The sequence below is a fragment of the Netta rufina genome (assembly GCF_964035555.1).
Source record: "Netta rufina genome assembly, chromosome: 16".
Classification (NCBI taxonomy): Eukaryota; Metazoa; Chordata; class Aves; order Anseriformes; family Anatidae; genus Netta; species Netta rufina.
In genome coordinates, this window is record NC_140140.1 from 6,569,550 (window position 1) to 6,638,722 (window position 69,173).

At 57.5% G+C, this 69,173-nt stretch overlaps 2 protein-coding genes across 2 annotated transcripts; one reads left to right on the top strand and one right to left on the bottom strand.

Moving 5' to 3' along the window:
* Positions 1-16,630: 16,630 nt before the first annotated feature.
* Positions 16,631-24,617, top strand: LPIN3 (lipin 3; the record flags this gene model as incomplete). Its single annotated transcript, XM_084296924.1, has 19 exons — positions 16,631-16,822; positions 17,012-17,107; positions 17,827-18,125; positions 18,474-18,594; positions 18,755-18,869; positions 18,927-19,160; positions 19,754-19,853; positions 19,965-20,134; positions 20,218-20,311; positions 20,482-20,551; positions 20,898-20,990; positions 21,415-21,473; positions 21,756-21,885; positions 22,125-22,273; positions 22,416-22,502; positions 23,578-23,730; positions 24,041-24,152; positions 24,236-24,339; positions 24,473-24,617. 19 exons carry the CDS (start codon positions 16,631-16,633, stop codon positions 24,615-24,617), a joined length of 2,523 nt encoding a protein of 840 aa, XP_084153050.1.
* A 3,101-nt stretch (positions 24,618-27,718) lies between these two features.
* EMILIN3 (elastin microfibril interfacer 3) lies at positions 27,719-33,651 on the bottom strand (the record flags this gene model as incomplete). The annotated part of the gene is made up of 4 exons (XM_084296374.1): positions 27,719-29,613; positions 30,160-30,407; positions 31,604-31,726; positions 33,464-33,651. The coding sequence occupies 4 exons, from the start codon at positions 33,649-33,651 to the stop codon at positions 27,719-27,721; spliced, it is 2,454 nt and encodes an 817-aa protein (XP_084152500.1).
* Between the last annotated feature and the right edge of the window lie 35,522 nt (positions 33,652-69,173).

The window sequence follows — 69,173 nt, forward strand, 5'->3', positions numbered from 1 at the left end:
CGAGGCACTGCTAGGGGGGAGCAGATGTGGATGGAGATCGCCCCGGCACAGAGGAACGACCACTGATGCTTTATTCTGCTCCTTTTCTGAGTCCAACCGTCTTCTTCCCTTACCTCCAGGCTTTCCCAGCCGCGTTTACTGGTCTCATTTCCAAGCAGGTTATGGGAGCAAGAGGACAACAAAAGCAGCACTTGGGATCATGGACTTTCCCCCCAAAATATTTCCCTTCAACCAAGAAGTTGAAGCACTCTGGGACACAAATTAGTAACGCTGCAGACCTCAACACTCTCCTCTCCTGCACGCAGCATGGCTAAAGCCAAAGGGTCCCATTATTCATGCAGGGACCTTGCTAGCTCCGCAGTTAGCAGAGAAAAAGCACACTGACAGTCCTTGTGCTGTGCACAGAAGTCTTTTTAAGGTGATTTGTCATTTAAACTGTCAGCTTGAAATCTAATTGTTATAAAAAATGAATAAAATATTATATATTACATTCACAGGCTGCAACCGCTGCCAAATTCCTCTGACAATTTTTACAGGATTATAATCACATTCCTCTTTTAATGTTTTACTCTCTTGCTTCTGTGCCAAAGAGCCAGTTAAGCTACACGGTAAACTGGGTACTTAAGAAGAGCACATAACTATGATTCTATAACAATCCAACCCAAAACTGACAACAGAGCAAAATGCCACTCTCCCCTGCTCTGGGGAAGTCTCTTAGGAAAATCAGGGTCAGGTGCTGGCTGTAAGGCAGCAGCCAAACCACTTTCAGACAATTTTGAAGCAGGTTTTACCATTAAAAATATTTTTCTTTTAAAGAAGAGGAATTTTTAATTGTGGGGGGAAGACAAGCTGGAAGCTCCTGTCATCCAGAAGCATGCAGGTCTCGCACGGATCCCAAACAGCTCAGCACCTAACGCGACGGAGCGGGCACCTGGCAGCAGAGCAGAAGGAAGAGCCGAATGCTCTAGGTTATAACCACCCCTTGCTGTTACATTTGCTACTCACAAACCCCATCACCTCCTCTTCTCCTTAAACTCTCCTGCTCGAAGCACCGAAAGCTCCCTGTGCTGCAAGCAAGCGCTCGCTGCCTCGGTGGCTCCAGCAGCAGCCCGGCGAGTGACAGTCGTGTCCCCGTCCCGTCTCCTGCAGGGACGTGGCTGGCTGGCTCCTGCCTAGGGACATGAGGGAGAGTTGCACAAAACGAGGATTTCGGCATTTGTTAGTCAGCATCTAAATGTCTTCTTCCCCAAAACGCCTGGAGCTCAACTAGGGCTCGCTAGCACAAAGAGGACAAACAAAATTGTCTAGAAATGGAAGCAAAACTTTGTTTGCCCAAATTAATGGGCAACTTTTACATCAGTAACACAAGAAAAATGTCGGGCTTGGTTTTCTTCCCCCTGCGAGGCACTTTGCTGCAGGACAGCGTTCCTTTATAAAAGCATTCCTCTGGAAGCACTTCTCCTGTGAATCTCCCCCTCTGACAGCTCCTGTTACAAAGCCACGATAAAAGACTTATTCAGCGAGCTTTGGCACATGAACTGCGCCCAAACTGTCACTGCCAAGCCATGCAACTTTATCACAGGCTTCATAACATGAGGAGAGAAGAAAAGATGTGTGAGCTGGGAGCACCAGCTAGGAAAAGCCTCGGCTCCCAGGGTCATGAGAAACTCAGATTTCATCGGCAGGAGGAAGGACACCAACAGAGATAAGTGTCTAGACATCACCATTCCGGAGGAAAACTCCCAAGCAGGAGTGCAACGTGATCCAGACTTCCGAGGACTGACGGATGAGCACCTTTGGTGTATTATCAGCGCATTTTGCGCTGGTGACTTCTGAATTTTTGTGTTTTTTTTTTTTTTTTGGTGGTTGGGAGCCACCCTGGGAATTTCAGCTCTAGAAGCACCACCTGGACGTCTTCATCCCAAACACCTCGCAGACTCAGTGCCACAGCGCCTAACTGCAGGCACAGGGGCAGCGGTGGAAGCAAGGATGGAGACGTTTTGCTTGCCTTTGCTATTGAGCTGATCCAACCCTTTAACCTGCTGTAAAACCCGAGGTCTTGCTCACCTCGCCACCCACCCTTCCCTTGCCTGCAGCCTCCCCCTACCCCTCGGCCCGTGCCAGACCCTTCCCATAGCCAGCCCGGCCAGCAGCAAGCTACCACTCCCCAGCGCCAGGTCGGCTGCCTCCAGAGCTCTGACTTCAGTTTGAAGCAGCACAAGGGAAACACAAACAGAGACCGACCCCTTGCCGGTGCTCAGCAGGTCAGCACAAACCAGGCAAGCACCAGGAGCTCGGGGGAAAAGCTTCCTGCTGCAGAACCAGGGCACGGAGCTCCAGAAGCTGCTGCCAGCAGCATCCAGGGCCATGATATCCATCATTTCCAAGGATGTGGTTAAGCTAGAGGCACGTTGTGTGCTTTGTCCACCCTACACATACATGTATGTGCAAGACATCTATGGGGTATCTTTGCTTGCACATACACACAGCTTTCAACAGCCCCAAGTGCAGCTCTCCTCCCGTTCTCCTGCTCTTTTCCTTCCATGCCAGGAAGAAACCACACAATCGGACCGGACTGGGCATCCATGGCACAAGGGAAAAGAAATATTTCAGCCATGAATAGATTTTCAACTGGAATCTCCCAGGAGACGGCATTAAAATGAAGGAGGGAAGAAATAAATAAACAGAGGAGAAAAAGAATCAACTCATCAGGATCGGCACTGCCAACTCCTAAAGCCGTAATTCAAGCCCCAAACACTGTGGGATCAGCTCCAGGTCAGGAGATCCTGGACAACAACCAGGATAACGCGAGGTGCTGAGGGGAGGGCACCTCTGGACCCTTCTCTGCCCAAGGACACATATTTTGCAGCTTTTTTTCCCATTTTTTCTTAGAGAAAATAAAAAAGAAAAAAGAAAAAAAAAAGATTTTAGCTGGCCCAACTGGTGGGTTCCCCAAATGTGGAGTTTAACCCCAAAACTGTAACGTACAGCAGGAGGAACAATGCCACAAATGCGTGGCTACGTGCCACACTGCTCCAAAACTGGTTCACCCACCAGTCCCAAAACATATAAATATCCCCTCTGGTTTTCTCTGCAATATTACCAAGCTGATCTGGAGAACCCAAGGAGGCACCAGGCCGTAATGAGAGGTTTGTTGCAAAAGGTGTTCGGGACGCCTGTCAGCGTGGCCCCAGAGCTGAAGGCGGCTCTGTATTTAAGGCACCCTGAGCACACGCAGCGACAGCAGGCTGCTTTGGGGCTTTTATTTAAAAAAAAAAAAAGTCAGCTTGTTTATTCACCTCAACTGACCTTCCCTGGCCTCTGCTTCGTGAGAGTATTTTCAGCCTCTAACTTGATTAATGGTGTTTCAAAAAGGAAAAAAGAAAAAAAGCCATCAGCGAGCTGATTTAAAAGATACATTTTTATCCATAGCTTCTAATGTGATTAGCAGCTAAATCTTGCTTTTTTTATTACAAAAAAATAATCGGGTGCAGGACGTGCACATTCACTCATTCGTTATTGCAGGACTGTTGATATTAGCTTTTATTTTTAGAAAAACACGAAGTGTTGAGGGGAAATGAAACAATGCAACACTTCTTTGAGACCGTCCCTAACATTAGGAAAACATACAAGGAAAATACCTTGGCAATCCGCTCGCATACCTTCCCACAGGCTTCAGTTTATGAAATAATAAATCCCGTTTCAAAGCACGTGGACAGGCCTGGCTGTTTAAGAATAAAAATATCTGACAGCTGTACGTCGCCGTATCCCGAGCCTTTGGGATGGAGGGCAGCACAGCGCTCCTGGGGACCTGCTCCCTGCGCTGGCATTAAAACCCCAGGCAGCAGCCACATCTCCCTGCAGAAAGCCCCGGTGGGGTGACGGGGCAACACACAGCTCCAGATCTAAGTGTTTGCACGTGTGGCTCCATCCAATTCACCGCATTTCTTGCCTTTTCATTGCAGTGCAGTACACTCCTGTTTAATACTTGTAGGGCCAGGGTTTAACAGGCTACCTCCTGCCTTCCTAAGTGACACATTTTTAGGTCTTCGAGCACTGAGATGTATCAAAACTTTGCAAATATTGCTAAAATTAAGTTTAAAGTGGAATAAAGCCACCTCCAAGGTGCCCTCGTTCAACAGCTGGCAGCAGCAGCGCTGCTTCGCTGATCTCTTCTGCGCTCGGAGGGCGAGGGTCGGGGTGCTGCAGCCAGAGGATGGCTGGGGCTGTTCGAGGAGGGGAAAACCAGCGATCAGCAGGTCAAGCAACCTCTGCTAACACAAAACATGAGCTCGGGTACCTGCCTGTTCACACACGGCCCCGATTCAGTTTCCAGAACCCCATTTCTTTTTTCTGTAATTGCACGGAAAACTGCTACCCTGCACCTCCCACTCCTCACCATGAAGATCATTGCACTCAGCCTCGGGAAAAGTTAATACTTCCTCCCCACCCCATCTCCTTATTAAGGTGTGATTTTTGAAATTAATTTGGCAAGCAGTGCGCGTTCACTGATCAGCTCAGCAGTCAGGGCTTTCTTCATGCGATGGCTACACGCTAGTTACTGTAGCAGGGGGATTATTTCCCATTCCCATTTGGGATTTACGGCACTTCAGGGGATTAAATTATTAGAAAAATGCAAAAGAAATAAGACATTTTAAACTCAACATAATTTTCTTTGAATTTTGAGTCCTGTGCCTACGAGGAACTCAGCCAGCCCAGCTCAGAGGGGCAGCACAAGAAGCCTGTCCCCAGCACGGATGGTGTCCATAACGCCATCCTCTCCTGCCTCACACTAACCATGCCCTTTTCCACACAGCCAAAGCTTTTAATTAAAAGGCAAAGCCTCCTGACGCCTGGGACATAAGCCTGCATTTCCAAACCCAGGACCTGCGCCTTGCTGCGAGGAGGAGTGCCAGGGCTGGAGGCAGGCCCCACCAGCAGCCCAGCTCCTGGCAGCTTCAGCCCCTACCTGGGGAGGGCAGAGCCCCCGACAGCCACCACCACGGGCCCATTTCTCAAGCTTTTGGGTCTGTCTGCAATATGCCTGTCACCGATGGGGACCCTCTTCTGAGAGCCCTGCCAGAGATGCCCGGTTTTGCAATGTTAAAACCTCAAATCCTATTTACTCCCTCGCACCACCTCGCCAAGCACACACATCAGTATGATGGTGTCACCTCCAACAGGGTGCTGGGGACACGAGGGACACTGTGTTTGCTTGGTGGCTGTCCCTGGAAGCAGCAGCTCCTTCTCGTACTCACCTGCTCAGCTCCAAGCACTCTGCCAGCACATTGGGAACTACACCGGGGGGTGGTGGAATTCAGAGAAAGAAGAAAGAAACCTATCCCAGATGCCTGAGAAGATCAAAGTGAGAACATGAAAACTTTGAAGTTCTTTAAACAACTGAGCCTCTTCTCCTTCCCAAGCAGTGGCTTTCCTCCTGCTCCCCACAAGCCGCCGGGGATCCTCAGGCTGTGGCTAAGAAAAGCAAATTTTCGGAGTGGGAACAGCGCGCCGGCTGGGGCAGGGCAGCGAGCAGGAGCCTGCCGCCTCTCTAGACACACAGATCAGCACGAAAATGATGCTGGCAAAATTAGGAGAGCAAACAGAGCTCAGGGAAAGCTCGGGAACGGTACAGGTCCAGGGGGATGGAGGCAAAAACTACCCATGAGAGACCTTTGCACAGCTCCAGCTCCCAGTGCGCCGGTCCAAAGTTGCCTCTGCCAAAGCACCGTCATTTCTAAGCGTGTGATAAAAAAACCTGAAAATAATAAAGGGAACAGCTCAACTGCACTACCAGCATTGAGAAGCTGACGTGTGCACAGGATCAGGCCCACAATGCTCCATCATGCACACAACCAACGTGCGCCATCCAGCAGCTCGCCACCAGCGTGCTGTGACAGTGTGGACACGGAGGTGAAACAAAACCCTCAGCCCCCTGACCAGGGGAAGCATCAGTACCCGACACAGACCTGCAGGGAGCACCCAGCCCTGCCTGTAAAACAGCCGTGGGTTCACCCAGGTGCAGAGGAACACGGCCTCTGTGCTCACCCCCCCCAGAAGCAGCACTTCCACGAGCACTGCAGCCATTCCCAGGGCCTGGAGGAAAAGCAGACGGCCACGTCCTGGTCTACACAGGCAGGCCAGAGGGGCAGAAAAGGCAGTAAGACGATTCCTTCTTCTGGAAGCTCAAAGCCTGGGAACACAGGAGAGGCTGGGACCTGTGGCTGAGCACCACGAACCTCACCACCCACAGCCCCCATCCTCCCCAGCTGTGAAGCAGCGTTAAAGCACTGCACACTTGGTATTTAGTTAAAACACCTGGCTGTTATTTAAAACATCCGCTGCAGGTCAAGGCACACAAACAGCCAGAGGAGCAGAGCACAAGGCAGCAGGTGGGCTTTGGCCTTCAAGAACCATTCACATCCATCTGCTGGCTCCGGACCCAGCCCACGAGCCTGCTTCTCCTCTGCTAGCGCAGCTGAGGCTTTTTCCCAGAATTTTGTTTCTAAATTAGCTCTGCCTCCAATAGGGACACTCCCCTTTTCTTAAATACTTCCCAACGCGGAAACGATCCTTAACAAAGCAAGGAAGGACGAGGCACCCTGCAGAAGAGGAGCCTGCGTTTACACCCTGCTTACCAAGCAGGCACGCTGGCCCCGCGTGACACCCTGCACGTGTTCGAAGGTGACACGCTTCCAGCGCTCACACCCGCGTGACTACCTACAGCCACAACCACCCCAAGAGCCAATTAACCTCAATGCACGGGGTAAACAAGCTCCTCTTGCCAGGACGGTGAATACCAGACTTCGAGAAGCCCTGCTCGTGCCACATCCGAGCTGTCAAGGCCTCCGAAGCTGCTGGAGGCACTGGGTGAGCTGACAGCTGAATTAGGTGCTGATTAGGGATGAGCAGGACCTGGAGCCACCTGGGAAGGTCTCCAGGTATCGAGGTTTGTCCAGGAGTAGCAAAAGACCTTTGCTACTTCTACACTGAGCACATTTGGAGGTAAAGAGCTCTCGGATCAAGTATTGAAGGCTTTGAGCCTCATTCCAGTCCTCTGAAACTAACCTCTTTATTTTTACCCCTTTAAGAGCAAGCAGGAAGGTTAAATTCCTCTTTGAGTACACACAGATACCGAGGGGTTCCTGGGGATCTGGGACAGACGGCAGGACGAGCTCCATGGGACGGCTGGACACGTGCTGCCAGCAGGTCCCACCAGGGCAGCGAGCCCTGAGGTACACGGGAACAGCACTGCGGGAAGATGAACCACCAGCAGACCAAAGCGAGTTGGTTTGTTTGGTTTTATTTGGTTCAGGTTTGCTGAGTTCTGGGAGCTGCTTTTAAGCTGGTTGAAGCAGTACAACACAGAGGAATAAAAGCAGTTCACTCTCGGGAACCAGCGCTGGTGCTGAGGCCACTGCCTCCTCCCCTACACAGTCCTGGACCCCTGGAGAGTTTTATGCCCTTCGGCCAGCCCAGCTGGCAAAGGATGCCTTCAGCTCACACACAGGCAGCACAGAGCCTGGCTGCTAACCCAGAAGACAAACCCTGGTCCTTGCTGAGGTCCTGGCACATCATCACTCGGTGTTGAGGACAGCCAGCTCCCCAAGTGGAGGGAGAGCTTCTTCCAGCCTTGCCGATCCTGCCCCTCACCTGCCTGACATGCCACAGAAAATTCGGTGTCCCACAGCTGGCTTGCGAGGGAGGAAAGCTCCCCAGAGAACAACCATCATCCCCAGCACTTTCTGATTAGAGTCTGGACACAACGAGGTGTCACAGCTTCTGATTTGCAACGCCACAGGGGTGAGACCATAGGAGATGCACAGGCTTCAGATGAGGAGAGACCACCAGCTTGACTCTGGTTACACAGAGCCCTTAACCTGCATTTATGCACTCCCCCGGAGAGCACTGATTATGCATGAAAAGAAACAGCAGGAACAAACAGAATGACTACCCGTCTGAGTGTCTGTGCACCACTGGCATGACACCTCAGGCAAATAAATATTTGCTTGACCTATTTCCAAGAGATGTTTCTCTAAGTGTCACGAAAACCTCTCTCTTTATCAAAGCGTCGGAGCAGAGCACGCACCTGGCTGAAAGCAGCCCACAAGCCCAGCCACGGGTCCACGAACAACCCACGCAGCCTCCTCACCTTCCTCACGGGAGCAAATAACGCTGTTTGTACCTGTAGCACAAAAAAGCCTGTCTGGGAACAGCCTCAAGGCAGCTCCTGAGGACAGGAAGAGTTAAAGACGCTGCCACGGAGAGCAGCGAGCCTCCTTGCCTCACCAAACTGGACGCCCCTCTCAACAGCCTCTCGCCTCGGTGAGTTTTGAAGTGCTCATTGCTGGAGCCTGCCCCAGCCAGGCACTGCTCCGTGTGAAGGACACTCCGCAGGCCACATTCCAAGGCTCTCTCCCCACCCTGTTCCTGACATGGCCCTCTCAAGCATCTTTGTATTAAGAGAAAAAAAAAAAAAAAGCTACAAGGCTCTTCTCCTTCCCCTGGAACAGCCTCCCTCAAGGTCTCTCCCCCAAAATGACCTGCTCAGAGGAAAGCAAGCGAAGCCCTATCACCCAGGCTGAGTTTCTGAGCGTTACTGGATGGGATCGTTTGGGTGGAACCCAAATGGAAACTCCGCAACCCTAACAACAGGCTGTTTGCTTTTCCAAGCAAGTGCTGAAACACACGGGGGGCCTGGCTGGGGCAGCGAGCGTGGTGCTTGCCATCGGGAGTGATACGAGAGCCATCCCTGAAGCTGAACGCACAGCTTACAAGGCTCACTTCCCAATGTTTCAATGTAAAATAAATAATGTAGGAATAAGGAATGAAGAGGACACGGATAAAGGGAGTTCGGCTAAATATCTCCCTATCAGCTCCGTAGGAAAAGGCGAGGGCACCAGTACACCACTCTGAAAGGAGAGAGGAAAGGATCACAGGATCCTTTAGGCTGGAGAGCTGATGGAGGTTCTGAAACGTATGGGAACATCCTCCTCGTGAAGATGAGCTGTGGCTGCGGCGACTGTGGCTGCCTCTGGTGACAAACAAACCGCCTGGGCTCTACTCTTGTGCCATATGTCATCACCAGCTCCTCCGCGTCCACCGCAGCCCTCAGCCAACCAAGGCTTTCCCAGTGATTTCACTTCATGCAAACTCGCTCCATCTGCATTTTAAGCTTTGTTATTTAGAACATTTGTCCAGAGAAAAGGGAAAAAAAAAACACACCAGAAAACAAACAAAGAATGGGAGAAGTACATGACTTTTCTTCTTTTTAATTAGAAACATCACCCCCCTTCTCCGACTCAACAAAGCAAGAAAGTCATCACAGCTGAAAGAGGGCAAGAGATGCTGCAGACCTTCCCATCATCTTACTGCCAGTCCCGCAGCAAGCAGGATCTCCTCCAGATGAGCCTCTGTATCAGGACCTAGATTTATTCCACCTGGAACAGGTGTCTAAGTCATAATCATCATCATCCCAGGCTCCTGTTTAATTAATGCGCCGGGAGAAGCACCTCCGGGGGTGAATCAGAGTCTGGACGGGGTGAATCACCCTCAGGAATGACAAATCTGTGCCTCGGCGAGGAGGGAGGAACCCAGACCTGGCGCTGGATTCCTGCTGCCCCGAGCAATCCCTGTATTCCAGAGCCAGGCCAGCTCCCTGCGAGAAGGAGGGCGACGGCAACTTGCACGGACAGCGAGCAAACTCGGGATCCGCTCCCGGCACCTCCCCATGGGATGGATCTCCCCTGAGGGGATGGATCTCCCCTCATGCCTTTTCCCATGCAAATCAGGTAGAAAAAGACAGAAAGGCAAAGTGTCAGAGGTGGGAAGCGAGGCCTGCCCCAGCGAGGCAGGCGGCACCAAACCAGCAGCCGCGGGTTCGCTCGGGCGCTTATGCAAGCTGGAAGGGCCGAGCAGGACGGCGGCGCCGGGGGAAACGTCTGTTCCCATCTTCTGCCTTTTGTTTGCACGGATTTCCACAGACTCTAAATTATTTGTTTCCATTCCCGACAGCCTTCCGAGTGAGCTACAGCCCTGTCTGCACCAGGCAGGAAACAAGCAGCCCAGTGCCTGGGGAGGGGAATGCACGCAGCTCTCCCAGGGCTCGCCGCCTCCGAGGGCCAGCCCCGAGGTCGGCGATGATAAGAGCGAAGCCAAGCCCCGGCCTCACGCTGCTGAGGTCGATGTTTTGCTGGAGACCTCGGAGCAGGCTCCCCGAGCACCTCGCCCAGCCTCCAGACCCACTTCACGGCAGGCCACGCAAACGGGGAACGGCTTGGTAAAGGCCGGACGCGGCGCTCCCTGCTCACCGGCAAGGGGACACCAACTTTGAGGTATTTTATGAGCTCCCAGGGTAGCTGGCGGAGCTGCTTCACACACCAGCACCATAGTAACCAGAGCAGAAGATAAAGAAAATAGCAGAGCTCACATCCACGGAGGCAGCACATTTTTGGAAGGGGAGAAGAGGAGGTCTGAATAGGGAACGGAAAAGCTTGCTGCTGTGCAGCCTTAAAGCCCCCCGAGCACTGGCACTGCCCGCCCCGGGGCTCCCCGCAGCACCCACCACCCGACGGGAGGCAGAAACCCACAGCGGGCAGGTTTGGCTCAGCACCTATCCCACCGGCAGCGAGGTGGTACCGGGAGGGACTCGGGGGCTTCAGATCGCCCCGGCTTTCTTACAGCAGCAAGAGCTGGGAAGGCTGAACCCCAACAGTCTGCAGTCTCACTGGGGGATGCCACGGGTTAGGCTGTGCCAGAAACAAAACGCAGCCCCACAGCCTCCTCCTGGCCACCCCCAGAGCTGGGTCAGGGCTCCAAGGCTGCGTGGGCATTGCTGTGCCACGCGTTACTGCGAGGAGTTAAGAGGAAACAATAAAGGGGCTGAAGCTGCCTGCTGCCTCCCCCGAGCTGTAAAACACAGCGAGGTCACAGTCCCAGCCCCGATAACCCGAGTTATCAGTACACTGCAGCTTCCTCCAGCAGTAAATAGGAGGCTCGCTTTGATTTGTTTGCTTCTCACCTGGCGCTTGGTGTTGGTTTGCTTTTCCTCTTCCCCCTCCTCATCCCGTAAAGAGCGATCAGTTTAGAACAAGCCTCTCCGGGCAGCGAGGGGAACTTCTGGCTCCGCACCCGCGGGGAGTCGGGGACCCGGGGCTGGGGCAGAGCCGGGGCCGGGAGGAGGAGGAGGAGGAGGAGGAGGAGGAGGAGGAGGATGCCCACGGGGGGGCTGAAGGCTCCTGCGGGGCTGACACCCCCCGGGTACCCAGCGGGACCCCGCCTCCCCGGAGCTCCCGGTGCCGCGGTGCCCACCACGGGGCTCGGGGGGCTCAGCTCCGAAACCCACAGGGCACCCCGGGCAGGGGGGCACCCCCCAGGACCCTAAGACCCCCTCCGGGACCCCCTCCCAACCCCTCCGGCTCCCCGCGCACACGGATCCCCCCCAGCCCCGGTGCCACCGCCCGAAGCCCCCTGCCCGCGGGCACCGCCTGCCTCCCGCCGGGGGGGCTCGGGGCGGGCACCCAGCGCCCCCCCCCACCTGCCGGACCCCCCCCAACCTGCCGGGCCCCCCCCGCCCCCAGCACTCACCCCCGGCTGCGGGCCCCGGCACCGGCCCCGGCGGCTGAGCGGGGCGGGCGCCGCCGCCGAGCGCGGGCACGAGCGCGGGCGCGACACCGCCGGGGATGGGGGGGGGCGGGAGCGCGCGTGGTTTGGGAGGGGGGTGACGTCACCGCGGCGGCGCGCGTGCGCGCGGCTGCGGGGTGCGCGCTGGGCGCGCTCCCGGCCGTGCCCCGCTCAGCCCGAGGCTCGCAGCGCCCCGTGCCGGGGGTGCCCCGCGTCCCCCCGATCTTTGTGGTCATGGAAAAGAGGAAAAAAATTAAAAAAAATAAAAAAATAAAAAAAAATCGCCCCTTTCGGCAGCCGGCAGAGCCCTTTTTGGAGCCAGGGAGGGGAATCGGAGCGCGGCACGAAGCACCGTGCTGCTGGGCACTCTCCCTGCTTTTAAAAGGAAGGGATTTTTGCATCCAAGCCTCTGGTCCTGGTGAGGACCCCCCAGCCCTACCGGCCTTGCAGGGGAACATCCCCGCCCGGCTTTGGGGTGCCGTGTTGCTGCTCAGCGTTGCCCTGTCCCCAATTACAGCTGGGTGCTGGAGCCCCACGGCCTCGCCATAGCCCCTGACCATCACCGTGAGCGGTCACAGCCTCCTGACGGGCAAAGCTCAGCTCTCCCCTCCCGTCCTCGCTGAGTCCTTGTCCCCCTGCGGTGCCCCTGGCGAGCCGAGCTGTGTCAGTCCCAGCCAGGCGGCTTCCCGCGTGCATCCAGCCTCCCTCCAGATGTTCCACCCCAGGCCCACAAAGGACGGAGCAGCGAGGAGGGGTCAGAGGCAAAGCGTCCCGAGGGGCTGCCAGGCTGCTCAGAGACAAGCTTGAACAGCTGGGAACGACCAGGAGCAATAATGGGATGGCCGAGGGAGGAGAGGAGGCAGAGCTGACACCAGCCCAACCTTGGAGGCATCCTAAGAGCTGGCTGCAGCCCGGCTTTCCTGCAGCAGCTGTCAAAATACAAAGCAGGGGGGGAACAGCCCGTCACTGACACGGCGTGTCCCCCCTTTCACCCGCTGGTTGGACGCAGGAGGTGTTTTTTTTTGGGCAGAGGGAAATGGAGGAGGCTCTGTGGCTGCTCCAGACAGCCGAGGAGATGGTGGCAGGTTTCCTTGGGGATGCAGCTGCCAGCCAGCAGAGGCACAGCGCTCGCAGCCACGCCAAGGGACCTGAGCGCAGCCATCCCGTGCCAGGGGAAGCTGCAATCTGAGACGGGCAAGGAGCGCCAGGGATGCAAGGAGCAAGCCGCCAAGATGGGCACACGTGAGCTTCGCTTTGCACTGGAACACAGGGAGCTGGGGGCACCACATTTCAGTTGACTAAGAGGAAAGGGCCATCTTGTTATGAAAAGCTCGTTACAAACACCTGCAGGTTGTGGAGGTCCCACAAGGGGAGAACAAACCTCTCCCTGCTGGGCCTCTCCAGGTGGGAGGATGCAGAGAACTTGGGGTGCCCAGGGAGCGATGGGTCTGCAGGGCTGGCCTTCCCCCAAAAAAACAACAGAGAGAGAATATGAAAAGAACGTGCCTTCTGGTTCGGAGGCAGCTGGCAAGGACCAAGATTAACCCCATGGCTTTGTAGAAGGCGACCAGGGCAATGAGAAGGCCAGGAGCTCCACGGCACGGGTGTGACACAGCGGCTGGGCGAGGGGGAGCTGTTGGGGGACAAACAGCCGAGCCAGGAGGCCTGGAGCAGAAAAAGGGTGGGAGCTACTTCTGTAGGGTGCCCGAGTCCCAGCTGCTAACCCCAGTACCCAGAGGATGGGGGCTTGGGGCCAGAGCAAGGCTACGCTGCTCGCGTGCTCCTGCTCCCTCTGCCCGCCTTCTTGGAGCTCACCCAAGGATGCATTCAGCTGGCTGACAAAGAAATGCTGCCCTCTTCTGAAAAGGCATCCCTGCGCTGCTGCAACCCGCTGCCGGTTCCTGCCCCGGCAGGGCTGCATCTCCCATAGGTGCTGGCCGCAGATGGTGGCTCCCATACCGACAGCACCGGGGCCGCGGGAGGTTTTGGGGTGTGCTGCCAGCAGGGCAGGCAGCAGCCTCACAGCAAGGACATGGCCAGAGCCTCCCCACATCCCAGCAGCTGAGAGCTAGCAGCCTGCTGCACGTGTCCATCCCCTCTGTTACCTGGAGCACATCCTCAGCCCTTAAAGCTCCTTTAATTTCTCCGGGGGGGTTGTTTAGCAACACTCAAAGAGCTTGGAAAAATATCCTCACACACGCACACACTGTTTTTTCAAAGAGCAGGGCAGGATAGGGAGCTTGCAATAAGCAACCCAAGCATGAGTTTGCATCTCACCAGCTTCAAGGCATCCAAGAGCCCTTGCAGGAGCAGGAGGCTGGGCTCGGGATGGTTCTGGCTTGGGGCACGCACCCCTAGGTCAGGCAGTCTTCCCTTGGAAGCTTTTGGCCTGCTACCAGTCCTAGTTTCTGCAGGGAAACATCTCACCAAAATCCACTCTCCCAGTTTGCTGGGAGCAGCTAAATGTACTCCCTCTAAATCTCCCCCCACTAGGTTCTAGTGAAGGTTCATCCCTCCCCACCAGCAGCCCACCTTCCTCCCAGCCCAGTTCTTATGTCCTGGAGCAATTAAGGGCCCGACGCAGCAATTATCTCCCTGCCCACCCTTTGTGGTCCCAGCCCATATGACCCTGCAGCAATCCCCATCGCCCTATGGAGCAGGAGGAATTAGCACCTGGTGTATCCTCTACAGCAAGACACCACCCCGGCCTCAAGGGCTCATGCAGTCTTTGCCAGGGTCTCGAGAGCTAGGGCTTCATCCAGTTCATGCCCCAAGGTGTTAAACACTCGGAGATCTGGTCCAGAAAATGAAATAAGGACATTCCTGGGAAACGCCAGCCCTGGGGTCAGGCTGCAGCAGCCTTGCGGGATGCTGGCTGGGGAAGGATGGAGGAACAGGTCTCCGCCAGCGACAGGCAGCCGGAGCAAAGCAGCTGCAGTGGCAAACAGCTGCTCCCCATCTCCAGATCCACCCTCAAAACCTCCCAGGAGCCCTCATAGGCTCAGCAGGAGGCCCGTGGCAGGGGCTGGGTGCTGTTTGGGAGCTGGGGCCCTCCCCTGGCTCAGGTGAGAGGAAGGAAGTGGTGGGGAGAGGAGGAGCTGCGGAGCTGGGTGCTACAGGTGGTGCGGAGCAGCTCCAGGGGGTTCTGGTCGGTTTGCCCTAAAGTTGAGAGGGTGCTGAGGTGCCTGGTAAGGTAAGGGGGAGGTTCTGGGCAGCTTGGAGCTGTGTGGTGGATGGGGAGCAGGGGGAAGGTGCTGCTCCTTATGGGGTGTGTCAGCAGTGGGATGGGTGTCCCTGTGCCACCTGCCTGGTGCTGGGGACAGGCAGGGACAGGGGGTGCTGCTTGGGGCAGAGCCAGGTGCTGAGGGGCCTGGGGTGCTCTGGGGGTCCTCAGCGGGGAGGTGGGCTGTGGCCGTGTCACCCCCGGGGGGGCTGTCCCCTCCACAGGAGCTGTGGGTGAGGGGCTGTGACCCTGCTCTTTCTGGGGGTGGTGTCCTCAAAACCCTTTCTCTTGCCTTGTCCACCCATTATCTCTGCAAATCATAACTTTCTCTGCACTGTGGCTGATCAGAGGCTCCTTCTCTCCAGAAATCCCCCCTGCTGCCGCAGAGAGCTCCCTCCTGTTCCCTGCTGTGTGCTGTGACGCAGCAGGGAAGCTGGGCTCAGCAGCTCAGTGCCACCAGGGCTGGCCCCGTGACCTGGGCTTGGAGCAGAGCTGATGGAGGCACCGATGCTGACAGAGGCACTGACGCTTCTGGAGCTAGCCAGTGCTTTCCTGCTGCCATGAGGGGCCTGTGGGCTTTGCTTTATTCCTGGCAAGTCAGGGGAGGAGTGGGGGGAGACGTGCAGTCCCCTCCTGCAGGGATGTCTGAGAACAGGACAGGGCTGAGCTGCTGCAGGGCAGATCAGAGAGGCTGGGTGCCTGCGGGGACAGAGGGCTCGTCCCTCTGGGTAAGGAGCCAGCACTTGCTGGGTGTGCTCTGGGGGCTGTGCTGAGAGCCCTCGTGAGTGCTGTGCTGTGGGCTGGCCCTGCTGGTGAAGCAGGAGGTCTCCTTTGGGTCTCTGTGGTCCTTCTGGGGTAGCTGTCCTGTGTGTTCTCCTTGGGGTAAGGTGGGGTGCGAGAGCCTGCTGTACGTGTGCTGTTCTGTGATGCCCAGCAGGGACCATGCAAACTCCAGCTTTGCAGACATGCATCTCTTCCATGTGCCTGCTTGAGTGTGGCAGAGGGGGGTTAGCTCCTGCTCTGGGTATGAGCAGGTGGGGTGATGACCGCACAGCAGGCAAAATTTTCCTTGCAGGTGTTTTTGCTAACAAAGCAGAAGCCATGCAATGTCAGAGCCTGTAAAAATGGTGCTGTAGAGCGTCCTGGGTGTCTTCTGCCAGCCTGCGGCTCCAGGCAGCACAGCCCCTGGGCAGGAACTCCCTGGGAGCTGGGTGATGGCAGCAGGGGCGAGGTGTGAGGACTGGGGAGCTCTCGTCTTAGCGAGGGCTTTGTCCCCCTGTTTTGGGGAGACTTAAATGTGTACTGCTGAGTGAGGAATGTGGCTTTAGAAGTGAGCATGTGGTGTACGTAGCAGCTCCTTGGACTTCTCACCTCTCTGCCCCGAGCTTCTAAGGCCAGCACAGGGCAGGAGGACTCCCTCCAAGCAAATTAGCATGGTAACAGCTTGATGGCAAGGTGTTGCCTCAAAGTAGTAGTTGCTCTTGCAAGTGCCAAATGTGGTGGTGTCCTAATGGCAAGGAAATCTCTCCTCCAAGCTGGGTGCTATGGTTAGTGCTCAGCTTCTGCCCTGTTCTCTGGTGCTCAGTCCCTGGCTGGCCTCCATCAAGGCCCTTTGTATTTTTGCCTCTGTTTCCCTGGAAGCTGACCTGTCCCCTTGATAGGGAGCTGTCCCCTTGATGGGGCTGTGCTTGCAGCTGTGGATCACCTCTCCTAGAGCAAACTCTCCCCTAGCTGCCACAGCCCTTTCCTGAGCCTGTTCCTGTCTCTGCCTTGCAGTCCCAGACAATGAACTACGTGGGGCAGCTTGCTGAGACCGTCTTTGTCACTGTGAAGGAGCTGTACCGGGGGTTGAACCCTGCCACCCTGACAGGCTGCATCGATGTGATCGTGGTGAGGCAGCCCGATAATTCCTTCCAGTGCTCCCCTTTCCATGTGCGCTTTGGGAAGCTGGGTGTGCTGCGCTCCAAGGAGAAGGTGGTAAGTGGTGCTGGCCCTGGCAGGATGCGTGCTGGTGCCCTTGGGTTCCCTCCTCTGGTGTTCAGAGAGCTGGGTCCTTCCCCTGTCACAGCTTCTTGTGTGTACGGGGAAGGACTGTGGTTTCTTGTCTTGCTGTGCCCTGATGGGTGGGCACGTTTGGGTGGACAGACACCTTCTGCCCTTTGCTAGGTTGACATCGAAATCAATGGGGAGCCTGTGGACCTGCACATGAAGCTGGGTGACAATGGCGAGGCCTTCTTTGTCCAGGAGTCTGAGGAGAATGAGGTCGGTGATGAAGAGGAGCTGCTGCTGTGTGTCCCCTCACTTCCAGGTGGTCACAAGGGCTTAGGTGGAACGACCTGGCTTGGACAACTGCCCTTCCCTGGGGTGGTTGCATTAGTCCTTCTTTGTGCCCAGAAAGGTTCCTGCTCAAGGGATCTTACCAGTGTGAAGCACCCTGAGACCATATGTCCTCATCCCAGACAGGCCTTCCTCCCCGGGCATGGCTACTGGCCAGCCTGGCAGGTATCTTGAGCTTGGGATCTTGTGATGGGGTGGAAGTGGGCCAGATGTTGTGGCAGGCTGTCTGCTCCCCTGGTGAGCAGGATGAGATCAGATGTGGCTTCTGGAAATCTCAGCCAAGTCCCTACCAGGATGACTTGTGGCTGCCGCTGGCTTGGGCTGGTTTTGACAGCAGGGAGAAGGCACTAGAAACAAATGCCATCTGCACCCTTCATAACTCTGGTCTTGTGGTGCCATCTCCTGCCTGCATCCCCTTGCCCTTATTAAGGATGTCTTTAACTTGTGGCTGCAGAGCTGTTGTGTTTTTTTTTTTTTTATTTGCACATCACATGCACAAAACCTTCCCTGTAGGCCTAGACAAAACCACCCCTGGGGCACAGCTGCATGGTGCTGTGATGGTGGGACATGTTGGATAGATGGGAGCCATGGGCTGCCAGCCTGGAGAGGAGGGAGCTGATGGCCTCTGCCCATCCCTGTTCCAGAGGAGCATCCGATCCTGCCTCTGCACGTCTCCCATCCCCACGGAGGAGAGCCTGGAGAGCACCACTCAACCCTCTCATGGCCAGGAGGCCCCGAGCACTGAGGTGGCCCTGCGCAGGAGGAGGCAGCGCAGGAGGAAGCCCAGGCGCAAGGAGGTGACGGGCCCTGCTCCGGGAGGCTGCGAGGAGCCCAGGGGCGAGGTGTCTGTCTCCTTCACTGATCTCCCCAAAGAAGAAACTGGGTCACTGCAGGCGCAGGAGGCCCACCCTTACTCTGATGGGGAGCTAGCCTCCATGGACAGGTAAAGGATGGGTCCAGGGTGGTCTGTGCCCCTTTGGTGGGAGCAGAGAGGTGTGTGTGCCTCGTGGCTGGGGCAGGAGGGCAGGAGAAAGGACCTGGGGGTGTCAGGAGAAGGCAGCCTTCCTGGCTGACAAGGTCTGGCTGTGGAAAAGCTCAGGGCTGAAGCACTTTGCTTTCATGGACCTCAGCTTCCCATCAGTCCTGGCAAATGGTAGTTTTATGGGGCAGAACTGACTCTCTGGGAAACCAGCCTTACAGGGCTTTTGGCCCTAAATATCCTTGCAAGTGACAGGAAAGCATGGGGCTATATAAGGTGGAGCAGGCCCAATATTGCCTTCTCTTCTTGTAGCCCAGCCCCGAGCCATTTGTCTTCTCCCAGAAGTGACTCCGAGCTGGAGATCGGGCCGCAGGAGAGTTTTGCCCTAGGGGCTGAATCCCACATGCAGTGGGCCTGGGGACGGCTCCCTCAGGTAAGTGCTCTGGTGCCCCTCCAGCAGGCAGTGGGAGGGGGGCTGGAGCTCCTGGAGTAAGTGGAGGAGGCTGGGGCCAGGCAGCCTCAGAGGGCTGGCCCTCTGCTCCCTGATGCTTTGAGCAACTTCCCATCCTCAGACCCGTTCTTCTCTTTTTGAGGTGAATAAATCAGAATGGGTCGAACCAGCCAAGTCCACAAAGACTGCAGCAACCACTGTCTCTGTGACACCAGTGCCAGTGGATGAGAGAACCCATTTTCTTGCCACCTCTGAAGGTCTGGGAGGAGGTCTGTGCCCAGCAGGACCTCAGGATCCACTTTGTTCCTCTGCAGTGCTGGCTGATGAGCCAACACTCGTGCCCAAGGAAGGCAATGGCCCCCCTGGACTGATGGATAACCCCAGTGCCATGGGGGCAGAGAGCTCATCAGGGGCCACCTCAACCCAACAAGAGGAACAGAAGGGAGGTGAGAGGGTTGTGCTGGGAGCTCAGCCAGATGTGGAGTCCTCTGAGGGAGCTGCTGTCCTGAGCCAGGTGGGCTTGGAGAGCTGCGAGCCCCAGCAGAAAGGTGAGCAGGTGACTGGTGCTGCTGGGAGCGGTGTCTGAGCCCATGGACAGAGCTGGACTTGGAGAGGGGCTGGGTTCTTGGTTCAGCATAACCCCTTGACTATCTTGGATATTTGACGAGTGACATGTTTGCTTTGCTCCACAAGCCACTAGCTCCTTTGCTTTGAGAAGACATTTTCTGATTTCCTACCTTTGACCTGAGACTTTCTTGCCTAGTTTTCTGAAGTCCATCCTCAGGTGTCTGCACTTGTGCAGGCTTAGGCTTCTCAGCAATGTAGACTGTCCCTGTACTTGAATTGTCTGGCAGCTCCTGGCCTGCATCTTCATCCTAAGCATGCCAAGTCAGGTAGAAAATTACCCAGAACAAAGCATGTGTGTCTCCCTTGGTGCTGTGTTGAGGGCTTTGTTACCTGTCCTAACCAGCCTTACTCCTCCAGCCAGCATAAATCCAGGGAAAAAAAAAAAATCTCTGAAGTGATATTTTGAACTCCTTCTTGTATAGAGAGGAAGATCACAATGTTATGATCTTGGAAGAATTAGATGAATTACTTTCCAAGCCATCTCAGTATGTTTCCTTTCCCTCTGTGCATTGAGGATCCATCAAAAGAAGCCCTCACCTGGGTCCCAGTGACATTTACCTTGAAGACATCTCTAACCCGGATGAGGAGCAGGTGGCTCTCTATTTGCCCAGGAGGTATGGGGTACCCCAGTGAGCAGGCAAGCTCAGACCTCCTTGAGCCCCTACACCAGGGCCGTGTCTAAAGCTATTGCCTGATGTTGCTGCTGTTCCTTCTCTTGCTGATAGTGAGGTGGAGCAAACTTCAAAGCCTGTCGCAGACCCCAGCATCCCTTCCTGTGTCCCGCTGCTGTCAGATGTACCTGCTGGAAGCCCCACGGACTCTGGCTCTGATGTGATGCCTGCAATTGCCCTGTCACTGTGTGGAGGCCTTGGGGGCAGCAGGCAGATTTCTCGTGGTAGGTGTGAGGGGAAGGAAGGGAGTCTGCTGTCCTGAAACCCATCGTGTACATCAGTGGTATGACAGCCTCTGTCTCACCAGAGAAGTTCATGGAGCACATCATCTCCTACCAGGAGTTTGCTGAGAATCCAGGGCTCCTCGATGACCCCAACCTGGTGATCCTGATCAACAAGAAGTGAGTGGCCAGCTCTCCTAGCTTTGTCCCTGTAGGAACACCCTGTAGGACTGTGACTCCATCCTAGACAGTGGGTGAGGGCTTTCTGTCTGTGCTGCAGCATGGTGACCTGGAAACAGCCCTTGCAGCTCCAAGGAGTGGTGATATTCCCATCCCTCTCATTTCTCCAGGTATTACAACTGGGCAGTGGCTGCTCCCATGGTCCTGTCCCTGCAGGCTTTCCAGAGGAACATTCCTGAGGTCAGTGGCATGACACATCTACAGCTTGCCCTTCTCAGCAGGGCTCAAATGCAAAGAGGGGCTGCGAGAGGCCAAGCTGCCAGGCTGGGGTAGCGCTGGGCCTCTCTCCTTTCCCCAGAGGTACGGGTGGCTTTTAGATGCATGTGGGTACCACTGAAGTCTGAAGAGTTGAGGTTCCCTTACCAAAAATTACCTGTTCTGATGTCTGTCTGTGCAAGGGCTGGCCAGAGCTGGGCCTCCTGACAGTCTGTGAGGGTTGGGGCTGCATAAGTCTGTTCTAGGGCTCTGTAGAGCTGGCTGGGGTTACGAGTGACTGACTTCCTCCTGTGTTCTGCCACACTCACAGCACACCATTGACCGACTGGTGAAGGAGAAGATGCCCAAGAGAGGCAGCAGGTGGTGGTTCTCCTGGAGGAGGCGAGAGTTCCCAGCAGAGGAGGTGTTTGCAGTGCTGGCTGTGACAGCATGCCCCCGGGGGATAGGGACCGTCCTGGTGGGGAGGATGATCTGAGGCTGAGTATGAGAGCAGCCAGAGGGACCTTATGGCAGTGACCTGGGAAGGCTGCTGTCCCTTCAGGTCTCTTGATGCCAGAACAACACCTGGTAATGCAGCACGACAGACCTGGCAGTGGTGAAGCCTCTTGCCACGTGCCCTTTGTGCCACAGCCCAGGCACCGCCTGTGCTTGGTCTCCCTGCCCCTCTCTGCTACCAGGCTGCAGCCCCTCTTCCATGGGACACCATCCCCTTCAGGGCAGGGGAACGCATTGCCACTGCTGCTTTGGTGTCACCGCTCTGGGTGGCAGTGAAGCAGCCCTGCCCATGACACCAAGGTGTTAATGATGCCCCTTTCCACCCACAGCAGCAGTCAAGGCCAGGAAAGGCTAACATGGGGACACTGCAGCCTGAGTCTTCTCAGCAGAGGTGAGTGCCTCTCTCCTGCTAGGACGCTCGAGCTGGAGCACCCAGGCTACCTTCAGGAGTCTGTGGGCTCTTATTTCTTCTAAATGACCAGTTGTTCCCAAATCTGCCTCGCATATGAGGACAGAAAGCTCTTTTAAGGCTCTGGCTGACTCTGTCCAGCCAAGCTCCTCAATGGCCAGGTGGGTGGGTTGTCCTGGGTCCCCTCCAGTTCTCCTCTCATGCTCATAGTGGAAGCTGTGGGCAGCAGAATGAAGGCACTGTGCTCTTCCCTTCCTCGTGTAGGCAGGAGGAGGAGGGGTCCTCCAGTGATGAGGAGTCCCTGCCCCCAGGGGATGCATCAACAACAGATACCTCTGCACAGAAATTTCTGCCAACCTACAAGAAATCCCTGAGGCTGTCATCAGAACAAATCGTATGTACTCTCCTCCTTCATTCTCTGCTTGGGTGTGGGGAGGAGACCCCCTCTGAATGGGGTTTTCTCTACTCGTGACCTTAAGGTTCTCTAGGGCATCCAAATATTTTGCCCTGGGTGGCTCCTGTGTAGGGGCTGTGGGTCTCTGGGCTGCTCAGGTGTTAGTCCTGGCCTGTGGAAAGCTTTGGTCTGGCATGTCCCAGTGCTGGTGTATTGTGCTTGTTCCCACTTCGCTGCAGGGGAGGCTGAACCTGCAGGACGGCCCCAACGAGGTGGCATTCAGTGTGACAACTCAGTACCAGGGCACGTGCCGCTGTGAGGCCACTATCTACCTGTGGAACTGGGATGACAAGGTGGTGATCTCTGACATCGATGGCACCATCACCAAGTAAAGGGCCCTTCTCCCTCCCTGTGCCGTGTTAGGGGAAGGTGTCCTTCCAAGGCTTGCACAAGCAGCCAGGAAGGACCCCAAACCCCACTGCAAATCCCACCAGGTTGGATCAACCTAACCTGGTCTCCTTTTCTTTTAGGTCAGATGCTCTTGGCCACATCCTACCGCATCTGGGGAAAGACTGGACTCATCAGGGGATAGCCAAGCTCTTCCACAAAATCCATCTGTAAGTATCAGATCAACCAGGAGACCCCAAAAGGAAGCAGGAGGCTGATGGAGAGACCAAGTGGGAGCCAGTATGGCTGATGGAGGAAGATGATGGAGGCTTTCACTGCAGACACTTGAGCTCCTGCCCTGTTACCAGCAGTGTGGCATGCTCCAAGTGTCTCCATCCTCTCCTCTTGCTGCAATCCATGAGACCAAAGATGTATTAGAGGCTGCTGTGGGTGCCTGAAGTAGGGATGGGGCATTTCCCCAGGCACTGGGGATGCATGATGGTGGAGGTTCTGCCAGTGAGGTGCAGCTGGTGGTGCAACCATGGGGATGAGGAGACCTGACAGAACCGTAGCAGGGAGGCCACACACACAGCCCTGTGCCTCTGTGTCTCTGTACAACAGCAGCATAAGGCTGTGCCTAGCATTTCCAGCCCCTTGGGTGGGTGCTGGTCGCCTTTACAGGCACCCAGCTGTCCCTTGCCCTGTCCCCCAAGGGGCCAGACCTGCCCAGGGGCGCGATGCTGCCCTGGTGCACCCAGCTGAGGCTGGCAGCAGGTCCCAGCTCTGTCTCTGCCACCTGGCCTCTGTGGCCACTAAGAGGCAGTGTGAGCCTGCAGATGGCTCATCTCCACCTCTCAGCTGTCTTTTACCATCTCCCCTCCTTGCAAGAGCTCGGTGCCATCCCTGCCTGAGCTGGTGGCTTGGTGGGGGCTGTGACCAGCTCCCCACACGCCTTGCTGAGCCTGAGTGGGGGGATGCAGTGAAGGTGCTGTCATCTGCTGGCCTGGTCCAGGGTGACTGAGCTCTGTGCAGGGCAGGAGGCAACTGTGGGGCACCAGGCAGCAGTGGCACCTTGCAGCTGGCGGCTCTGCTGCTGGGCAGGGGGCACATGGCTCCCTCTGCCCTGGGGTTCAGTCTCAGCCTGCATCTCCTCTGGGTGAGGGAGCTGTGAAGGCACCGTGGGTGCTGAAGGGGTGAGCAGGGTGTGGGCTCATGGCAGATACTCAGCCTCCCCCTCCATCCTTTGTGGTAGGAGGGTGCTGTGCCTAGGTCACAGCTCAGAGGGTTTCCCTGTGCTCTCTCTAGGAATGGCTACAAGTTCCTCTACTGCTCGGCCAGGGCCATCGGCATGGCGCACGTCACCAAAGGCTACCTCAAATGGGTCAACGAGCAAGGCTGTGCCCTCCCCAAGGGCCCCATCCTGCTTGCCCCCAGCAGCCTCTTCTCTGCTTTCCACAGGTACCTGTCCTCTCCTCCTTCCTCGTGCTGCACCCCTGGGGGTGGCATTCCCCCCATACACCCATCTCAACACTGGGGGCTGCTGCAGCCTTCAAGTGCTTCTGGCCTCCTTGGCGCAGGGTGCTGCTCATGGGAGGCAGCAGGGAACTGCCTGTCCTCCTGGAGCTTTGTGGCGAGGTTCTCGCGATGCACAGAATCCCTTCTGCCTTCCCAGTCCCTTCTCTGAGCCCCCAAAGGGCCTGGCTGCACGCAGTCCTGCCCTGCGGGTGCTGCTCTGACCTCTCCTCTGTGCACATGCCTTGTGTTCCAGGGAGGTGATCGAGAAGAAGCCAGAGGTGTTCAAGATTGCCTGCCTGACAGATATCCAAAACCTCTTTGCCACGAAGCTGCCCTTCTATGCAGCCTTTGGGAACAGAGCCACTGTGAGTGGGGGTCTGGGGACTGGGGCTGGGCTGGTGGTGGCTCCTTGCTGCCCCTCTCACACGTTGCTGTCCCCCCTTGGCAGGACGTGTACGCATACAGGCACGTGGGCCTGCCCGAGAGCCGCATATTTATGGTCAACCCGAAGGGGGAACTGGTCCAGGGGCTCGTGCAGAACCACAAGTCAACGTAAGTGCCCTGCTTGTTCCCCTCTTCTCTGGGCCCTACCCCCCTGGTTTAGAGCAGGAGCAATCTCCATAAGACTGCTTCAAGCCCTGCTGTTTTGCCCGTTATTGCTGCAATGCCTTCCATAACCCTACAGGTACGAGCGGCTGTCGGAGGTGGTGGAGCTGATCTTCCCTCCCCTGGGGCAGAGGGGGAGCATCGCTCTGGTGTGCCCCGAGTACAGCCACTTCGCCTACTGGAGGCCTCCCCTGCCTGCTGTGGACTTGGAGGCCTTCTCCTGACCTCTCACCTGTGAGTCCCGGACCAGGACTGGATGTTACAAACATCTCCTTGGTTGCTGCAAAGGACTCTTGTACTTCTAACAGCAGGTTTTGGACTCCTACTATCAGGTCGTGGTGTGCACTAGGAGCACCCCTTCTCAAAGTGTGGAAAGGGTGGGACAAAGGGAGCTTTGACCACCAGAAACTCCATTTACTGAACTGAACTTCCTACAGAGCCTGTGTATTGATGCTCGTTATCTCTAAAACCTGTCTCTTAAAGGTGGAACCGGGTCACTTATTGATGAGCCTCTGGCATGACTACTGCTACCTGCAGCTTGGTAGCCTGTGGAGTAAAGCTGTTGCGTGGCTTAACTTGTAAAGGTGGATGGAAGCTGGAATTTTGAGTGCTTTTTCACTAATAGCAATAATTAATAAATTATTTTCATAAAATCCAGGCTGCCTCTTGATCACTGTAGCCTTATGCATAGGAGTGGGAGCCGGACTTGGTGTCTCTTTGTGATCCTGGCTGGAATTATCCTGTGGGAGGGCCTCCATGAACTTCAGCCATGCTCCTGCCTGCCTTGGGCTCCTTTCTCTGCTCTGGCATCTAGCTTCTTCCCTGCCTGCTCTGTGCAAGTGTAAATCACTTCCTGCTAGGCTGCCTGCCCTCTCTTCCTCTCTAAATAGCCTCAGTGTTTTAACTTAACAGAATCCTGGTGTTATACTTCTTTCCCTGAAGCCACAGAAGTCATTTTGATACTGGAAACCTCAGCAAGAACTTTATTTTTTTCTCTTCCAGTACAAACAGTCTTTCAGCTTTTAAATCTGAACAAATGTACAAGTTTTTTTTTAAAAAAACAGCCTCTTACCAGCAGCAGTTACCAACTGCCTCGGAAAGCTGCCCAGGGCAAGAGCGAGCACGTGGGCAGTATCTCCTTCCCTCTCTGCAAGCAAAGTAAAAAATGCCCTATTTTATACAAAGTTCCTTTTGCTTTTAAACAGGGATAGCTGAGAACTGAAATAAATTGTATCTTCAAGTGACTAATCAGGAATAGTCCAAACATAGCACCATGTTCTGGAAGGTCAGACTTCTTCCTTGTCCTAGTTCTGTTATCACCAGTCCTGCCTCCCTCTGTGCTGCAGGAGCCCGTTCCTCTTCAGCTGCTTTTTAACCAAACCCTGGCTGCCCAGCTCCCCTGGAAGGGGGTGAGCCTGGTGCTGGGTTCAGTTTTCTCTTTGGTTGCTACAGCCCTTTTTTTGTCCCTGGTGTGTGAGGAGGGGGAAGAGGGCTTGGGTAGGATGTGCTGGTATGGTGAGGGTTCCCCTGCACCATCACAAAGGGCTGGCTTGAGGTCCCTCCCCTGTGCTGGGGGAAGAAATCAGTCTCCTGTTTAAGAGCAGGTTTTTGGGGATGCCCAAAAGCAGCTGGAGGTTGCTCCTCAGCTGTAGAAGTGGTTCACCAGCTTCAGTATGGTCCCAATCAGCCCAGCCCCGGGCATGGTGCTCACTGCTCCCATGGCACCTCCTGGCATGGGGTGGGAGCTGGTGTGGAGTGCCCATCAGCTGCAGTGCTGAGCTGGTAGAAAAACATATCCCTTTGCTATAGCGGTGCCAGAACTGGCCAGGAGGAGGCTCTTTAATTTCCTCTTCATCCTTTCTGGTAACAAAGCCCCTGACGGCTGAGCAGGGGAGGATGTCCATGCTGGTCTCCCTGGGAAAAGCAGATTTTGGTGAGACAGCCACGCAGTACAGGCACTTGCTCCATGGGACAAGGCTGGCACTGCTCAGGAACACAGCGAACTTTTCCAGTCTTTGCAGGAAGCCAGAGCGAAGCTGGGTAAGTTGCTTTGGTTTTTCGTACCGCCTCCAGCCCTGCTCAGGGCCTGCAGCACAGCTCAACCTTTCCCCAGGGCTGAGCTCAGGAGAGGATGTCTCAAGATGCCCTGCTGGGTGCTTGATGGTGGCACAGGTTCCTGGCTCCTCAGCATTCTTGGGACTCAGAGGACTGCAAAGAGGAAGCAGGATCCTGGATGGGGAAACCCAGGCAGAGCAGGTGAGGCCTCATGCTCACGTCCTGGAGCAGCTGCACCTTGCCTGCCCTGGGATGAGATGGGGGAAACCACGTTCACAGTTTAAGCAGTAAAACAGGAGAGAACCAGAGCTGGAAGGCAGGAGACTGCTCCCTGCCTGGCTTTGTCTCTTCTGAGACCTACACGCACACACGTCTTTGGGAAAGACACAAGTTTTCCATAACCCTTCACATCAGTCCCAGGTGTAACCAGAAAGCAAAGTAAACAAAGCGGAGGGGGACTGCAAACCACAGCAGCCCCCAGGGACCGCCTGGGTTCGTGCAAATGCTGCTGGGACAGTTGATAGCTGCTCCGTGTGGCTCCTCAAAGTACAGCGAGGGAAAGGGGGCAGCAAGAGCAAGCTCTGCACTCAGCTGAGCACTGGGACAGGGGATTGTTCAGAGATATAGACACACATACCATATACACATGTGTTTTCCTCATGCATATCCTCACGTGCTCTGTAAGGCATGTGCGTTTGCGTGAAGAAGGGAGCAGTGTAAATGGATTTACCTTATGCAAGGAGGGCTGCCATCTCGAGGAGGGGAGTGCAGCTCCCCAGGGGCTGTGTGAGTACGTGTTTTCTTTGAAATCCACAGTTCCTGTGGTGAGTTTTGTTCCCTGCAAGGAGCCCTGGCTCTGTTCGGTCCCTGGATTAAGATGCAGGTGGTCTTTAGGTCAGAGAAGCTCTATTCCTCAACTGACAACTACAGGGTTTTATTCTTCAAGAAGCGATAAATCCACAAAAATAAAATTTAAAAAACGTCCCCGCCTCCAGCTTCCTCCTGAATCGTCCTTCTGGGGTCATCAGCCCCAGAGCCAAAGCAACGCCCCCGGCCCCGAAGGCAGCTCCCTGCTCCAGCAGGGCTGGCACAGCTGCGAGCTGCGGAGGCGAGCACACAAAAAAAATAAAGGAGGAGGAGGAGGGTGGCGAAGAAGGGTTCGTAGCAGCTTTTAATTTATCTTTTCATTAAAAAAATATCCGAAGACCTGTTGTCACCTTGGAGTCCGTGTGATATAAGTTAATGGAGCAGGGAGCACATTTCGGCGCAGCTAATGCTGCTTCCTCTCCGCCTGCTCTTCCAGGTGGCCGACCTGCTCCGCCAGCTCCGACACCTTGGCTTGGCAGTCGAGCAGGTTGTCCTTCAGTCCCGTTATTTCCTGAGAGTGGGCAGCCAGGGTCCCGTTCATACGGTCCATGTAGTCCCACAGGCTGCCCGTGTGTTTCTCCAGTCCGTCCCTGATTCCGTCCAGGCTTCCCGTGACAGCGCCCAGCCTGCCGCAGACCCTCTCCACCCGCGCCACCCGCTCGTCAAAGTGTGCCACCTCCTGCTGCAGGTCCTGGGCCACGCTCCTGCAGGAGCTCAGGTCATTGACAATCCGGGCTTTGAGTCGCTCCAGGTCTCCCTTGAGGTTCAGGACTCGCCGGTTGCTGAAGAAGAGCTGCGAGCCTTGGTCGTTGACTTTCTCCTGGATGGAGTGAACCTCGTCCTCGATCTTGCGCTCGTGCTCGTCCAGCGAGGAGTTGATGTGCGTCATGGTGTCTGAGTACTGCGAGACGGAGTCCTTGAGCCCCGTCAGGGACTTGCTCACGGTGTTCAGGTTGATCTTCAGCAAGGTGATCTCTCCTTGAAGAGCCCCCGCCGCCTCCTCCTCGATTCGCCGCTGGATCTCCAGGATGGTGGCGTTCAGCTTGCGCAGGAGGTCGTAGTTGCTGTCCATCCGGAGGAGCAGGTCCTGGTTCCTGTTCTGGCAGTCCTCGATCTCCGTCCGGAAGGTCTCCACGTCTCTGGAGGCAGAGGTGCAGCCCGAGGAACAGGTGCTCTCCAGCGTGACGAGGCGGCTCTGCAGCACCTCCAGCTTCTCGTCCGTGCGCTTCTTCATGCCAGCGAGCTCCCCCTCCAGCACGGGCACCACCGCTCCGTCCATGCCCACGGGAGCACTGACATTGTTCAGCTCCCCCACGATGGTCATGAACCTGTCCTCCAGGGTCTGCATTTTGTCCTCAAAGGCAGTCCTCATGCCATCCACCTCTGCCACCACTGTGCCTCTCATGTTGTCCTCTATGCTGGAGCAACAGCTCCCTGTTTCCCTCTCTGTGGCGTTGAGTCTGGCTTCCAGGTCCTCAAAGCGCCCTTCAAAGAGGTTCCCCAGGGTGACGGTGGAGATTTCTCCATCCATCCGTGAGTGCAGGTTCTTCTGGGACTCCGAGATGCTGTGGAGGCCCTTCTCCAGGATGTTCATGCGATCAGTGAGGTAGTCGAGGTTGCTACAGCAGCTCTCCACCACCGTCAGCCCTTGGATCTGGGTCTCCAGCTGGGAGATCTCCTTCTTGATCTCCAGCTCCTTCCCATCCAGTGTCTGCTGCAGCCGCAGGTTGGCGGCTTTCTCCTCCTCGCACTGCTGCCGCACCTCTTGGATCCGGAAATCACACGTGGTCTGGATCTTGCCCAGTTTCTTCTCAAAGCCATCGAGCAGCTCTCCGCGCAGGGTGCTCAGCCGCGTGTCCACGTACTCCTCCAGCAGGTCGATGGAGGTGAGGGGCGAGGGCCGGGCCGACTCCAGCAGGTGCTTGATCTGCCCGTCGTGGTCCAGGACCATGCCGCGAACCTCGTGGAGTAAATCCGCCTTGGATTTCAGCACGTCGCTCACCTCCGTCACCTTGGTCAGGATCTCCCCCACCGGAGGGAACGCGGCGACGTCGGCTTTGTCCGCTGCATCCACCAGGCCGTCGGGGATGATGCCGAAGCCCACCGTGGAGTCGGGCGTGCCCGGGCTGTTCATCAGCGAGCCGATCATCTTGGTGGTGTCCTCCTGGATGGCCAGGCGCAGGCGGTCCCCCAGGCCGCTCACCAGGGCGTGCAGGCTGTCGTAGGACTGGGACAGGCGCCTCACCTCCTCCTCCAGCCGCTCCAGGCGGTCCCCGAAGAGCCCAGGCAGCTTCCTGCCTGCCCAGGGAAACAAAGAGAGGGCACGGTCAGTGCCAGAGCTCCCTTAGCCTCCCCCCGGCTGCTTCTCCATTTGAGCCCTTTTCCTTACCAGCATTAGCTCCCACCTCCCTGTCGTTGCCATTTCAGCCAGATCCCTCCCCACCTTTTCTCCTTTCCCCCAGCATCTTTTCTCGATTAGATGGGGAAAACCTGCTCTCTTTCAGTGCATGGGGTCAAGCCCCGTGATCTCAAGTTCAACAGCAGGCGATGAGAACAGCCTAGGGAGCTTCATCTTGAGACGCGCTCTATCAACCCCCAAATTAACAGAGACATGCTTTAAAGCAATGGGGTGAGGCGATTTCCAAGCTACACGTTTTGAAAGGCAGCAGGTAAGAAAGGCAGGTGAGCCTCAGAGCAATCAAAGGTCGGGTTTCTGGGCAGAAAACAGGTCACCCACTGGCGTGCCAAACTCCTGCCCCGTGCCGGAACAGAAAGAAGCAGGAGGTTTGTGCACAAGGCCACAGGGTGACAACCTGGGGACGTGAAGCAGGCATGAGGTCTCACCGTATTGATTCTTCTTGGGTCCTGCAAACAGGTCAGGGTGGCTTTTCGGATGGGGAGGAACTCTGGGGATTGGAAACATCTTCTGCCCGGGTGGCATTTTAGGGCTGGGATGCTGGGGCAGGAGGCCGGGCTGGTCGGTGGGGCTGTCGTGGCATCCTTCTCCCAGGAAGCCCGGGCAGCACCTCCAGGCCAGCTCGGTCACGGTCTTGTAGCCAATCTTGTATTTGGGTCTGAAGAAGGTGCGGTACCTTTCCAGGAGAGGAAGAGAGAAGATAGTTTAGAGGGACAACCTCAGCTTCAGGCACTACCAAAGAGCGGGGCCGGGGTCCTGCTGGGTGGGGGAAAGCCCAGCTGAGACCCAAGCTCTGAACCCACAGAGCACAGCCCACCTCCTCCCACAGCATCCCTCCCCCTGGGGCTGCAGCTCGGCAGCGGGCACCCCAGCACACCCTCCCCAGGTGGTGCCCAGAGCCCTCGTACTGGGCTGGGACAGGACCCAGGCAGCATCTGTGCCCACCACCAGCTGAGTCCTGTGGGGCTGAACACAGCGCAGCCCTTGCCACCTCCAAGATCCCAGGGCTTTGAAACTGCCTTTCAGAAAGTTCCAGCCTCAGGTTCTTCAGCCCCTCATAAATTGGGGTTCGTTGTTTTGAAACAATGCACACAGTTTGTTCTTGGTCTTGGAGGGCAGGAGGAGAAAGCAAGCCCAAACCCTGCAGTCTCTGCATTGCTTTCACATTTCTCTACACCAATAGTTTGTCCTATGCCTTTGAGAGTTTCAAACAGCATTTGGAAAAAAAAAAGAAAAAAGAAAAAAAGAAAAAAGCAAGCTCTTCCTTGTGCCATTCCTCTTCACAGAAGCTGCCAAGTTCCTGTGCTCCTTCCTTGTGTGCAGAAGCCTGCCTGCAGGTACCAGGGCAGGGAGAGGCAGGATGTGTCTGTGCCCAGCCACCACCAGCAGCATGAGGCAAGGCTGAGCACAGCCCCCAGGACACCTTCCCTGCTGCCTGCCAGGCTCCCACAGGAGCCCCTTCCAGCCCTGTTTTCCTCAGCACTGCTGCTCCAGTGGGCACGGGGAGGATGCAGGAGCACGGCACTTCTGCACGGAGAGCATCCCCAGCCGGGGGCGATGCACAAAGCCCCGCACGGTGGGGTGTTTCCTTTCAGCATTTATAAGGTGGCAGAGAGGTTTGCAAATATTTTCCCGGGGCAGGAAGCCCTCAGCCTTCCTCAGGCTCTCCCCTCGCTGCCACCTTCCTGCCAAATTGCAGCTCTGTGACAAAACGCTCCCCCCCTGCTTCCCACGGAAACATTCCCCATTTATTTCTGGCGAGGGGCCGAGCTCCCTCCCTCTCCTAAACAATCCCACCTTGCCTCCTGCCGGCGCCGCCGCATTAACCACCCCCTTCAGCCCCTTTTGCTGCCAGGCACCCCCCGTACTCACAGCACTTTCCCCGGGCACTTGGGTCCCCAGCTGCACTTGTGGTACTCAGCCTTGACGTAGCTCTCGGCGCCGTCCTGCAGCGCGCAGGTGACGTTGCGCTGCACCACGTAGGCACAGTAACTCCTGGGGGGGGGGAAAAAGCACGGCAAGACAGCGTCAGCCCCTGCCCCGGGGCCAGCATCACCAGCAGCCCCCCGCCAGGCTGGGGAGGGGGCAGCAGGAGGGTCCCGGGGCAGGAGATGCCAGCGGAGTGGAGGCTGGGAGCCTCTTCGGTCCCTCGGATGGGTGGTGCGGGGAGCAGAGCCGGGTGCTGAGGATGAGGCAGCCGGGAGGAAGGCTGCAGGGACAGATGGAGGCCAAGGCTGGAGGTCAGAGCAGGTGGTCTGTGGGGATAGGGACAGCGGGGACGTGCAGCGAGGCAGGGATGGAGGGCAGGGGGAGGCGGCAGATGGCAGAGCGGGAGGAGAAGAGGGCAGAGGCAGCGCAGCTTGGGGACGGAGGGGCAGCAGGATGGAGCAGATGGGTCAGAGCGAGCTGCCGGAGCAGGGAGGTGTTTGGTGATGCGGGAGGACCCCGCTCATCCCCGTGAGCTGCAGCGGTGGCTGCTGTGCCTGGCCGCAGGCTGGAAGCAGCCTGGCTCCGTCAGCTTCACCATGGTGCAAGGAGCAGCATGGGGCTGCCCAGGGAAACAAGCTGCAGGGCCTCAGCCCTGCTCCTGTGGCACCCAGGCAGGAGAAAGGGCTGCCCCCTCTGTTCCCCAGCCCCACAGAGCCCCTGCTCCCCCCACAAGGAGCACCGGCACCCCTTCCCCAGCCCCTCTCCGAGGGCTTCTTTGCACCCCAGTTCCCGGCAGCATTTCCAGCCTGCCCAGGTGCAAGTGGCTGTGCCCCAGCAAGAGGCTGCCAAGCTCCAGGCATGTGCAGGGACCGGTGCTGCTCCAGAAGTGAGTCATCTGTCCGAACACACGGCTACCCGAGAGCTAGGGCCAGCCACTTTGCTTAGCTGGAGGGAAGGGAGATCATGTGTGCATGTGGAAATTTAGGCTCACTGTCTATCCATAAATCCAGGATCTGGTTAAAAACGCTGCAAGCCTCCTCTTTAGGGAAGCTGGTGGCCAACGGAGGCAGATCTACTAGCCGCTGCCTGTGACTACCTGGGGCAGGGTGCTGCTGGCTCCCTCTCCTCCACAGGAACCCTTTTCCTCCTCACCCACCTGTGGCTAGCACTTTTATTGCTCCAGCCCGATGCTTGAAGAGTGAGCAGCTGGAAAATGTTACGGGTTTTGGAAAGCTCTCCCTGGCACTGCCAGCATTGTTTGTCTCAAACGTTACTTTATTCATTTCGGCTTGTTCGGAGCGCTGCGTCCCCCCTTTTGCAGAGAAGCCCGATCAAAACCCTGCTCTGGCAAACAAGCCGAGGGGGGGGGAGCCCCCCAAAGTAACACTTTTTCCATTCAGTTGCAAAATGGGTGTATTGTACGCGCAAAGCCCGCATTCCTCCGCCGCCTGAGCTTTCCAGGTTATACTCGGAGCTTATTTAAACCCCAGTAACTCCGCAGAGAGCTCCGCACCGAGCCAGCCCGCACCTCCCCGGGCGGTGCCACCCTGCCCTCCCCGCATCGCCCCCGGTACCCACGAGGAACAGGTACCCACGGGCAGCCCCACAGACCCCCAGCCACCTTCACACCCCTTCCCCAACCCCATCCACGGAGCACAGCAGCACCCACACCCCCCACCCCGCTCTCTCTCGGCTCCGGGACCCCCTCAACCAGCGGGGGCGCAGCCGGGGCTCGCCCCCCCAGTCCCGACCCCACTCCCCGCTGCGGGGATGCCCGGGGGGTCCGCGCATGGGGTCGCTTACTTGTGCTTGCCCACGGGCTTCCCGGGGCTGAGCTGCGGGCTGGAGCCGGCCGTGTAGAGGCTGTACCTGCCGCCGTAGGGCAGGGGGGCGGCGGGGGGGTAGAAGACCCCCTTGGCATCAGCGAGGGCCAGCAGAGTGCCCAGGGAGATGCAGGCGAGCAGAGCCCCGCGGCGCAGCGCCCGCCGCATGGTCCCGGGGCGGGATGGGACCGGGAAAGGGAAGGGGAGGGAGGGGGAAAAAAAAAAAGGGAAAGGGGGGAAAAAAGGACCGGGGATGGGAAATGGGATGGGAAATGGGATGGGAATTGGGATGGGAATTGGGATGGGGCCGGGACCCCGCCCGCTGCGCCCTGCCCTGCCCGGCGGCACACGCCGCTCCGCCGCCCGCCCGACCCCTTTTGTAGGGCGGTGGTGGGGGCGGGCCGCGCTCCTCCCCACTGCCCTCCCCCAGCCCCCGACCCCCGGCCCCGCGGGCGGGGAGACAAAGCCGAGCCCCCCGCCCCATCCCATCGCAGCACCCCCCCCCTCTCCATCCCACCGCACCTCCTCGCCCCGCCGGGGGCCGCCCCGACCTTGCGCAGCCCCCGCTGGCCGCCCCATGAAGGGGGCTGGATGGGGCAGAGCCCCCCCTTTGCAGCAGGTGCCCCCGGGTGCCCCCACCCGCAGGAGCCCCGGGGCAGGAGGTGCTGGGTCCCTGCGCTGCCCCAGCACCCCCTTTAAAAGCGCACCCCCAGCACCTCCACGCGCCCTCCGTGTGAGCCCCCCGGGCCTCGGCTGCTGCAGGGGGGGTGCAGGGGAAGGAGGAGACCCCCACCCGTGGGGTCACAGCCCGGGTGCTGTCCAGGTCAGCCCGTAGCCCCGCAGAGGTGAGGCCACCACCATGTGGATTTGGTCCTAAAAGTGGAAGCTGGGCTGAGCATCCCGTGGCACCGGGACACTCGCACCCCCTCCCCAGGAGCAGGTTCTCCACGGGGTCCTGCTGGGTCTGGCCGAGGCCATCCCGGGCAGGGAAACTCCTCCAGGAGGCACGCAGAGCTCCTCCGAAACTCTTGGAGGGAAGCAAGCGGCTGGGAAAGGGTGGCTGGGTGGGATCCCAAACACCAGAGTGAAACCTGCTGCTGGGGGAAGGAGTCGTCAAGGCTTGGGCTGACGCTGAGAGAGATGATAAGATACCGAGACAAACGGCCCTTTTTTTTTTTGTTGTTAAAATGAGCCTTTGGCTGGGTCTGAGGCGGATACGGAAACATTAGCAGGAGAAGAAAACCCATAGGAGAGCCGTGCCGGGGGAGGCAGGCTGGAAAGATCGGGCAGGAAAGCCAGAGGAGGTCTGCACAACGAACCAAGGCTTGCCCACCTCCGCTCAACCTGCTGCAGGGTGCAAAGGGAAAACAGGCTGCACCCCATGGTGACTGCGCTGTGGCTCCCGCACGGTGCGTTTGGCAGCACGCGGAGCAGTCCTCGTGCAGCTGGCCCCTGGCTGTCCCCATCCCCTGGGACAGCGCGGGAGGGACAGGCCAGAAGCAGCTCCGTAACAACAAACCCAACCTGCCGAGCCCACACGGTTGGGTGCTAAAGCCAAGAAGTAACCCTGCGCACAGCTTTTGTTGTTTTTTTTTTTGTTTTTTTTTTTCCCCTTCGTTCAGGGAGCACGATCCAGTTTTCATAACAGCGTGCTGCACGTGCGTGTCCGAGGGCGCAGGAAAAAACATCTGCTGCTGCGTGGTTTCAGCAGAAACCCGCGGTCCTGCCTTTCGAACCTGCGGCGGGACGAGCGGGCACAGCGGGGCTGCTCAGGGCGCTTCATCGTCCTCCCCAGCCCGGCTCTGAACAGGAAGGAGGTGGGAGCCACCGCTCTCGCAGGGCTGCGGGTGCACGTGCCTTTCTGTCCGCCTGTCCCTGCTGTCTGACCCCATTTCTGAAACCCTGGGTCACTTGCTGCCAGATTTCCTAGCGAGGCGAGATCCTCAGAGAGAATGAATTCCGCTATCCTGTTCCGTTGTCTAATTGTTTCATGATAAAAAAAAAAAAAAAAAAAGCATCTGGGTAGACAAGAGAGAGCCAAACCTGGGTCCCCACTGCGGAAATGGATTCGTCATCAACTGTGTTATAAAACATCAAAGAACCCACACGGGAGAGAGCCATTACGAGTGCCCCAAACCATGAGAAAAACTCTCATGTGCCTTGTTAGCCGGGAGCTAATCCCACCGTGAGACACGGGGCGGCAGGGAACGGGGTCTCGCTGAGCTGCACTCCTCACGGAGCAGCTCGCTGCTCGCTGCTCCCTCCTTGGTGCTGCCACACACCCCTGGGGCCGGCATCCCAGCTCTGGGGAGCGACCACCCCGGGGTGAGCCTCAGCCCCAGGGCATCCTCCTGACGTGGCCACGTCCCAGGGTTAGCAAAGAGGCCAAATTTCATCCCCTGAAGCCACCAAGTGGGGCAGGAGGGCTTTGCCACCCTGAGCTGCCACCAGCGGGCTCTGCAGGCGCGTTCCTTGGTAAGCTTCGTGCCAGGCAGCACCAGCCCCGGGTGCCTGCCAGAAGAAAGCCCGGCTTTCCCTCCTGGGAGAGGAAAGGGATGGTGCCAGAGCTGCTGCTGGAGAGCAGTTCTGGCCGCTGGGTAAATCTGAGACCCCCCCCCAGGGGGCTGTGTCCATCGGTGTCTCCCATGTGAGCAGCCCTGCAGCAGCTCGGGGTGTGATGGAGACCTTTTCCCCTGCTCTGCCTGCCAGAAGTTGCTTGTTTCTGTCCCCCCGTTTGCAGAAGGAGCTGGATCTCACCTCTCGCTGCGGGATGCCCAGACTTTCGGGCTGCTGGTACCCCGGGGAGCGGTGATGGGCTCGGTTTGCTCTTGCTGTGGGCACAGCAAGCTGCTGCTCGCCCCACAAAGTGAGGACACAGGCAAACAGATCCAGAGTGCAGGAGGGGAGCCCAAAAGCGCCGTGCCAGCCTGTGCCTGGGGCACGGCTTCTGCCCGCTGGGGGACTGGTGCCCAGAGCTTGGCCATGAGCATCAGGCCCTGTATCCTGTCCCTGTACCCAGCTGAGCTGCTAGGGGTGAACGTTTTCCCAATTAAGGATCCAGCAGAGATCTGGCTAAAAAGCAGGGACATTGTAGATGGCCCGAGAGGTGCCCCAAAATAGGAACTGTGCCCCAAAATAGGACCTCGGTTGGAGATGAGAGCGGGAGCAGATGTCCTGCGGGCAGCTCTTCCTTCCCCTGCTCTGTCCCCCAGGGGTGGGCTGGGCGGCGAGGCTAATTTCACAAGCGGATGACACCAAACACTGCCCCGTTCTGCTTCACATGCTTTTTAATTAACACCTGCGTGGCCTCCCCAGCTGAATAATTGCCTCCCTTCATGGGTCAACAAGCCAGCAGCCTCTGACCTCCCGTTCCCACCTGGGTACGATGTTTGGGGTCCTCACCGCCCAACCCCTGCAGGCCCACACCGAGGTGGGAGAGGTGCAAGGATGCTCCGGGGGCTCGGCAGCGCCGTTCGCTCCTGGCCAGGACCAGCCTTTTCCATCCCTGTCCTGAGCCAGCAGGGCTGGGCAGGGGGCACAGGGCGCGACGGTGGGAACAGAGCTGTCCCCGTGCTGCCAAGGGGTGGGAGCAGGTCCCAGCAAGGGAAATTTAAGATGGATATTAATAAAAAATAAAAATAAAAATAAAAGTATTCTGGTAGTAACATTAATATAGCCCTGGAGGAGACTGCGTTGAGCCATCTGGAGGTTTTGAAGGAAAGGTTAGATTAAAAAAAAATCTGTCAGGACCAATTTGGGGTAGGGAAATGGATTGGATGTCTTCCCAAGACCTCTCCCAGCCTGAGTTTTTCCGAGTACAAATTCATTTCCCAAAGTGGCAAGGCAAGAGAGCAGCCCAAGTTAGAGGCAGAGTTTCTCCCAAATGATCCCCCCTGGACCAGGAGCGCTCCTTGACCTGGCACTGACGGGGGCCTCTTCCCGTGGCAGCAGCTCTGTGTCTGTGAGGGGGAGGCTTCAGGAAGCCCCAGCCCTCCCGTGCCTCCAGCAGCATCTCCCCGAGGCCATCTCTGCTGTCCCCACGTCTCTGGAAGGCACCGCAGATGGGGATGCCGCGGTACCCAGACGGGCAGGGGAGATGTCCCAGGCAACACCACCGCCTGCCTCGCTGGGAGGATGCTCAGGTTTTGTCCTCAACCACCCCCAGCCCCACTCCCCAGGGGCTGTGGGTGTCCTGCCAGGCTCGGGGCAGGGAGGCAGCACCACCAGGGGCAGGGCCCCCCGCAAAAAACCCTCCTGGGATGGGGGCACCGGGGTCTGGCCGGGCTGGGGGGGAGCCGGGGCCCTTTCTTTGTGGGAAGGCGCGGTGAGGTGAGGCGCTCAGGCAGCCTTATCTCTGCTTCCCAAAGCCACGGGCTGATCGTTTGTCAAGAGGAGCGCGTGCGGTGGAAGGGATGGAGCTGCTCCAAATCCCCGCTCGAGTCTCTTCCCCGGGCTCGGGGCCATCCACGGAGGTGCCAGAGCGGCGGTGCTGGCAGGCAGCGCGCTGGGGCTGCGCTTTGGGGAGGGCTGGGGGGGGGCAGCCACAGGTTGGGCAGGGAGCAGGATACCTCCAGGTGGCTTTATTTATGTACCCACGGGCATCCTGCCGCCAGGAAGGCTCTCAGGACAGATTTGGCAAGGGCAAGGGGCAGGCAGGAGGTCTTATGAGTGGAAAGGGGGGGAGGGAGGGGGGCGATGGGTTTTAAAAAGCTTTTCCCAGCTGTGCCAGCACCCCGGGGACAGGTGAGCATCAAGAGGTGACAGCCGTGGGCACGGAGCAGAAGCATCCCCAGGGTTGGTCCCAGCTGGTTCAGCAGCACGCAGTGAGGAGGATGAAGACCGAGCAGGGATGAAGGAGGTGACGCTCCCCCAGTAAACCCCAGCACGTTGCTGGTGGGGCACTGGGGACCCCACCTCGCTCTGTGCTGGCCTGTAAGCCTGAGGAGGAGCAGCCCTGACCTCAGCTGGTGCCACCAGCTTGGGCTCAGCTGGGCAGCAGCCAGGAGAGCTCTAAAAGGCTGCAAGGGGGCATCTGAGGCTGGGGCTGGCTGGGGTGGGGGGGTGAGGAGCAGGTATTGTCTGGGGGCAACGTGTTGCTGCACCCGGGGCATGCAGAGGCATCTTTTTGTGAGAAAAAAGTTCTTCAGCTCCTGCCTGCCTGCGAGGATTTCACCAAGGTAAGGTGACAGAGTCCCTCCTGCGTGTGCTGGGGAGAGCTCTGGCAGCTGACCTGGGGCTTGTCCAGCCTGGCTGGGACCTTGGGGGTCCCTGGTGCCCCCTGCTCCCAGCAGGGGCTGAGCTGCCTCAGGACCCCCCTGTCCTGCTGTGCCAGCAGAGGGGCTGGCTGGCTGCTCCTCTCCCAAGGGTACCCCACAAATCCCGGAGGGACTGCAGGGCTTTGGGGCTCCCCCCGAGCAGCTCTGCCACATCCCAGCGCAGTGCTGCCTTCAGCAGGAGGGGATGGCTTTGTGTGCTACCAGAATAATTCGGTATTTCCACCGCAGTGGCTCGGTGCTTGCCGTTCAGGCGGCCCTTTGCATCTCTGCTGGGCCTCGTTTTTCCTAGGGACAGTCCCTGCTGCAAGGAGCCCTGCCCTGGAAGGTGGAGGAGCAGCAGCCCGAGGTTTTGGTTTAAAGAAATGCCACCAGCTGGGATGTCTGATCGCTGCTTCAGGGCTTGGCCGCGTCCTCCCCTGACAGCTGGCGTGCTGTGCGGAGCTGTGCCTCTGCCTGTCGGGCAGAGCTGAGCTCCAAATTGGCCGTGTGCTCAGCTGGGCCAACCTCTGCCTCTCCTGCAGGCCGGTGGCAGCAGCCCAGGGGTTTAGCCATAAAACCTCCGCTCGGTGACCTCATTGCTGCGCACGGTGGAAGAAAAACTCCGCAAGAGCGGAAAGAAAAAGCTTTTCCTTTGGGACCTGGGGAATACTGACGGACACCAGCATGAATTGACCTTTTTTTTTGCTGTGTTTGAAAAGCCAGCACCAAGGCACAGCTGAGCTAATTGTAACCTCAGAGCCTGGTTTCTGACCCTCCTGCAAAGCCGAGGGATCGCCCGCATCCCACCCAACGCTCGGGGGGCTGCCTGCTCCTGCGGGCACGAGTCGTGTTTGACGGGGTGGCCGTGGTGACAGCCGGACCTCAGGTCCTCTGTCTCCATCACCTCCAGGGTTTTGGGGGCAGGAGCCACGTGGAGCTTTCCTGGCTGCTCCAGCAGCCTCCTCGTCTCAGGGCAGGCGTGTGGCTGGGATGGAGAGCCGCCCAAAGAGCCCATGTGGGACAGGGGACCGGTGCACCAGCTGCCCTCCAAGGCGGATTCTCCAGTTTGTGCCTGTTCTGGCCAAGCTGTGGCTGTTTTTCCTGGAGATGGGATCCAGGGGAAGCAGGCAGGTTCTCCCTGCTGTGGGGCTGCTCCTTCTTGCCCATAGCCAGGAGCTGCCTGCTCCCAGCCACAGCAGCGCAGCCCCAGGCACCAGGCGACTTCTTGGAGAGACCAAAGGTGGGAAGAGCCGGGCTGAACCCCTGCTGTTACCCACCCTGCTTGCGGCAGGGGGGCAAGGGATGTGTTTTCAGGTCCTAAAAGGAGCCCTTTGGGCCTCCCTGCTGCAACCAGTTCTCCGGGGTGACCCCGCAGGCACGCGTGCCGTGTGTGTGATGGGGACAGCCGTAAATAACCTGTGGTTTTTTAGGCACACGCAAAGGAGCAGGGAGGAAAAATAGAACTGATACCAGCCTGGGCTGCTTCCAGAGCTGCTTGGAGCTGGGACCTCGTGGATATTTGGCTTCGCAGGCTTCCCTTCGCTAGCAGCTGTTCCTGCGGGCCCTGCATCTGCATTTGGCCTTCTGCAGCGCTCTGCTGATCTCTTTTCTCACTGTGCAGCAGCACGCGCCTGCCAAGGTCCCACTGACCCATCACCAAAAAAAAAAAAAAGAGGAGGAGAACTCGATATCTTCTGCAAGTGAAATAGCTTGGGTTCGGGCTTGGAGAGCTTCCCGAGCTCTCAAGGAATTTCCTGATCTTAGGAATCTGCCAAAACTTGGGATCTGCCTCAATTGGACTGCAGATATTTCCAGAGCACACGCTGCCGTGCTGTGTTTTGGGTTTCCACCCGTGTCTTTGCGGGGGCACGCTCTATCTGAGCGGGTCAAGAAGGCCAGGAAGGAAAGCCTCTCTGTCTGTGTTAATGCGCGGGGATTTATTTAACATCCTCCCTGCCTTTATTTTGGGATTGAGGAGAGGTTTGGTTCTGAAATCCCATACAGCTTCCCCGTGCCAAACCCCAGCCTGTCGCTGCAGCCCTCATGTGAACATGGAAACGTGCAGTTGTAATACTGTAAGTCAGTGGTTCACCAGCTGAACTGAAATTAAAGGCATGACCCCGGATTGACTAAAATCCTGTGTTTTTTTGTTATCAGAAATCATGCCTGGGGCATTTGCACCAGAAGGAAGCCTCTTTGCTTGTAGCTGGAGCTCGACACTTGTGTGTTTATTGCACATATTTCAAGAGCAAACAATCTTCTGGGTGGGAAAAGCACAGCCCTTCCCCTTAGAACAAACTCAAAAGAAATTCCTCAACTCTTTTTTTTTTTCCCCAAAAAATTAATGCTGCCTGGATTTCGACCAGGTCGTTTTCGACCAGCTTTAATCTGTGAAATCAACACCCTGTCAGGAAATGCTTACATTGACTCCGAAAGACAGCTTGGCCAAAACTTTTCTCCTATTTTTGGGGGTAGTTGGAAAGGGGAAAAACATCCCGGAGGGGCCGTGTCCTGACCTCCCCGCTGCCCTGCTTGATTTCAGTCCCGGGAGCTTGCTGGTCCCACTGGGTCACGACGATGCTGGGATCTGGGGCAGTTTTCCCATTGCTTCCAGCAGGCTTTGGACCAGGGTGCTGGGCCCGTTCCCCTCTGGGCCCGCAGTGCTGTCTTGGGGAAAATCCCGGTCCCCGAGGCAAGGGGTCAGGATTGAACCTTTTGAACCAGATCTGGCACCAACCCAGAGCTTCCTTGGTGTGAGCTCTCCAGCCCCAACAGTGGGGTCGGAGCCTGCGGTGTCCCCGTGTCCCTCCGTCTGTCACTGTCCCCCTCCCCAACACCTCGCTGGAGCACAGCAAGCGTTGCCCGTGAGCGGGGAGGAAAAGAAAACCCCGCGTGCACACATGTGGTGGGCAGGGGGAAACCGCTGCTGCAAAGTAAGCGGTGAGCTTAAAGAAGTGTTTGTCTGGGGTTTGTTTGGTTATCCTCTAGGTAATTTCACAGCTGAGGAGGCCGGGCCGCTCAGGCAGTGGCCCAAACAATATCCCCACTGTCTGAGCTCCGCGCGGCTCGGCGCTGCTGGGGGAGCAGAGGGAGACGGGGAGGAGAGGTTCCTTCTGCCAGCCGCAGGCAGCAAACCCCACGGAGGATGCCCTATAATTAAGACGTCGCTCCGACCGATCAAGTCACTCGGCTGTCAGGTTGAATAAACCTCTGGGTGCGAGGGGGGAGGAAGGGGCTTTGCTGGAAAGAAGCCCAGCCGCAGTGTCTCCGGCGGTGTCGCTGGCACGGAGCGGGGTGCCTTCGGCTGCTGGCTGGGGAGGAGGTGGGTGGGATGCTTCCCGGGGCTCAGGTCTCTCTGTCCCATGGGCAGCAAGTTTTTGGGATTTGTCTGTGCTGCCTACACTGACCTCTGCCCCTGAAAGCCCCTGGGATGAGGGGAGCTGGGTCCTGGCCCCCTCGCTCGGTGGAGACGTGTGCCAAGGCGGATTTGTCCCATTGCCCTGATGTCCCCCTGAAAAACTCCCCCGCCTCTTCGGAAAGCCTCATGCAGCCCAAGCTGGAAACACGGGGGCTCAAGTCTCACAGCACTACGTGCAAATAGCTCGCATCAGCTCATAGCATTGTTCCCAAGAGCCGCAGTGCTCGCAGCTCGCAGCCAGCTTGCAGGAGGATCCCGATATTTCATGCAGACATGGCGAGAAACCAGCCCTGTTTCCCATTCACAAGGGGTGGCTCCAAAACAACACGGAGATCTGTCACAGCATATATGCGGCATCTGTGCAAATTGGCCTGACTGCCTAAATAATTCCGTATATATTTATAAACTGCGAGATGTAAGGTTTTTTCCTGTTTACTTTTCGGTTGAATTCCTCGCTCATGGAAATGCGAGCCGCACCGCGGCGGCTAGACACAACCATTGTATGGGGAGGACACTGTACAAACTGTCCTAGAAAATTCTGCCAAAGTGCCAGGCCATATCAGCCCCGATCTGCAGCCCCCTCGCCCCTTCCCACACATGTCCCCACCTCCGCTTCCCCCCCTCCCTCTGCTCCAGCCCGCCGCGTTGAACCGTACCCAGCTGGATGCTCCCGTGCCAAGGGCGCGTGCAACGTGCCCAGATTTTCATGGGGACGGAGATCCCCGTGGGCAGCTGGCCCCCAAGTTGGGTTTGGAGCCACGGCAAGGGTGGTGAAAAGGAGGGAGGGGAAGTTTTCCACCCGGGTAGGAGCTGGTCCAAGCCCCCGCAGACAAATCCTCTGCCTCCCATCCCAGCACAGGGGTGCTGGCAGCGTCCTGAGCAGGCACCGAGGGGGGTGCAGGTGTCAGCGTCTGCCCTGCGTGGCTGGGGTGCAGGTGAAGCACCACGACCACTGCCGTGGAGATTTGGGATGCCTTTAGGGGCATGTTTAGGGGCTCTGCTCCTTCCTGTGTGTGTTTGGACACAAGGGATGGTGTCCAAGTCACACGGCAGCTGCAGTGCTCCTGCAAGATGCAGCTCCGCAGCGCGTGTGCAGGTTCGGGATTGAGGTGCCAGCAGTGTTTGGGTACTGTAAGGTGAGGGATGCACGCACGGGGGCTGGTCAAGGAGAGGAGCTTGTGGGGGCGTCAGCCAGAAAGGTGACAGCGCCCTGCTCCTGCCAGAAGCGGCGCCGTGAAGGGCCCTGCAGGGACGGTGCCGGCTGGAGCTGGGGCTCTCACAGCTGCTGGGGAAGGAAGGGAAAGGAAATGAGAAGGGAGAGGGGATTTTAAACACGGAAAGTGAAACGTGAAACCTGCTTTCTGGGTGCTCAGGGGCCGCATGGGGGGCTCTCGGCTGCCCAGGCGGGCTCTGGGGAGCGAGAAGGGCTCCCAGTGGGGACAGAAGCTGGGGACCCATGGTGGAGCTGAGCCAAGCTGCCCACGCTGGTCCCACCACGCTGTGGGGCTGTTTTGGGGCCGGGCAAACATCGGGGAACGGGACAGGGTTGGTGCTGCAGCCAGGGCTGCTCCGCACCCCACAGGGCCTTTACGTTGCACCCAGCTCCCATTCGCTTGCACCCTTGGAACGACTCAGCCCCAAATATCGGCTGTGGGCAGCCCTCCAAAGCAGGAATGGACAGGACAGCCCCGGACACCGCTGATGTGGACGGAGAGGGTCAGGACATTGTGGGGACATTGTGGTTGGCAGCGCTGTCCCCGGACCTGCTGGCCCCTGGCTGTGTTTGCGCAGTGCCCAAGGCAAGGGGAATGCAGCTTGGGGCAGCGGCTGAGCTGGCAGGAGGATGAATTGGCTACGGGGTGGGGCTGGGAATCAGAAGAACCAACATTAAAGTCAGAGTCCACGGAAATCCCAGCCTCTGGACACAGTTGTTTCACACGGTGCCAAAAAGCATCGAAAGGAGGCAGAAGGGAAAGTGGAATCGGATGTTTTTGTAATCCCTTTCTGCAGGAGGCACAGCAGCCCATCGGGCCAGAACGGGCAGCGGCTCATCCACTCCTGGGAGGGCTGGGAGAGCCCCGGCCACCCCACAGAGCCCCTGGCCATGGGGTGCCCCAGCTCCTGCCCCTGTCCCGGGCAGGGAGGAGCCGCTCCAGGGGTCCTGGGGTGGCCGAAGGGGCAGGGGAGCTGCCGGGGCCGTCTCACAGCTGCTGCTGGGTTTATCGGCGTTTGGTGCCGGGGATGTCCTCTGCAGAGACAAACCTCAAAATTACACTTTTGGCTGTCCTTGGGCGGATGCAACTGGCAAGGCTGTCCCTGCACCCTCCCTTGGCCACAACATGCTCCCAGTCCCGCTCAGGGCTCAGCCCCTGCTCGTGGCAGTGCTGCTGGGCAAGAAATCCTTAGCTGCATCACTCAGAGCTTTTTGCCTTTGCTTTACCCAGGTGCTGTCCGGGCAGCCCAGAAGAATTGGCCAGAGCCTCGGGTGGGGGCTCCCTCCCTGCGGCAGTGTCCGGGCTGGCACCGTCCCCAGAAGCTTTCACCACGGGGATGTTCGTGGGCAGGATGGAGGAGGTGAGGAGGTCTCGGTGCTCTCCAGCTTTTGGGATGGAGGAGGTGGGGAGGTCTCGGTGTTCTCTGTCTTTCAGAGGTACCCCACAGCCCTGCCAGAAGCCCAGGATGCTCCCCCCGTTTCTGCACCAGGGCTCTAACCACCAGGGAGAAACCGACGGCAAAGTCGGCCCCGCTTCCCCCCCAGCTCTGCTGTGAAACTGGATCTGTTTCCTGGGATTACGTGCAGCACCTTAAAGAAAATATTTACAGAATTTATATTCACATCCCGTCCACCCTCCTCTCCGGGGGCTCTCCCGTGCCGCCCTCCTGCTCGCTCTCCATCCCCCCACGCCCCCACCCGCTGCCTGTGCCCCCACAATGCCCGCCTTTGTCAGGGGAACAATGTTTGCTCTCCCTCGAGGATGGGGGGATTGGAAATGAAAAGGAGCTGCCCCCCTGCCTCGCCCCAGCCCCGTGCTGCACTCTGCGGCAGGAGAAGGAGGAATTCCTGCAGGAATGCCGGGGCGAGGGGATAAATATTCATGTGCTGGGGTGTGTGTGGCTGCAGTTAGAGGGATGCTTGCGAGGACGGCGTGCTGGAGCGTTACGGGCGCATGGCTCTGCCTGCCCTTCCTGGTGCTGGCCACGTTTCCCCACCAGAAGCCGGGTTCCTGCCGCTCGCTGGGAGCCCTCCAGCCATGGGGGACCCAGGGGGAGGCCAGGAGGAAACCTCAGCCTCGAAACGTTCAGCAGCCAGTCAATGTCCAGCAGTCAGTCAATGGGGAAAAAAAGCCAAGCTCGTCCTGGCTGTCAAGCAGACGTGCCCCAAAAGCCTCCCAGCACCAGCAGACCTCCACCCCAGGGCTCGGTGGCAGCCTGTGTCAGGCTGCTGCTCATTCCCATTGCAGCGCTGGCCCCCCGCCAGCTGCTCTAAGCTTTTCCCCATGTGCAAGCAGGGGGGCTGGTGAGGGTGACAGGCATTTGGGGTCCTCTGGTGCCTGAGGGAAGGGCTGGCAGGGCAGGAACTGCAACAGGGTTTGCACCGAACCAGAGATGGGCTTTGGGAACGGTTCTGGTGCTCTGGTCTGCAGGCTACGAGCCACCTCCAGAGGTGGGCACAAAGTTTGTGCAAGTCTCTTTCTGTTTCCCGAAAAACCCCAGTGTCTAAAATTAAGAAATGCCTGGGCATCTTACTGTGGGAAGGGAAATCATCTTGTTCCTCTCCTGTTTGCACAGCGAGGGCTGCCCCATGTCCTCTGCCTGCTCCCGGCACAGGGGGCTCCTGCTGGTGGGGGTTGGCTCCCCGCAGCCCTGGTGCATCCCCTGGACCAGTGACCTGAATGATGTGGGGAACCCCACGGCATGCTTTGCCCTGAGCCCAACATGTGGAAAGACACTGCTGGCTCCTGGAAGCAGCACAGCTCTCTTCCCAATTTGTTCCAAAAAGAGAGAGAGAGAAAGAGAACGAGAAAATTTGCTGTTTCGATTCAGTGCCAAAGCAGGAAATCCTCATTCCCAGGACACCCTTTGCCTGTTGAGCTGGGACACCCTGCCCAGGTACCACATCCTGCAAGGAAGAGGTTTAGGAAGAGGCATCCATTGGGATTTTCATTAAAACCTTCTGTCTTCCCCGTCCAAGAGGAGATTTGGGCAGAGGAGCCCGTAACATGGTCCATCCGCATTGCTGGCAGGAGCTCCCTGGGTACCCGTGGGGCACGCAGCTATCCGTCTTGTCCTTGTTTTCCCACCCAGACAGCCGGGTCCACCCCTTCCCTCCCACTCACTAATGTTTTCCTCGCCTCGTTTCCAGATGCTGGAGGACAAATGGGCTGTGCAGCGGCCCTACAGCCTGCTGGCCGGGCTCTCTCACCCATCCCGGGGCTGCCGGGAGCAGGGGCCGTGCCGCAGCTGGGGTCCATCAGCCCTGCAGCCACCCCGCCGGCTCTGTGCGCAGGGGGTGGCAGGTCCCTCTTGTCCCTGTCACCACGGAGGGCTGTGGGTGGTCTGGGTGACCCACTTTTGCCCCCGGCCTTTGCTCCTCAAATCAATGAAAACAAACGAGCGGCAGCCGCGCCGCCTTCGCGCTCTGCAGCACGCCGGCTCCCGGCTGCTTTCCCCTGGTGCTGTTATCGGGAGCAGGCAGCGGGAGCATCGCTGTGCCATCCTGCTCATCTCCAGGCAGCACGCCCAAACCGCTGCTCAGCACCGAGCCCCAGCAGTGGTAGGGATGGCACAATCCCCACAGGGCTCGGAGGAGAGTGCACGGCCTCAGCAGAGAGGCTGGAAGGCTTTGCCCCCCTCTCTAAGGTCGTCATCTCCAGGACATGCCAAGGTCCCTGCACTGCTTCAGCAGTACCCCACAAACCACCCGGGTCACCAGCCAGAGCAGCAGGGATCGGGGTTTTGCATCTGTGAGCTCCACACAGCGTGCCCCGTGCCTCCCCAGCACTTCCTCTCCCTTTCTTTGGCTGCAGTACAGCGCTGGCAGCTCAGCAGGGCACCCTCCTGACACCCCTGGGTGCCCACCCAAAGGCCACGCGGATCCCACCCAGCCCCAGCCCCCAGCCAGTTTGGGGCTCCTCTCACCATGTCGGCTGGAGGAGGCTCTGACAAGAGAGCAGGAGTGAGTTACAGGGTGGAAAGACGCCCTGCCTTTCTCTGGAAAAGCAAGGAGGATTAAAATCTCTGGTCCCTATACTGCTTTTTCTATTTCCCCTTTTTATTTTATTTATTTATTTTTTTTTTTTGGTGGTATTATTCAATGGTTAGAGAAAGCAATCTGGAAACATAACTGCATAAATTGCTGTGATTTCCGGCTGTCCCTGCAGAGCCCGGCGCTCTCCTCACCAGATGGGCTGGCGGAGAGAGCCTCCAGCTCCAGCCTGGCTCCCCGGGGGCCGCCGCTGCCCTCTCTTCCTTTGCCATGTCGGATCCTGCTCCCACCGCGGGGCTCGCAGTGGGAAGCCGTCCCGCTGCCGAGGCCAGGTAAGGGAGGCAGCTGGGCTCGGCCGCCCCCGCGCAGGGAGACACGGAGCCCTTGTTTGCTTTGGAAAATGAAAACCATGCACAGCCCGCGGCCGGGAGCGCTTGGGAAACGTCTCTGCGTGCAGGTTGGGGTAGGCGCCGGGGCCGCTCCGAGGAGATGGCTTGAGGGGTCTAACGCAGCACAGGTTTGCAGCAGGAGAGCAAAATGTCCCTGTTTGCAAGCCATAAACCCCCCGAGCTCTGCTCTCTGTCCCCAGGGAATTGCACGGGAGCCTGTGCCCATCTGTCATCGTCCCTCCTCCCCCCCAGGGACAGCACTGCTCCCTGTGCCTCCAGGACACCACGGGGACACAGAGGGTGCCCAGGGGGCTGCGGGAGCATCACCAGCCTCGGAGGTAACCCGGGGTGCCCAGAGAAGCATGGGGCATCCCCGAGGTTGTGCCAATGGTGGCAGGAAACCAGGACCTGGAGCTGAGATGCCCGGGATGGGAGAGCAAGGGCAGGGGTGGGTGGGATGCAAAACCTCTGCTGCCCGGCGCTGCAGCCATGCTGGGGGAATTAGCACAGGCTCTTACCCAGGAGGGCTCCAGCGTAGCTCTGCTCGCACAACCACGCACATCACCCTGCGCTTCGGTCCTGCACAGCCCAGCAGTGCAGCCAGCTACAGCCGGGCGCGGGAGGCTGGAAGGAGAGTGACTCCCAAGCTCACATCCCTGATGGATACGGTCTCAGCCCCAGCTTGGTCGCTGGCCGATGGCAGCCCAGTTCATCAAACAAAACACAGCTTCCCAGAGGAAACGGGACAGGAAGGAGCCTATGGAGGTGATCTGGTGATGCGGTGCCCAGCAGGAAAGAGGAGGTAGGCAGATCCCCGAGTCTTTGGGCTGCATGGGATGGGCAGCTCCTGCCACACAGCTCTGTTCCCCGTGAGCTCGTGGCTCCTCCACGTCGTCCCCACACCAAAACAGGCTGTCCCTGGGGCAGAGGCTGCTCCCCACTCCTGCCCGAGCCTGTCGGCAATGCCGGCTCCTGTGCCATGGCCAGCAGACCATGCAAAAATTCCTCAAATGCAGAAGCACTGCTGTGTTCAGCCTCATATGCGAGGAAAAATATGTATATGTTCCATATGCACAAGAAAGAGGCCTTGAAAGCTGGGAGGATACAATGATCAATAAATTATAGCTTGGATAATATTTTTCACCATCACCAAATAAATCAGGCCTTATTTTTCCCCTATGTCCACAGATTTAATGGCAGCAACAGTGCCCTCGGTGCTCGTAAAACTCCATCCTCTTGCCGAAGGGCCTCCCAAACAATTTGTCATTTGGCCTTTGCTTGTTTGCTTTAAAATTAGCTGGTCCAGACATTTAATAGCCCAGGAGCTAGGAAATCCATCAACCTACCCCAGCTTCCAGCTATCTGTGCGTGTGCTCCTAGGGCCACTCTCGCTGGCTGCATTGCAGCAGGGCGGGTGGAAGAGGGGTGGGGAGCCAGCGAGCCGTGGAGTCAGAGACTGTGGGCAATATATTTCGTCTGGGCTTTCATATCACCTTTCTTATTTCTATTTCTCTTGTTCTTCCCATCTTTCCTTTTCCCCCTGTGGTCACTTCAGCTCTCCAGTTGCCATCAGCAGTGCTCTGCTTCCAGCCGCAGCGAGCACGTCAGGAGCTGACCCCTGCTCATAGGTGTAAACACTGCCTTGTTAAAAGGGGATAATTACCGGGGTCTGGTTAACCCCGGTGTAAAATCAAAGTGAATGGAGCCCCGCTGAGACTTCCAGCCATGCAGACCACGAAGCCTGCACTCCGTGGTAAACAGCCAAAGCTCTGCTGCTTGTCAGCTTGGTGCATTTGGTGGAAAGTTAACTTCTTCCTGAAACAGAAACACTGTCGTTTGGGGGCATTTCTATCCCCCGGACACAGGACCAGCAAAGGGCTGTGCTCCTGTCCCATCAGAGAGCCTCCCCAGGATTTTTTCTGGCTGCCCGTGGGCTGTTGTGTCGGGAACACATGGGGTTGTACCTGCAGGATAGGCGGTGTGTCACTGCACAGGCTGCAAGGAGCATTCTCAGCCCCACAGCCCCCGTAACAGGGTCCCCAGGGGCCTGGGAGAGGCTAACCCAGAGCTGTGCACAGGAGGGGGCAGCTCAGCTGCCACCGTCCCTGCTCCATGGAGGAGCCTGTGGGTCGCCAGCACAGAATAGCTCCTGTGTGGCTGGAGGGCTTGCAGGGTAGCCATTTCCAGCATCTGCCGCCTGAGCCACACGGCCGTATTGCCCTGTTTCCCCTGGACCACGAGCTGGTTTTAGCAGCGAGGATGCTTAGGGAGCTCTCCTGGAGCCACAGGGAGATGTGCACCAGAGGTGGGAGCAGAGGGCAGCCCTTACTCCACATCCTTCCCCCCGCACTGCCAGGCCTGCTTTGGCACCCATGGGTGCTCAGCAGGACCCGGGTGGGATGTGCTGAGCACAGCACTGAGCAGCCAGTCCTGCCCTGCACAACCGGAGCACCTGAGGGAGGTTTCGAGGCCAGCCCGCAGGAGCAGACGCCCCTCAGGCTCCTCCAGCCATGCAGAGCACCAAGCCAGCTCCCTCGGGTCCCCTCTCGCTCTCTGACCAGCGGGGCAGGCCACAGACAGCCCCAGTAACACAGCCTGAAAGGCCAGGAATCGTATTTCTGCCTCTGCTTGCTTGCCGAGCTCATATGTGGCCTCAGTGAGATAAAATGTCTGCCTGGGAGTCGGGGCTGTGACCTAGGCCATGGGCTCGGCCGGCGCTGCTGAGAGGGGCTTGGCAGTGTGAGCTGCAGGCATCGCCATCGCTCCCAGGGTTACTGCCCAGCGTGTTTATTCCTCGAGCGAGGGGGACTTCATAACTCAGAGACTCCTGACAATGTATATATATTGAAATCTTATAAGAGTAATGACCGTATCCAATGATATTTTGCTCTCATCCTGCCAATATAAACAGCTCTCCGGACTTACCGAATCACAGTGGGTCAGCCTGAATAATTAGGCTCGCATGTTCCATTTATTACCTTGAAAATCCTTCCTCATTGTACTTTTTATATATATATTTAAATGCAATATGTTTAAATGAAAACCAGATCCGGCTCGGAAGGAATTTGAAATATGAGGCCGAGAGCACAAGAAGCGGCAAAAAGGTCCTCTGCTAATAGGAAAGGCCGGGCCGCCGGGGGGACGAAGGGAGGGAAGGGCAGGCTGAGGTGCCAGCTGCCCCCGGGGCCGGCCTCGGGCTTGTCTCTGCGGCCGCTGGTGGTGCTGAGCGCCTGCAGTGTGGGGTGAGCACAGCCCGGTGTCAGGGGTCTGCTTTGGTGCCCCTTGGAGAACAGGAGACCACCAGAGGGACAGGAAAGCATGAACCCAAGGTGTCGCCAAACCTTGCTTTAGTCAGAGCCCAGACAGTCTCCTGTGGCATCAGCAGAGAAGTGAAATGTGCTGCCAGCACCCCAAAAACTGTCCTCGGAGGAGCTACACTAGTGACAGTGGCAACAGCATTTCGTGGATAATGTCCGGATGGAGCAGTAACCACGGGGAACTGGATCTGTACATGACCCCTGCCCAAGCCCCCTCTCCCCAAGGTGCCATACAAACAAGCAGGGTGAGCAGCACCATGGTGCTGAGCCACAGCACAGCGGGCATTATGGCAGGGGAGGCAAAACGACATGGTCCTTCAGTGCAAAAGCCCTTTGTGCTTTGTTTCCACCTGTCTTCTTTTCTCAGTAATATCCCTCAGCAAAATTAAACGGAATTGTGATTAGCACGGATCCGACAGAGCCCAGCAAGTGGCACGCCAGGAGCCAGAGTACAGTGGGTGTCAGGAATCCCCCCTGGACACTGCACCCCTCAGCCCTGGCTCCCTGAGTGTCTGAGGGCTCGTGCCTGTGTGCCTCCAGTGTTTGGGTTTCTTCTCTCCATACATTTCTTCTCCCCCTGAAGGTGGAGCAGACAAGCACATCTTACATCAGGGCTGTCCCTTTGCCATCCTCCTCCTCGAGGGCTGCCACAGACACTCCCGACATGGGCACCAGGGAAGGAAACGTGCCTCAGGCTGTGCTGGACCAAAGCACTGCGGTGGGGTCACCAGGAAAAGCACAGTGTGAGCCACGGCCCCGTGCAGGGTGGGTGTCTTCCAGCGAGGCATCATCCCAAACCCTGCCATGGGGTGGGTGTCCTCCACCATCCCAAGCCACTCGAAGCCATGGGAAGCAGCATGGGGCTGTCTGTGAAGCCCCAGCGGGGGGTCCTGGCATGGGGACCCTGCAGCAGGGCCCAGTGAGGCCGTTTGGGGTCAGCACGGAGGCGCGCGGTGCGTCGGTGTGGGAAGCTGGGAGCAGCCCTGCCGGCTCTCCCCATGGTTCTGGCCAGCGCTGCAGAGTGCTTCACTTGCCTGAGCAGCGAGAGTAGAAACAAAATGACATTCATTAGATGTTTTAAGGAGTGTTCAGGCATGTAATCCTCCTGGAATGAGGCAGCCATAACAAGTTACTGTAGTTATTGATGGCCATGTCAGTTAGCCTTTTCCAAGGATTAATCACCATCCTGTTCATGCCCTACAGGATGTTTTTATCTCCGTTTTCTCCCAGCGTCGCACCGTGCAAAGCCGGCTGGTCTGCATGGTGTGGCTTCCGAACCCGGGGGGGAGGCTGGCTCCTCACACCTTGATCCTAAATATTTAGCAGTCTGGGAGAGCACAGCATTTAGAGGCATTGCGGAGGCAGAGCTGCAGCACTTTGAGGTTTCGCCACGGAGAGGCTGAACTTAAACATCTCCTTCGCTGAGATCTGGGGTGGAAAAAGCCGGGACAATGCTGCCACAGAGGAGCACATCGCTCGTGCAGCCAGGCTGCCTCTCTGGCTGCCCCTCCACAAAACCTGGCAGGTCTTGGTGTGCAGCCAACTTCACTGGGAACCAGTGCTTCCAGGAGGCCCTGGCCTTGCAGCAGTTGTGGGGGCTTGGTCAGACCCCATTGCCTGCTCATGGGGGTCAGCGAGGGGCAGGTGCCTTTCATTTACCCGCTGGCTGGGGCGGCTGGACGGGGGCCAGGGCTGGGCTCCTCAGCAGTGCCAGCGTAACCGAGCCTGGAGCTGGGTTTGGCTTCTTGCCCCGGGTGTTTGTGCTGGCACGGCTCAGCTTGCCCCTTCCTGCTGCACGGGACAGCTGCAGGGCTCGTTTTCACTGCAGCCCTCATGCTGGGGTGGTCCTGAGTCTTACAAGGGCTCCAGAAACCACCCAGCAGGGCTCACCAGGGAAGGTCCTGACCCGCTGCTGTGGGGTACAGATTTCTTACTAATGCTGCTCTGTGTGGTGGGGAGGGAGAAATTCAAGTCCCAGCAGGGGCTGGCTACGTCCCCTGGTTAGCACACAGAGCAGGCACTTATGTCCTGCTGGTGTCTGGGTGACTTCAGGAGCCAAGCACTGCTCCACATGGCTGTCCCGATGGAGGCAGACTCACCAGAGCCACCAGGAAATCCACCCACTTACTACAGAAGGGACCCATAGCATGTATTAAAACCAGGCAAGGCTGGAAAAACACCACACAGCAGAGGAATTAGCATTAATCAAGCCTGAACCCACAGGGGATCACCCAGTGCATGGCTCAGGTGTGCAGAACCCCAGGCTGGCTGGGGAGTCCTGGGCCGCTGAGGGGTCGGGTGAGGTCTTGCCATCAAGCAGGGACCTCCAATGCCATCTCCATCCCCCCAGCCAGCAAGGGGAGGAGAAGAAAAAAATCCTGATGCATTTCTTCTGCCCTTCAGTGCCTTTGTGGCAGACCTGCTTTCCCCAAAGGCTTCCCAGAGATGACCGACCTCCTCGCCAAATGCTGCTCGATGGAGAGTGCGGCTCAGCAGATGGTGATGCCCTGCCCTGTGTCGGCAGGAGCAGAGCCCACAGGAGGGATGCCCGATGGGCTGGGAGATGCAGGGGCCAAGCTGCAGTGAGGAAGAGTGGGCTCAGCTCAAACAGGAGGGGTGTCCTGCTCAGCACCCAGGGACACAGCTCGTCTCCAACAACTGGTGCTGCGAAGGGGTAAATGAAACCTTTTGTCAGCATCATTTCCCCTGGTTCAGCTGGGGGGGGACTGCATTTTATAGACCTTTGGCTTCTCATCCAAAGGGGAAAAAATAAAAGAGAGAGAGGAAAAATGCCCTTTAAATAGAACTTTCCATGCTGGAAGTACCTCTGGAAACACAGCGAAGGGGGAGCCGCCAGCACGAGCGATAGGTGCAGCACGGCGGGACAGGGGATGGATTGGGACACGACCCAGGAACAGGCGTCTGTTCTCCTCCCAGCTCAGCTCACCCTGCCGATGCTCTGCCCTCACCAGGGGAGACTAAATCCTGAGCCTTCATCCTGCCCAGGGCTGCCCCACGGAGCCTGGGGGCTGAGCTGATCCCTGTCCTGGCTAGGGAATGTGTCACCTGGTGCCACCCAGACACAGGTTGCTCCATGGTCACCCCCAAAGTGATGGGACACAGTTCTCCTGCCCCAGCAGAGTTCCCTTTCTCAGGACAGCCACAGATGCCTCTTCTCTTGTGTTTAATTTTGCCCAGCTTCTGGGTGCACTCTATCCCTCCCCAGGTCAATCTCCCCGTCTACTTTGTCTTTTCCCCAGATTTGTTTAATAGGAGAACTCCCAGGACTGCTTTTGCTGCCGGAGCTGCATGCTAGCAGCTGGTGGGAACGTGGGCTGCCTACAGCAGGGAAAGAGAAACAAGATGCTTGGCTCATTTATCCAGCTCCCTGGCCCCCGATAAAAGCCACGCTAGCTTCGTATCCACTGGAGGAGACCACCAACCAGGCCTTTAAAGTCCAGCCACAACTGGGAATTCATGCTCAGCACACGGTGCTGCGGCTGCAGAGCGCCCTTCACCTGCTGGTGCTGGAGCTGAGCACGGAGCAGCCAGACCCGTGCACTCCTGGGCACATCGTCTTCACCCAGAGCCTTGCCCTGGTGTGCCCCGCTCAGCAGCTCCTGGCTGCATGGCAAAAAAACACAGTGAGGCACGGCAGGGGATGGCTTTGGGGGCTTTTTGCAGTGTGAGGCTGCAGATGTGGGCTTGCACTCAACAGCAGCGAAGCCACTTCGAGGGAAGGGCACAGCTGGATCTCCGATGGAGGACATGAGCCATTGGAAACGGGGACGAGGAGGGACGTCTCTGAGACGGGGAGGTGTCTGCAGGTGCTGAGGTGTTCGGACACACGGGCCAGGCTCCAGGCACAGCCAGCAGGTAGCAAACCAGTGCAAAGCTGGGAGCCGGGCAGGAGGACGGTGCTGCATTGCTCCGAGTAGCAATAAGGGCTGGTTTGCAGCAAACACTGCTCCACAGACCTCACTCTTCCATTGTCCAAGTAATTCACATTTATCCTATACTTTTTTTTTTTTTTTTTTTCCATTTTCCACCCTTCTGTCTTACCCCCAAGGACCCTTATTCCCTATGGCAATGACTTATCAGCCTTGCTTCGCTGTGACTTGGGATATGTCACCAATGCCATTTCCTGGCTGGGATGAGACGAGCAGGACCCAGGCTGGGGGAGGGCTGGGATACACCATTGGGTTGCCCCATGCCTTGGCAAGCAGGAGCAGACAAGAGGGGCTGGGGACCCAAAGAATCACACCACTTCCCCGTGTGCAAGACCTGACCTTTTGGCTTCTGTTGCACCGAGCCCAGGTGAGGGATGAAGGCTCAGAGGCCAGCGGAGGACGAGAACAGCGGTGGTCGGCGCTCAGCTGCGCAAAGCCCCAGCCCTCCGCCTGAGCTCATCGCCTCGGAAAACATTTGGGGAGGATGCGTCCAGTTCGGATTCGTAATGCGGAGCGGCTTGGCAGGTCTGCGAGCCCCTGGGGCCCTTCGCGAGCATTAACCAGTGGGTTAGAGCAGCCCAGCCATCTCTCTCCTTGCCGGGACCTGGGTTGCTCAGCGAGGCTCTGCTCGGCGCCACGTGATCCGGGGAAAAAGCTCGGCCGGTCCCTTTAAGGCCGAAATGACGAATATATTTCTGGAGGCTCTGGAAAAGAAGTCAAGTCTATTGGCTTCTGCGTCACCGGCACCGGCCATTGATTCCCTGTAAATGTTTCATATTTGGCCAAACTGGCTGTTGACGGAATAGTTTCTGATTTAACACTCTCGGCTACAGCCGAGACCCAGATGGGTCCCATTAGCTCTGGAGAGCACGTCCCCTCCATTGGCTGCCGGAGGAACACTTCCTCACGGCCCCCTCCTCCTTATTCCCAAACAGACACTTAAGCCCCTCTAACGAGATTTGCACTGGAATCCTGGTTATTTCAGCCTTCAGCGGATGTTGCCTTTTATCGTTATTGTTATTTATCTCGTGTTTTAATGAAAAAAAAGGGACATGCGTGGAAGCAAGCCCCGAGTCCCCGTGCCACTCTCTCCCTGCTGTTGGGGTCCTCGGTAGCTCCCAGCCCTGCAGCCCCCCCCTGCCCGGCTCCCCCAGCCCCACAAGGGTCCCCCCACATCCTTCCCTCTCCCCCTCCCACCATTTCTCTCCTCCCCTCTGCCCTTCTCGCTCCCGCTCTATTTAGTCTGTGTTCAAAACCCTGCACAAAAGCTCTTACAGATCCCCGGGCTGTGACCCAAACAGTAAAGAATGTTTATATGCTGGTCGCCTTCCATTTCTGTGTATTAATATTGCGCACACACGCTCATGCACTCACACATGGCGTTTCTGGTGCCTCCTCGGGCTGCCGGCCAAGGGAGCCCAGCCAAAGTAAAGGCATCTGGGCCCTTTTTGAGCAAGCAGGAAAAGGAGCAGGAAAGAAAAGGCAAACGCAAAGACGTCGTGATAGAAGCAGCCCCCCCAGCCTCTGCCCCTGCAGTGCCGGGCTGTGCCTGCCCCAGCAAACCCCCGTGTCCCTTGTCACTCCCTGCACGGCTGCGGGTGGCTCTCTGGGGACAGGGGTGGCAGTGTCCAGAGGTGCCCCAGGGGCTTGGTGGGAGCCGCAGCTCAGGGTTAGGGCTTGAAGAGGGGGCACAGAGCCCCAGTGGGAGCCTTCTTCCAGCCTTTGCCCCCAGTCTCTGGAACCTGGGGTTCCTGAAGGCCGGCCTGGGTAGTAAAGACCAAGGCGAAGAAGTCCTCCAGTACCTTTTCACCATCCCATGTAACGAGGTCTCCTGTTTTATTCAGCATAGTGCTCACATTTTCCACAGTCTTCCTTCTGTTGCTGATGTAGTTACAGAAGCTCTTCTTGTTGCCATTGACATCCCTGGCCATATTCAATTCCATTTGGACTTCACCTTTCCTAATTTCATGCTATCTGTGTTCCTCCCATATTACCCATCCTTGCTTCCACCCTCTGCACGTTTCCTTTTTATTTTGAGTTTTGCCAGTATCTCCTTGTTCATCCACCCAGGCCTCCTGGCACTTCTGCCTGCCTTCCTCTCCGTTAGGATGCATTGGAGGAGGCGATCCTTCAATACTGACCGGCTTTCTCAGGCCCCCTTCTGCCCAGAGCCTTGTCCTGTGGCACTGCACCAAGCAGCTCTTAGAGGCCAGGTTCTCCTCTCCCCACATGCAGGTTTGTGAGCTCGCTGTTCATCCTCCCCACTGCCATAGGATCAAGAAGGCCACCAGCTCGGGGTCACTCGCTGGCTCCGTTATCACGTGGAGAAGGAAGATCTCATCAATACATTCCACAGGGCCTCATCTGTTCGTTCACCTGGCCGGGCAGCCTGCAGCAGACCCCACTATAATGCCACCTAACCCCGTCCTCCCTCAGCCCTAACCCCTAAACCCTCAGCCAGCTCCTCACCCATCCCCGGGCAGAGCTCGGTGCTGGTCCCTCACGGAGGACAAGAGCCCCTCCTCGTGTCCCCAGCATGTCCTACAGAACCTGCAGCCCTCCATGGCAGCCTTCCAGTCGTGCGGCCATCCCACCACGTCTCCAGGACCACAGCAACATCACGGCCCTGCAACCACATGCACGTCCCTGGCTCACCCTGTTTGTTCCCCACCCTGCCCTCATTACAGCACAGGAGCTCAGAGGGGCACCCCAGGGTGGTGGGCTCCTAGGAAGGGGTTGGGGGAATTCTCCATAACGGAGCCTTGTGGGTTCCTAGGAAGGGGTTGGGGAATTTGTCCGTAATGGAGCCCCGTAGGTATTGCCTCGCCAATCTGCAGATGCCGGAGGTGACCCTGCTTAATCCCCACGTTGTTCCTGTTGTGGTTTCTCCCTCTCACATCGCCCCGTGCCCTTTGTGGTCCCTCCCTCCTCGTTCCCAGCTGAGAGCAGCACCCTGGCTGTTGGCCACAAAGCACCCGTCTGCCTCCCGGTCGTTTTCCCTGGTGCTGCACAAGGTACCGACCTGATCTCACCCATCTCACCTCCTGCCCCCCTTCTGCACTGCCCTTGGTGTCTGCAGGGCTGTTTCTCTCTCATTTCTCATTCCTCTCTCCCAGATGCTGTTGCAAAGGATTTTTTTTTTACCCTTTCTTAAATCTGCTTTTGCTGAGGCCGCTCATTGGCACAGCTTTATCAAGCAGAGGATTGCTTTTCCAGCTGGCTGGAACTGGCCCTTATCTAGCATGGGACAATTATTAGGTTCTTCTGCCAGCCTTGCAGCCCCCTCGCTACCAAAACCTTGTCTCAAAACAAAAACCAAATAAATAAAAAGGGAACTGCAACAGAGGCTCCTGACCATCTAGTGTAAGAGCAGCAAATCACACTCATTAGAAACACCTAAAGATTGTCAGAAACCTCTAGATCTTCCTCAGGTCCACACCCTACTGGCTCATGTTAATTTTCTACTTCAGTAAAGAACAGCAGAGGCAGCTGAAATACCCAGACAGCTCAAAGGAACTGCCTGGTGTTCCTGGACCTTGTCTCCAGATCCCGAAATTCCCAAAGAAGAACAAACCCCGATGCACAGACTGCGGGGTCACCAGGTTGGTCTGTGTGGGATTTCAAGGGGCTGCTGAGGAAGGTGAGGCGTGCCAAAAACTTCAGCCTTGGGCACCGGGGGCTGTGCCAGGTGGGGTGTCTGTGGGGCTGCAGAGTCCCCCTGTGAGCGGGGTTTGGACAGGAGCAGGCTCTGCTATCTGCAGAGAGTCGGGGTGGATTTTAGCAGTTGCGTTTTGGTAACTTACTGCAACGGACTTCAGCCCACCTCCCTTCTGCCACTCCTCAGAACCCCCTTTGAAAGCTCAGATATTGGGGCCAGAGCACGACCGCTGGTTGGAGAATGCTCGCTTTCCTCGTTAAGTGCCACTGATGGCAAAGACCTCGTTAAGCTGCTGGCAGTGCTGCTGGCCGCGGATGCCGGTTTGCATCCCACGCTGTCTGCGTGAGCAGATCTGGGGGGTGGCAGAATGGTTGTTACTGCCCCCCGAGCTGCAAGGGGGGCCTCTACATCAGCAAAACAAAGTAAAATTGGCTAAATGTGAAGGCGAAGAGGAGTTTCTTAACCTGGTCTTGCCTGAAGACCCCTACGTACGTGTAGTGAGGTCTTCAATGCTGGGGCAAATCTACAAAGCCATGGGCTGCCTGGGAAGTGCCAGGTCTTTTGACTGAGCTCATTTTCCTTGTCTATAGGAACAAAAACAACTGTGCCACACAGCTTTACCGGCACCTGCAGGCTGTGATTTGGGGAGGGAGCAAGAGGAACCCTGCTCATCGGCGTGGTGAGGATGCTGCCTCACCCGACACGTGCTGACGGCTGCTGCAGGCTGAAGGGCGGTGGAGTTTGGTTCCTTACACACAGTCTGGCACTGATACCCACGGAGGGGAAAAGCTGCCCAGTGCCAGCAAAGCCACCAAACCTCCTGCCGGACACTGTGGAAGCTCCCTGTGCTGCTCAGCTTTTAACCCAAATAATCAGATGGGCACTGAATTTCCTCCTTGCCTTCCAGGAAAATGACCTCCTGGAGGTCTTGGCAGGGGTTAACTCTGCACAAAGTAGTCACGCAATGGGGAGGTCTTCTTCCAAGCACCAAATAACTTGCAGAAGTAATGCATTTGTTCCTAATTAGGATAATTGCCCCATCACTTTTCTCTGTGGCATCGGCCAACCTAACTCACAAACGTCTGAAAACACTAGCTGAAGTATGACCAAATTTAGGAGCTGAGTCGAGTAATATATTGCCTCGATTTGTCCTAAAACATGAATTGGCTGGGAGTCCTCCTGCGTATTGCATTTCCAGGGAACATGAGGAACCCATTGTGTAATTAGCAGTAGTATTTTCAACGCGCTGTGGTGTGCAGCCTGCGCCGCGCTCTGCCCTCCTGTCCCGGGCTACTGCACCTCCTGGGACCCTCGGTTCGTGGCTGAGAGCTGCTGGGGGGCTACCAAACGCCTGTGCCGCAGAAGTGCTGAGCACGGCTGTGGTTAAGCAGGAGGTAGGGGCTCACCTCCTCCTTCCTCCCCACAGGCAGCCAGAGCAGGGATGTGCCTTGCTGTAACCCGCTGGGGGCCAGCAGCAGAGCTGGGGACAGGACAAGGTCCTGTGTGAGGATCCCTCTGCCTGCTGGCAGTTGTTGGCTGCAGCAGTCGCTATCTCCCAGCCCATGGGATGTCCTTCCTTGGTGCCTGGCACCGCAGCAAGAAACCTTCCCCTCTTGCTGCAGGGAGGTTGTGGAGCTGAGCCGCAGCAGGACCGTGTCCTGCCCCGCGCCCTCCTGCCCACCCACACCCCGCTCCCCACGGCTGGAAGGACTCCCCACAGCCCTTCATGGAAAGAAACCCTCCCCAGGTGGGGAATTTGGTGGATCCATCCTGAATTTGACGAGAGCCGGGCTCTCCCACCCTCCCCACATTGCCTGCAAGGAGCAATGCTGACACCAGCACTCCCCACGTTGGTCTAATCCCATGTTTGACAACATTCCCTTCTCTTTTCCCTCTGCATCTCCCTTTCACCATGCAAGACACCTCGTGTGAGCTGGAAGGCTCAGAGCAAAGCCCGGGCCATACACCAGTGTGCCCAGCACAGGCAGCTTGCTGGGGGACTGGCAGAGGCGATGTCCTGCCTGCAGGCTGCCTGGATCTCTCTTGCTCCTCTTTCCACATCCACCCGGCCCCTCTGACTGCCATACAAAGCTTCTTTCCCCCAGGGGTGTTGATATTTAAAGGTTTTTGGAGAAATCCATTTGCACTGCAAGAATGACTAATGGTGAGGCCTGGGAGTGAGTTCAGTCTCCTCCAGGTCTCATCCCCGCCAGGCCAGGAGCTGGCCAGAAAACAAGAGAGTGCTTCCCCCTCCCTCGGCCCTGTGCTAGCAGCATCGTGCGTTCACCCCTCACATCTCATCCTGAAATGTTGCCCCAACCCCTTGTGACTTTTGGGAGCTTTTTTGGAGGGATCGAGCGCTGCTGCCCTGGTTGAACAGACAGGTTGCTGCCCCAGGTCTCTGCTGAGAGCCTCTTTGGAGGGAAGGTCACGCAAAGGGTCTGGGGGTGCCAGAGCTCCCGAGGAGCCTGGCTGGGTCTCCTCCTGCTCACCCTACCCCACAAGCCGTGTCCAAGGCTGGGCACTGTCCCCTGCCACCCACTGTCCCCTGTGAGGAAGGGTTCATGGTTAAAGGATCAGGGAAGGAGATGAGAGTGGACTTTCTGCGTGCCAGGACATCCTCCCAGGACAGCTAGCTGGTCCGTTTGAAGCCTGGCTCTGCTAAAGCCGTGCATTTCCTCTCCACAGGGATTTTCCACCCCATCTCCACATTTCACACAGACTTGCTGTGGGTGAGGCCCAAGCTGAAGTGCTCGTTCATTCCTTTCACAGAGCTGGATCCTGCACCTTGCACCGGCTGCCCCCCGGCCTGGCCGTGCCTTCGCCTTTGCTTCCCTCTCCTCTCCCCCTCCACCTTCTTTCTCCCCTCCTCGGAGCAGAGGACTCATTTTCTTTAAAAAATACAAACATGGAAACCTTCCCACTAGTGTGTGAGCTGATGGATTTCCAATCGGCTCTGCGGCCGAGGCAGCCTGCACACGCAGAACAGGGACCTGCAGCCCACCTCGCACCGTAGCCTTTCTATTTTTTGTTGGTAGGGAGGTTCAAGTCAAGACAGAGCAGCCCCCAGGGAGTTTTTCTCGCCGCAGTTCTGCCTGTTTGAAGATCCCAGCCTGGGAGGTCAGCGGTGTCTGTGCAGGACCTGGGCAGGGAGCTCGGCCCCATCCCCTCCGCAGGCTGCAAATCTGCCTGAGCCTGGCCGCTCGCATGTCTGTGCTCTTGGGAGAGCACTTAAGCCTCATGCTTCCAGTCCAAGTGCATCCTGTTTAAATCTCCCTCCTGGATCTGGGCGCTTAATAAGTCTTAGCATTTTATTAGCAGATGCTAATAGCAGTGGCTCGGAGCCGCGTGCTTTGAATTCAAATCCCCCTCGGCTCAGCATGCTCCGCTCATCCCCCTGGCCGCGTGGACACAGACATCTCCCACATCCCCTACGTGGAGCCCTTCCTGCCCAAGGGCTGAGCAGCCAATTCCTGCTAACTGCAGGCTGAATCTCACCAGCACCATTAACAGGGGCCAGCAGGAGAAAGGGGGCCACCAAACCTGCAGCCCCCAGACCTGCACCGAGCAGAAGCTACCGTGTCCAAAAGTGCCTCCAAAAGCCTTCCCTCCCACCTCCGGTGGCCTCTCCAGGGAAGTGGACCTCTAGCAGGCGAGATGAACCAAGGCTGAGCTGGTGGATATTGATGGCAACGTAGGAACTGGGCCAGAAAGTTGCCTCTGGACAGGGAGGAGGAGATGCAGTGGAGAGCAACCAAGCCACATCTGGGTTTGAGGGTGAGCCCAACACCTCCGAATGGCTACACGAGGGCTCTGGCTGATCCGTTTACACCTGCCGTGGATGGAGAGACACAGAAGAGGGTGGGAAATCACTGCCCTGCTTGCTGGTGTTTTGCAAGCAAGCTCTGCAAGAACCTCTTTTGCCTGCAGGATGGGCGCACATCCCACAAAATCCCACCACGTCCCTTGGACTTGGCCCCTTGGCGTTTTCCAGGCTGTTCCTGCAGGCTCAGTGGGAAGGTGGCACACTCTTTCCTCAGCTCCTCCGATTTTCCCTCTCCACTTCCAGGTCCAAGGAAACTCCAGACTGGTTCCTTCCTCCTAGCAGCCACGGTGTCCAGCTTTTTCTCACAGCTGAGAGAGCCCCCAGCATGTCCTGGGAAGGCCAGACATGGTCAGCTCATCAATTCCTCAGTCCCCAGTTATTGTGGGTCCCCAACCACATAATTCTCCCCATCTGTTTGATGGCGATGTGATGTTTGCAGGCAGTCCCAGTGAGTCCCACGGCGGTGTTCCCAAGAATTGCTCCTCACCCCAGCATTGCCCACCTCTTTCTCATGCACTGCTGAACAAGCCGGTGCTCGGTGACCCTTCTTGCTGACCTCCTCCAAAAACAAAATGCGGGACCCAAGACGGCTGCCAAGGATGGTGAAAGTCGTGCTGGAAAAAAAAAGGAGAAGGGAAAGCAATGCTCTGGGAAGGTGCCGCCCCCAGGATGGGGACATCTCGCCCGGCTCGGGGGCTGGCTGCTCCCCCTGCTCCACAGAGGACCAGGCAGATGCCTCGAGTCCAAGCAGCACATCTGGAAGTGGGCTCCATTAAAACAAACCTTATTACATAACAACAGACATCTGGAGCCTGTTACCACTACATTTTTAGTAAAAATAGTTTTTGATATGATCTCTCCGAAGAATGTGGCAGAAGGGCTCGGAGCCAAAGTCCTCCAAGAACGGCTGTAACTGCTTCTCATAAAGCATCCCCCTCTGCCTGCTCGGGGCAGGGCTGTTTCCTCTCCGTGCACACACCGTGCCTCCCCGCTGGCGCTCGGGGGCACCGAGGGGAAGGATTTGGGCTGAAGGCAGGTGCAGGGCTGGGGGCAAAGCTGTAAGGGTTCACCAGTCCCCAAGCTCTGAGGTCTCTGTAGGCTTCACACAGCCCCTGGGATCAAGAGAATCGAGCAGTGTGCACCCAAATCTCTGTTAGTCAGGGCAGGAGGCTGTTAGCTGCCTACGGACCATCTCTGCACGCAGGGAGGAGCCCCCCATGTGCTGGATGCTGCCAAAGGGCCAGGGCTGGATGAAACTCGTTGTTTGTGCCATCAAGGTGCAGCACGATGAAGCGAGCCGTGGGCTCTGTTCCCCTCTCTGAGCTGGGGGCCAGACTCCGACCGCCTCCGTGCTGCTGCCCTCGCCCTCCCTGAGCAGTCTTCCCCTTCCCCTCCCACCCAGGTCCTTAGGCTGGAGGAAATTGGTGGCCCCATGTCTCCCCAGCACAGCTCCCCACTCCTCTCCTCCCCATCCCATTTGAGAATCCCAGCTGGTCTTCATCATCTCCTATAACTCTTGCACCATCCCCAGAAGTCCTCTTCTCACACCTCTCGCTACCCCTCGGCAGCCCACGCGCTCAGCACCCTGCCCCTCTGCTCGCTGACTTTCCCTGCACCCGCTGTGCCGAGACTTTGGTGCTCCTGGCCGGGAGGAAGATCCGGCTGGAGCATTCACCTCCTCTTCCTTCCAGAGCTTTTGAGCCATGAGATTTCTTCCTGGCGTCGTGGCTGTGATCCTGGCTCCCCCCGGCTGCCTGCAGGTCCCTCCCCAGAGGGCTGCGGAGGCTTCGCCTGGCGCTAGCAGACCCCGTGCAGCAGCAGCAAGGAGGGATTTGGCCGCCCCAACTCTTTTGCAGGTCAGAATTGGCCCGGCAGAGGAATGATGGAAACTCCCTTCCTCGCTCTTGATCTATCTGCAAGGTTAAGTGATGGGTGGAGCTGGAGTGGGACAGACCCCGGCTGCAGCCAGGAGGGCTGGTGTTGAGAAACCCGTACGAGATGGGGGATTTTGTTGCTGCCTTGGGATGCCAGCCCCGAGGACCCCATGCCTGCTGCTGCCTCTCAGCACCCCAGCCAGCAACTGGCCCCAAAAAAGCTCCTGGCAGGGAGGAGGTGGCCACGCTCCATCCAGCCGCTGTCCGGCTTGGGCTCGCTCCTGGCATGCGGGTCCCTGGAGGGGAGGGTGAGCAGAAGGAGAGCTGAGCCCAGCTCGGGCTGGGCACGGGACTGCTGGGGGGTTTTGGTGACTGCCTTGCCACATCCCAGGAACAGATCTGCTCTCCGTACGGGGCTGGGGGCCACGCGGCATTAACGCTGTCAGTGCCCTGGAGCAAGGCTGTACCCATTTCCTTTTGCCCCAGGCTATAAAAGACACGAACTTAAATCCAGTCTCTCCTTTTTGCTCCCATTTATGCCAACCAGACTGCAGCTTTCCAGAGGTTATAACCTGGCCGCATCTGGGCAGATTTTCACATCGTCACCAGGACACACACTTGGTGTGAAGCCATCCCCCTGCCCCAGCAGAAGGTTGCTCGAGGTCTCTTGCAGCAAATGCTCCTCGTTTTCCTCAGCCTGCTCCTTGCACATGGCAGTGCTCGTCTGGCTGACGTGCAGCTCGCCTGGGAAAGCCCAAGTGGTTAGTCTGGCAAAGCTGAAAGCAGATGGCATGAGAGCCCTGTCGCTGGAAGCAGCAGGCTGCTTGCCTTACAGGTGAGGTTACCAGTTCCATCTACACTGAAAAATGTCAGAAATACGTAAGAATGCTCCTCGCTCTCTGCTTTTCTTTCTTTTGCTTGGAGACTCTCTCCCACTGTGCAGCCTCTGGCTGAGATCAAAGCAGTCCCAACACCCTCCCCATTTCCCATTTGCTCTGGGGGCTCTCCTGCACCCTACAAGCATCCCAAAGGGGCAGCTCCCAACAAGCTGCAGGAAGGGAGAAGAAGGGCGAGAGAAATGGTTCCCAAAACCCTGCTCGGGGCTGACGTGAAGCTGGTGCCTGCTCTTGGCTTCACCTTTGCAGCCATCATCTTGGGAGATGTTGTCCAGCTGCTTCAAGCCTGGAAAACAAAAGGTCTTTATTTTCCATCTCTCTCTTTTTTCTTTTTTTTTCTTTTCAATTTACAGATTAAAGGGATGGACATTTATGGGATAGTCCTGCACAAAAGGAGCCGAAATGCAGGCTGCTGGGGAGCAGCGCTCATGAACTGAGTGCAGTTCCTGTGCTCATCCTCGCGTGGTTCCCCTGCATCTGCTGGTGCTGTTTTCTCTCACACCCTTCCTACCCCTCTCTTTGCTTTGGCTCACCCGACATTGCCACTGATTTTCCACCAATTTTATCATACAAAGCCTGTGAACAAACACAGTGGTTTGGAGAAAAAACAGAGGATCAGATTAGCCTCAGCTGGCATTCGCCTTGCTATTTCCCACCCGCCCTCAGCCTGTGGATGTCATCTTTTTCTCGCTGGCTCAGTGGAGTTGCTGGACCTGGTGCTTTTCTGTGCTCCTGTGCTCTTGCCTGGTGACTGGAAGCCCTGGAGAGCAGCATCTAGGCCTGGAGCGAGGAAAAGGGAGATGTTTCTGCAAGCACCAGGCTTCCCCTGCCCGCAACATTCACACGAGCAGGGGTGATCCCTCCTGGGCGCAATACTGCATCCTCTGCCGGGATGCTCGGGCTGTGCTATTTCTCCTGGAGAGCTGCAGGAAGAGATGGGGCCAGGGCTGCCCGACCCACAGAAGGTGTCCCCAGGAGCCCAGGCACCCCACACCTCTCTGCCAGCCTGGCACAGCTCGGGGACGTCCCTCGTGTCGCAGCAGCGGGGAGGTGCTGGCAGGACGCCGGCTGTGCTCAGACAGGACGTAGCTCCCTGCCCACAGACCCAGCGTCTGGCCTCAGCGTGCTGCAGCACGAGGAATCCAGCTCGTTGAGCAAGAAGTTCAAACTCTGATTTGCAGATATTGTTAGGAACAAAAGCCCAGAGCTCTGCTCATTGTAATCTCTGACATAATCGCTGTCATTGTGTACATTCCCTGCATGAACGTTTGACACTGGGAAAATACTTGCAGTTCCTGAAGGACTGGCAAAATCGAGCAGGAGTGTTTATTCATGCCAGAACCTAATCCAGAAACTCATTTTTCTTTCTCGCTGGATAATTTATCTGGGGAGAACACGGGCTGTGGTGAGCCGGCACCGCCCGCTCCTCGCCAGGCAGTGGGTGGGTAATGGCAACGGGATCCCACCAAGAACCCCTTGGGGAATTTGTTCCTAAAGAGACACGGCCAGCCCCATAGCACCCTCCTGGTCCTGCCCTGCATCTCCCGGCTGATCCCACCACAGCAGCGGGCCACCCAGGAGATGTCCCCGATGTGCCCAGGGTCGCAGTGCCACGGGACACCTGTACCCCCGTGGTTTCCAGAAGCCCACTGTGCCTCCCGTGGCACACCAGACTGCTCTGCACACCTTCCTGGGACCAAAACCACGGGGTTTTGGCAAACTGTGGCAAGTGTGAGCTGAAAAGTGTCCTTTGAGAGCCCCGTTGCAGGCAGGACAGGGCAGGGGAACCTCTCTGCATGGAGCATCCTCTTGCATCCTCACCTCCTCTCTTTCCCAGCCGGGCAGGGCAGTGAGTGTCCCCCAGCCGTGTCCCTCCCAGCACTGCTGTCCCCCCATGCCTGCTCAATGCCCTTGAGAAGCACTCAAAGAATGGGAATTAAAAAAAAAAAAAAAAAGTGGGAGCCCCTTCCTCTACCCCTGCACACCTCGCCAGCAGGCAGGGGAGCAGCGATGCCATGGCCAGCCACAAGCCCAGCAGCTGGATCCTCATCCCCTGTGAGGCTGTCAGGGAGCAAAGCCCCGGCAGCTGCCACGAAGGGAGCAGTGATCAGAAGAGCCCTGCTTGTTTTGGCGCTGCAAAGGGCTGGAAATAATGCTTTGCTAATTGGAAAGCAGTCCCTGGGTCAAAGTGGCTTTCCCAGAGCCAAGAGGCAGGCTGAGGAGCGTGAAGGAGCCCCAGGATGGTGCAGGGCAAGGAGGGGATGTGGAACATCTGGATTAAATGTCCAAGATTAGGTCTGGATTAAATGCAGGTGCTGGATTAAACGTCCAAGATTAAATCTGGATTAAATGGCCAAGAGTGAGAGGCAGACAAAAGAGTCTGGCGTTCAAGGTTTTGTCCAAATTGCTTCAAAGCTCCCCAGCGAAGGGAAGAGCTGGAGATCCCGGTGCTTCTCCTTATTTTGCAGTGCAGCCCTCGTGAGAAGAAGAGGCGGTGCTGTGGGGCTCTTGCAGGAGTAACCCCAAACCCCACGGGACAGTCCCCGGCCAGGCAGGGAAGCACCCCGAGGGCTGCGGATGGGCAGGGGACGGAGGCACTGAGACTGGGAGCCAGCAGACCCCAATCCCACCCTCCTGTGGGTCACCATCGGGGTGATGGGACCCTCTGAGGTGCCACCTATGGGGCACATAGGGCAGGCTTCACCCGAAGGGTCCTGCCCCTGGTTCATCCCCATCAGTCCTGGGCAGGTCCGAGGCCACGAGGAGCCCGCACCGCGCGGAGCAGAGCGCAGGGTTTTCAGGTCCTGGCCCCCGTGAGCCTCCACACCCCCAGCGAGAGCGGCCCCTTGTCTTCTCCCCCTTCCCCTCCTGCACCCCCCCGGCTTTGGCACCTTTCCACGCAAGGGAGTTTCCACTGCTCCTCTCAAACCGCAGCCCGGGAACGTGAAACCTGGGCTCGATGGAGAGAAGGAACCAGATTGTAGGAAACGCAGCACATGGATAAAAGGGGAGGGGAGGGGGGGGACGGGGCCGAGAAGCCGGTTTTTATTGCTCCCAGAGTCTCTCGCCGTGGTTAGGAGCGTGCTTCTCATTCCAGCACACAGCGGGGCACCGCGCTGCACGGAGCAGCCTCTTCCCGACGCCTCGCAGAGGCTTCAGGGGCAGCGCTGGGTTCGGCTGGCGGTGGCGGGGGGCTTGTGTTCAGCTCCGGGGTCTTCCCCCCCACCTCCAGCCCTGCTCCTCTTTATTTACTTCCTGGGATATTTCCTAATCCCTCCCTTTTTCCATGGCTGTCGCAGCCCCACTTCCATGGCCAAGACACGACGGAAAATATGCTTTATTTTTTTCCTGGCAAGTACCTGATTTTTATTAGGGGAAAAAAAAAAAAAAAAAAAAAAAAAAAAGACGACCAGACGACCATCCCTCCCTGCCCCCAGAAGCACAGGGAAGGTCCCCGTCCTCCCTGCTCCCTTCCCAGTGCCGTGGTGCTGGGGTGCCCAGCGAAGCCCCCTCCCTGCCCCATGAATCCGGTCCCCGGGGCTCCCAATGCCCCTGGACCTCCGTGTCCATCTGCAGCACCAGCGCCCTCCCCTCTGCTTTGCATCCTCTTTTCTTTCTTTCTTTTTTTTTTTTTTTTTTTTCCTGCTGCCAAATGATTCAATACCCTAATTACAACACTTCAGCAGGCTGTAAAATTAGCAGGCATCCAGCAGTGCTCCGCTCCAGAGGCCAAAGGCAGAGGGGCCTAATCCTGTCCCTGCTGAGGGGCCCTGCCCCGGCTCACAAGGGGATGCTCTGCTCACCGAGGAGGGAAGGGGAAGGGTCTTCGTGCCAAAAAGGTGGGGGCCAGCACAAACACCCCATGGCCCCACACTCTGCAGGGGCTGGGGTCTGAGGACCC